We start from the raw sequence: 67,584 nt of genomic DNA on the forward strand, positions 1-67,584 counted from the left end.
GGTTTAAAGTTACTTTGGTTTTTTTTCTAGCGTAACGAATTACTTGCAAATTATTTTATACAGTGTTAATTTGTTGTTTTTGTTATATAATGCATCAAATGGCGGAGAACTACATGTATGCAAAAGTACCAAATGATATTATGCATTGAAGAGCAGGTCCTTAATTTGAGCGTAAACTGTGTATCTTGAACCTTTATTTTATTGTCTTTGGTAGAATTTGCGGTGAGACTTCGGCAAACCTATAACAAAAGCACTGTCTTATTTATCAATGTACCTCACCTGACGTGGCATCGTCTCAGGCCACGGTCCGGAGTCCGCTTGCTCTCTCAAATTGGTCATGGTTTGCGATGATGTGGTTGTAGGGACTATATGTAATCTCTTAAACAGTTAAATAAAGTAAACTATCCGTGTGGAGAATATAATTTAATGATGTACTGTATGTTGGGCTACGAATTATGTTTTCCGTAATCTTGTCCAGTTTAACTCACTGAGAGATCATCTCTACGTGTATTGGCCGTGCTTTAAAAAATTATTTTAAATTCGACCGGTTGAAAATTACACAGAGGGTGTTTGAATGCAGCAATACGTTGCCATTGATGCGTAGAATGTTTATTTGCAGTCATGTGTAAATGAAATTGTTGCTGCTCGGATTTTTTAATTTAAAAAATGTAGTGGCAGTAAACTGAAAAGCCCCATAATTGCCCAGTATAAATGAATAATGATAATTGGGCAGTAGGCGTTCGGAGAATGAAAATTGAGATGAGACCCGGTGATAACAAAGTATATACTTTTCTATTAAAAGGGAGGGAGGAAGGGGGTTATCCCCATGTCCAGAAGTACGAGAGGTAAAGAAATTTTTATATTACTACTATAAACCCTTTTAACTTTTTTCATTTATAAAATATTCTCAAGATAAAAGCCTGAACTCACCAACTTCCATAAAGGACTATATACTAGTATAATATGGGCCTAAAATGAACCCCTAAAATGAACATCATCATTTTACTGTAATTCTTTGTTTTCTTTGTACATATGTATATGTGATGTTTTTACATAATGTTCATTTTGATTCAGCTGCCCACAATTTAGAAATATGACATAGTAAAGAAAACCTTTTCCCGCCATTTTTGCATTTTTAGCATGAAACAGATTGTTTTCGAGCAGTTTTTCTTTCAGAAAACATAGAGCGCATGTTTGAACAAACCAAATATTTTAATCAGAGATGTATCTAGTCAAGGCTTGTCAGTGACAAAAAAATTGTCCTTGTTCAAGCCTGAGCTCTATATTTCCAATTTATAAAAATATAGGCCAAAGAAAAATGTCAATTTTTGACTGATTTTGATTGAATTTTAGAAATAGCATCACTTCTGACGTCATATACTGCCAGTGAGTGCAAAAAAAAATTTAATAGGTGAAAAATGTATTCTACATCAACTCTTCTAAAATATAACATACATTTTCATTGTACCCGAAACACTTTAAAAAATGGCGAATTATGGGGGCCAAATTTAACTCATATCATATATAGTTCTTTAATCTCTTTCGTTAATTATATTATGAAAACCCATAAAAAGAGAACCCTTTAGTTGGGAGCAATATGAACGAACTTGTATAGTATACGTACAATTTGTGGGCATTGGAGGATATTCCAGGTATATGATTTACAATTGTAATAAAGTATTTGATATAAAAGGATCATTAGTCTGAATTGCAAACACCAGTGCTTCTTTTAGGACAAAAAAACCCCCAACAAAATACAAAACAGGTTACAGCTATGAGAAAATCATAAAACGAATACGCCTTCATTCATTTTACTTGACAGGAGTTTCTATCGCATTTGATCGCAAAAGTTTTGGGTTTTTTCATGAAATAGAAAAAGGTTACAACTTGCATTAATACTTTTTCTTTAATAGCACAACTTTTAGGTGATGGAAATACATGCCTCACATATTTTATTGATCACAAGTAGTCTGATTATACATAAAAAAATCCAACTTTGTTCTCTTTTTTAAATAAGAATTGTACATGTATTACTTAGGAATAATATGATGCATTGATTAATACAAAATTTTAAGAACATTGTTTTCGCTTAAATGGGTTATCACAATTTATCTAAATAAACCAATGTAAAATAAAAAGTAAAATAATTCAGACCTTATACCGATTTTTACGAGTGAAATCACAATTCAGAAAAGATACTTAATAGATCCATCAAATAATAAATTTTAGTGTCGAGCCCCAATAAATTTCTTTCAATGCTCTGCGTCACATGGAACATAAGGCGGCTACTGTGGCTTTCTATCTACCTGTGTCATACGTTTGCAATACGTTTTGACTCTCCCTAGGTCAGTTTTCTCTAGGTCAAAAATTGGTAGTCTGCGCCAGGTATGCTTTAGTCTTCCATTTTACTCTATTTTATGCTGTTATTTTGCCTCATTTCATGTCTTTCCAATACTTTTAGCTATTTCACCCTTGTTCTTCTCCAGTTACGAAGAAAATAAGGTTAATTAGTCCAAAACTAGCGCAATAATTTGTGCGCCGTAAATTGCAGTTTTTTTTTACTATGGGAGGCACCGTAGCTCCCAGGTCGTCCATCCGAAATTTTTCAGACCGGGGGCTATATACAGACCTGCAGCTATGGAACTCCATGCTGGCTTTAGCATTGCAAAGGCTTAATCTAGACTTGAGGTCTTCGTAATTTGTTGTCGTTTAAAAAGCTTACATGAGCTATCGGATTAGATGTGCTAAAACCAAAGCAATTTATTCTTCAATAAAGATCATCTTGTAGTAGACATATACTGTGGGGTAAACTTATAGCAGAAACAAGTGCTTATGGTTAAAACTCTGAGTATTTGTTCAAAATTTGACCCTGTATAGAGTATTTTAATGCCTTTTATTCCTTGTTTTTGTAATTTTTTTATGCTACATATGCAAGTTTGTTGAGCTACTGTTACGTCTGTACACATTTTTATTTTATTTTTAACTTTTAAAAACATATATGTTTCTTAATTTTGTAGCATAAATGTATGTGAGTGCTGTTTGTATTCTTTCAGAGAATCCACAAGTTATGTCACGTCATGTCTCTCCATTTCAATGAATATTTCTAATCGACGCATACTCGACTCTTTAATTCGGACTGCAATTGCAGGTGCTCTTCCCAATTGATAGAAAAATCCCTGAATACCACAAGCGCTACGTATAACTTTTAAGCAGGTTCTCTACCAAATTGCCATGTCCTGAAGTTAAAAATATAAAAGATAAAAGTATTGGAGAATATCTCGAATTTCATATTCTTATTTGTAATGCATTCATACTTTGCCTCTTGCTCCTGCCTTGTTCCTGTATCCTGTTGAATACGCTCCTCCAGTTCTTTCTGGATTTTAAAAATCTTTTCAGCCAGTATATATAAGTACTCCGCCTAAACAAAATTACTGTAAGAGTCATTCAAAATACGGTAAGCAGTGTCGTGGATTTTTGTGAAAGTCTTACCCGGCTATTTGCTGTATCATACATATCTCCTTCCACTCTCCTAACATAGGCCACTAAGTTGTTCATTCTCTTATCCATAAGAGCAGCAGGGCCAGGATTAGGAAATATTTCTTTAATCCTGAAATATATATGGGCTTGGTTTAATATGCTGTGAAATCATTAGAATTCGAGGTGGCTCATTTTTTGTTGCATTAATAGATAGCCCTCTCCCACGAATAAACATCCTTGACGAAAACGAATTTTGAAAGTGTTAGTTTTCTTACTGAACTGAAACCCGAGGCATCCACGAAATAACCTCCATACAAATAAGCGAATAACCCATAATCCACGATAACTGGTCCCACAAATTTAAATGATTCTACAGTGCATGAAGCCGCTGAAATATCTGTAACTGAACGACTTTACACATACACTTTAACAACAAGGTGGTGTCTTATGTCCTGCGTCACACTTTGATGCCATTCCTTAGAATAACTGTTCGTGTTTACTGCTATGTGCTGGGACTTATGTTGATCCATACTAGGTGGAGTTGTGTACCCTACAAATAAGTTAATAACATATATTTTGTGAACTTTCAATTAGTACAATCGGTTGCATTTGAGTGTTTGGATGTTTCCTTACAACTTGGATTGGATGGATTCTGCCCAGTCCTGTCTGTCTTTTGGGAATGCTTTAATGGCAGACACACAGGACAGTCATCTCTGGTGCAGTTCTTCCAATGTGTTATTATCTGTCTAGATGACGCACAATGAGCAACTAAAAGTTTAAAAAAAAAATATTCGTTTTTCTTTTTACTAGAAGATCCAGAAATATGATAGTATGACATTGCATTTAATGAACATTTGGTTTGCAGAACAAATGCAGCCGCAAATTTGACCTCAGAACAAACATGTTGTTTAATTATAGTATTTTTTAAATTTCTCGAAATACACCATGTATGTAGTCGTAATGTAAACCTTAGGAGAATTGTCATATGGACATCAAATTACAACACCCAAAATAGGAATCTCCATGAATCATTTTATCTCGACACACTAGTACAATAACATATCTCTCTGCCTCAATTAACTGAATAAATCGGGCACGTAGCATCGATTTTATAAAAAAAGGGGGGGGGGGGCAGACTCATTCCAAAAAATCCGGACAAGCCACAAAAATCAAAGTACTGAAGTACTGAAAGCCGGGCTCTTTTGGTGTGTCTTTATGCGTATTGTGTAGTTAAGACTGAAAATCTCTCTCTCTTTCTCTTTCTCTCATGCTTTTAATGTCGGCAAAGCGTCAGAGAGCGACAAAATTTTGTAAGCGGCTATAAACAAAAATATGTCTGTCTAGTCGAAAAAATTTAACAGTTGCTGCCTTCAATTTTGCTACAAGCGTTATATATTCGATCCCCATTTCTTTAATGCGCAGAAATGTAGTTCATGGAAATTCATGCGCATTGTATGTGTCCAAAATGCATAGTCTTGTTTTTAAAACACGTTATTAATAAGAAAACCAAAAAAAGATAGACAATTCTCTCGAATGAAAAAAAAAAAGAAACAAAATGCCAACACTTTTGACAAAACGTGGCTCTTTGTGTAGCTGCTTGGTAAAGCGGAAGCTTTTACTTTGACGCTGTTTGGTTTTTTGTTTACTTTTTAAGTTGTGCTATTTATAGTAACATTGTCGATTTGCCTGCCTACAGCTAGGACTCTGCTTTCAGCAGAGCCCGGCTAAAAACAAAAAAAACAAAAAAAACAAAAAAAAGAGAAAAAAGGCAACCTTCAATATTTCGGTGGGGGGGGGGGGGGGGGGGGAATGATGCTACGTGCCTGTAAATTTAGTACACCTTATTATGATGTGTCACTACTCACTACATATTTTCCAGGGTCTACCAGGAATTCAAGGAAAATTATTTACAATAAAAATATCATAAATGAAAGTGTTGTAAATGGTATCCTTATATATGTTTTGGATTTGCTGTAGTAAAAGTTTTAGGTACTGGAGAACGCTGAATATATCTTAAATATTTCTTTATATTCTTTTAAAATGTGAATTTGGTAGAATGCTGGGAGTGCAATTTAATAGAATTCAGTTAAATATGTATGTTATAAATACAAACTTTTTTAGTCCACATTGTCAATGGACTAGTTCACTGAAAAAGAACTGGTTGTATTGACCAAACACCCTGCAGCAAATTAAAAAAACATGGGCAAGTAATATTTGTTCATACAATTTTATAAAGTGAATTGCATTTTTACCTCGACAGGACTTCCCAGCATTGCAAGTCATCAAGTGATTTAGCACGTTTTTCATTGTTCTGCAGTGAGGTAGAGAACACACCTCTCCATTGGTCTGCTGACGTCTCTGACATTTGTGGGCGTGCAGCAACAGCACTAGTTGTTGCTGGATAAGTTTACGTTTCTCAGGGTCAGCAGTTGGAGGCTGTTGAGCTCCAGTGGCTCCTGGGGTAAGACTGGCACTGGCTCCTGGAATCCCACCTATGTTCGTAGCTGGACCTGCCACTATTCCACCAGGGTTCATCTGGGGTTGCTGTGAATTTAAACAAAACACAAACTGAAAAATAATTTCAAAATTGCTCATGCGTGACTTGCATGAAACAATTTCGTATCCATTTATATTTGTTTGATACGAAAATTTCAACGACGTGTATACAAAATCGAGTAATAGTCACATTCAGTGTTCTCTTAATGACCTAACCTCTATTTATAGAATATACTTACTACGACTGTATTTGTTATCGGAAACATCGGCATCCTGGATGGATATTCTATAGAGTAGCCAGAGTTGGTCTTCCTCCCATTTTGGTCACTTGACCCCACGAGTTCATCATCAAGCGTATTTACATTATCATGCATGTTGTACGAATCGTTAAAATCTGAACAAGAAACGGAATGAATCAAAACTTCATTTTATCATTACGCAAAGATATGTCTCCTATTTTTAATGACAAATCCTCACGTGTTCTTACTACAATCGAAAACCGAATCACGATGTATTTAGTTTAAATCAGTCTGAATATACTTATATCATTTTGTTACTGCATTCTAAAACATTTTATTAGTTTATTATTATTAAATGATATCCTTTATTTAGATGCCAATAAAAATGTTTACATTGTTAAATTGTATCACATTCTAACTATAGAGTGGACCATTCCCAGAACAATTGAACTTGGTGGTTCATTCTGGCTTTGACGGTAGCGACCATTGTAAAAGCAAAACAATATATCTCTCTCAGGAAATATCATTTTTTGCAGTTTTCATACTAACCACTTGGATTAGATAAATTCTGTCTAGTCTTGTCTGTCTTTTGGGCATGCTTCAATGGCAAACACACAGGACATTCATTTCCGGTGCAATATATCCAATGTGTTATTGTTTGTCTTGACGACGCACAATGAGCATCTAAACAGAAAAATGCAAGTTAAGTAATATATATATATATATATATATAATATATATATATATATATATATATATATATATATATATATATATATATATATATATATATATATATGATATTTTTTCTTTCTGTTGTACATCCAATTTAAAATATCTCATCTCGATGAACAACGTATCTTATGAAACTGGTTTGTTAACCATTTATTTGCTTATTTAATTTTGATAAAACTATTGCATTAAATACTGTATTACTCAATATCATTAGTACTCTTTGTATTTAACCTAAATGTATACTTCAGAAAAACTCATATGAGAATCAAAGTACAAAACCCATGATAGAGTGGTTTTTTCCTATTACTACAGTGATATACTAGAAATTGATTGGTTATTATCTTTGAATGAGGAAATAATCAATCAATGAACAACAATAATGTATATGTTTTCCTTATACTTGATTCTTTCTGTCATTAACACAAACTGTCTGGAAAAGTGTTTAAAAAGTAAATTCAGATAATGGAGAACCTTGATTATCTAAATAAATGTAAATGTGTGCAAATTATGTCTATACACTCTATTACTAAATGTCTATTGAGTAGAATTATGTGAAAAGGTAAATATAAGGTTTTTACTTATCTTTAAAAAAAAACCCCAATTTTCCTTTGTTTCATATGATACCTCCATATGGGTTGCACTTGATTAAAAATACTCGAACAATAAACAATACGTATGTCACATGTAAATAACTTTTTGATTTCACCTAAATGCAATTTTACCTTGGCAGGACTTTCCAGCATTGCAAGTTGTCATGTGATTTAAATCATTAACCTTTGTTCTGCAGTGAGGTAGAGAACACACCTCTCCACTGGTGTGTTGGATAAGTTTACTTTTCTCTTGGTCACCTGTTGGAGGCTGTTGAGCCCCGGTGGCTCCTGGGGTAAGATTGGCACTGGCACCAGGCATCCCACCCATGTTTATGGTTGGACCTGTCACAAGTTCACCAGTATTTATCTGGGGTTGCTGTGAATAAAAAAAAACAACACAAATTGAAATACTGTGGAATAATTTTTATTCGTGGGGGTCAATGTTTGTGGACAGCCAACATTTTTTTCTGGTTCGTTGATAGCAGATTCGGGATAATTGTAATAAGTATAAAACAAATGCTACAATGTAAACTCATGGGGATGTAAATTCGTGGGCAAGGGGTATTCACAAAAGCAACGAACATAAGTCCCCCCACGAAGAATGATGATTCCACAATATAGTAATACATGCATGACTTGCATGAAATGATTCACTTCCTCTTAATTTATTTGACATGCAAACTTACTCTATTAATATCCGACATCGACACCAGGGATTGATATTCTATAGAATGGCTGAAGTTGTCCATCGTCCCATTCTGGTCACTTGACTCCACAGGTTCATCATGTATGGTATCAACATTTTCATAATTGTTTGATAAATTGTTAAAATCTAAACAAAGGTGCAAAATTAGATAAGAATTAGATAAACTCAGTTTTTACCATCTCACACAGAAATATTTTCTATGTTTGAGAAATAAACTAACCTTCATCATTGCTTTCAGATTGGTTAGCCATAGTGAGATTTTATCTGTACATATTCATTAAACACCTCATCACTTCCTCTTTCGGTTTCATTTATGATGTTGCTGTTTTGTTTTCTGATCTGAAGTCTAATATGTTCAACAACTGTTCAAGTTATCAAAAGCCCTTTGTCGAATGACTCAGGAAAACGTAAACTCGTTTTTGTCGCATTCATCCAAAACAGCAATAGACCAACTGTTGATGCGTTTAACGTTACCAAGTTAATTTTGAACCTAACCCAGTCAGACAGAAAGTTCAAACCTTACCAAGTAAATAAAGACCCTTACCCAGTACAGAGGCGGACCCAGCAATCTGATAAAGGGGGGGTTCCAGGCAGATGATACAGAAAGTGCTATAGATAAATTCCTATCAATTCCTGACAAAACAATAACTGTAAAATTCATTGTTTGTTATCTTTTAATCGGATTAAAAAAAATTACTCATCAATAAACAAAGACTTTTTAAACATTTTTCGGGGATAAAATTCGACAAACATTTTCAAAATCTCGTCAATATCAATTTCAATATTTGAGTGCACATTCATTAGTGCAAGTCCTGCCAATCTTTCTTCCCCCATTGTTGACCGGAGGTAAGTTTTGGTTCGCCGCAATGCCGAAAAGGATCGCTCCGCCTCGCAACTTGTAATAGGAAGAACACATCCTATGCTTAATATCAAGTGGATGTTAGGAAAAATGTCCTTATCAACTGTTGCCAAACAGTCTATGATGTTGGTCAGATTGTCTTGTGTCTCTGTAGAAGAGTCTATCCATTGTTTTTTCCATGTAAGGAGTTCCCTCCTGAGGCATGATGATGCCGGCATATCGGGTTCCCAAAACTGAAGTTTTTCGATTAGGTCGTCAATATCAGTCGTAATGATATGCTTTGGCAGCAACGACAACAGTGAAAGGCTTACTCTGTCTTCCTTCGCAAATCTAAGTGACATTTCATTGCTGAGGTGATCACAGAATGGAATTGCTATGTTGAGTTTGTAATATTCCTCAGGGTCTGTACCTGCAATATTTCCTCTATTATTTTGACGACCTGCAGTACGTGGCATTAGAAGCTGTGTTCCAAGCGTCTTTGCAAGTTCGTCTGCTTCTCTGTACCAACACGTAAATTCATTGTCTATATCCTTTCTAAGATCTTTTACACTTGAAATACACGTGTCGATAAGCATTACAGCAGAGAGTATGTCAAGATCACGCTTTTGCAGTTTAACTGCTAATGGTTTGATTAGGTCTAACACATTTTTTGCTATGAAAAATGCCATGATAAATGCGGATGACAGTAGTGTACTTAAGAGACCTTGGGCTTTGATTCTTGATTCCCTGTCCCAGCTTGGAATTTCAAAGTCAACGCTTGTCGGATCGGTGATCCCAGTAAGCGATAAAACAACTGGTTGATAGAGTTCTAAAAATGTTTCCAAACACGTATGCCTCTCAACCCAGCGAGTTTTACACAGTCCTTTCAGTTTCTGCACCCTTGAATCTGGCAATTGATTTTCAATTATACTTTCCAGGAGATGCTGGCGCTTTGGAGAATTTCGGAAAAATAGGAATGTTTCGTTTATACTGTCGATCATATTTCTAATTTGGGGCAGCTTACTTGAAGAAGCTATGCTTAGATTAAGAACGTGACTGTTACAATGCACATAAATGGCTCTTGGAGACAGGTCTCTCACTCGCTTCTGCACCCCAACTCTCTCTGATGACATAGCAGACGCACCGTCGTAGCATTGCCCCCTACACCTACTAACGTCAATGCCATTGATTTGGAGTGACTTCAAAAGGGTTTCTGCGATTTTCTCCCCATTGATTCCCTCAAGGTGAAGAAAATCAAAAAAGATCTCCTTAATCACTGGGATTGGTTCAAACGACACAAATCTTAAGCAAAGGGAGAGGATCTCTTTGTTCGAAGAATCCGTCACTTCATCGGCAATTACACTATAAAACGAATTTTCCGCCCCTGATTTTAAAGTTTTTGTAAGGCGGTCCCTGATAAACATACCAATGATAGAAATTAATTGGTTCTGAATTGTTTTTGAAGTGTATTGTGCATTTTTACGACCCTCCAAGAGATGTTGCCTTAGAACATCATCATTGTCAGATAGCAATGACAAAATAGCATGGAAATTGCCCTTTCTACCGGAAGTAGAAGTACTGTCGTCCCTGTGCCCTCTCAATGCGATGTTTTGTTTTCCACATAACAAGACAACTTTGATGATGCTTTTCAGAATGTGCTCATTTTTTTTGTATATCAATTCGTTGGCCTCTGAAAGCTTAAATCGAACACTTTCTTTTGGATTTTGAATAACTGCAGCGAAAGAAGATCCTTTGACAAGCGACTGTTTATGATAGTCGCAGTTTGCGTGATTTTCAAAAACGCCATCTTTGCCGACAGCTTTAGTCAAGTTTACAAATGGTCTTGAAACGAGAACGGCATTTTTGACACGACCTGTCTGAGGTGGGAACAAAATGCAATATTTGCAAAGTCCACCGCCTAAAATAGGACTGTAAACCAACCAAGGATATTTTACCAACCATGAATATTGGAAAGTGAGTGTGTACTTTTTTTTAAGTGTCCCCTTAATAACGGTTTGCTGGCAAAACTGTGAAAAGTTTTCATCAGGACGAAAATGGTGTTCAAGAAATTTATACCTCTCTTGATCAGTTAAATGAAATGAACTAGAGTTTAATAATCTCCCGATGTCATATAAAAATGACTGAGCATCATCAAGGACCTTTGAAGGGTTTTCCTCCTGAGCATTGTCAGCAGTAATTTTCCCGCTTTTGCCACTCATATTATATGTATCAATGTCTAACCTATTTCCCTGAACTGCTGCTTCAGAACACTCAGGGACAGAGTTTGAAATATCATTACATTTGGGAACAGATTTAGAAACATCTTTACAACACCCGGGGACAGAGTTAGAAACAACTTCACTACAATCATCAGTATAGACATCATTTGAAATTAAAAGAGCAAAGTGGTTAGGCTCACATGCAAACCCAGTCCTTGTATCTAGATTACCATCTCGTGACCAAATAATGCCAAACTTTGCATCAACAACTCTAGGTGAATCGAAAGGGGAAATGCGTTGATGAAAAAGAGGACGAAGTCCTTTATTTGCGTTTGGATACACAGACTCTATACTTAATTGAAGTAGGTTTGAAAGGGCCAGAATATGTATCATTGACGACCATTTTTTATCGGTACACGTAAGCAGAGCCTCGTGGCGGATAGCCGCCTCTCTGTCTCTTGTTCTGTCAAATAGGTCACTGGCTTCGTCTGTAAGTAAAAGGGAAAAAAGCGTATCCTCGTGATCTGTAAATATCTGTGTATGTGACACTGTGTTTTCTAGCACAGGATGGTTTACATATTTTTTAGATTTAATAAGCAATTCTGCAGCGACAAGAACACGCAACTGTGTTGAAAGGGAAATGTTACCTGCTAAATAGACAGAAACGCAATTGAACAAGCAGTTTCCATCACCGGGAATTTGAAGTGCTCTCCTGAATTGGTGCTTTATATCATCTGGCACTAACGCAGATGCGAGAGCATCTTCAACAATGTTTCGAACTGTTGTGTTTTGATTTACATCTCGTAAAACCTTTTTACGAATTTCTTGTGTCAAAAACTCCGATTCTTGAAAACATGTATTTATGTTTTTATCCAATATCGCTTTACGTATTTTTTCAATTCTCCACATGTTTACTAAGTCAAATGAAAACCGGATGCTGAGAGAGCGTACTACATTTTACTAAACTACACTGTATCCGTATGATTTAATTATTCCGAAACAACTTACTATAGACACATTTACACATTATACATGTATCTGTTTGTACAGAAGTCTTATAAATACGATATTTTTTGAAGTACTTGTGTTTTATTTTTGTAAAAATTAAAATAAATATTGAAAATAGTCGCCTATAAAATAGTTTTTATGGTTAAAAAAAAAATCACATGTCCAAGAGAAAGGGGGGGTTCCAACCCCCGGAACCCCCCCCCCCCCCCTGGATCCGCCAATGCAGTAGGACAGAAACGTTACCAAGTCAATTTAGCACCTAACTCAGTCAGGCAGGAACGTTACCAAGTAAATTTAGAACCTAACTTAGTCGGGCAGATTCATTAATAAGTCAGCTTAGACCCTAACCCAGTCAGGCAGAAACGTTAACAAGTCAATTTAGCACCTAACCCAGTCGGGCAGGAACATTACCAAGTAAATTTAGCTTACAATTCTTCGCTATGTAAACAAGGCTTTTGTTTACATTTTGAATATTGAAGTGAAAATTCCAGTTTTAGATCTAAAGTGAATGTGTTTATCGTTAGGAAATGTTTATTTATGCTTAAAATGAATAATCAGCTTAAAAAAGATTTATATTGAACCTATGTAAACAAAAACAGGGCACGAGTCTTGTTTACATGACGAAGAATTGTGAGTCCTGTATCTTGCTTAAAACTCAACGACTGGCAACCAAATTTCATTTGATCATTAGAAATGCATTCCTAAAGCATTGCAAATAATAGAAACAGAAAAATAAAATTTGACCAAAATCGTGACCATGCCCCTTTAAAAAAATGATTAGGTGTCTGGTTTGTGTAAAAACAGTTTATCGTGCCATTTTCCGGGAACATTCTGCCTAAAACAGGATAGTCTGTTTCCCTTGATGCTATTACTAGGTCAGGCGTGGATCCAAAATTAATTCTAAAAGGAATATTAAAACGGGGGTTCACTCTCTCTTGATACAGAGTCATGCTTTTTTCATTATTTCACTTTTAGTAGTAATTTTTGGAAGGAGAAAGTTATGGTTATGGCATGGGTTCAACGCAATTACAAAGGATACAACACTTTATAACACTTACTGTCCATATTAACCAAATCGATTGAACACTTAAAAAAACAATTGATTTGAAAGTAAATGAGTTACCTTATTAAAAGACGAGTGTTGTTCTTGGTTTTGTTGACAAAGAAATTGTTGTATCGCATGAAATGTAGTCATTTTGCCTCACATGCGCATGCGTTAAAATCTTTTAATGATAAATGATACTTCCAATAATGTATGACATAATGTTTGCCCTAGATGATAAAGAATAACTGTGATCCTTCTTAAGGACTCCCAACTTTACTTGTTAAGTAACGATAACAAAACAGCTGACTTACAAGTATAATATTTAAATACGCATTTGATTTTGAAAATACTTTTATTGTACATATGGAACGCCATAGCTGCCTCATGTGGCTATTTTATGTAAAGTTAGTGCTTCATTTTATTATGTTGTGGTTATTCTACGTGAAGATGGGGCTAAATATTATATGAAGATAGTACATTTTTTATATGAAGATCGTGCTTTTTATGCGATGGTGCTTTTTTATGTAAGATGATTTTTTTTATATGATGGTGCTTTTTTATATGGTGGTGCTTTTTTATGTGATGGTGCTTTTTAATGTGAAGGTTGTCACTCGGAACTTTATTTTTGAAGACTGAGTTTAACATTATCTCGAAATTTAAGGTAAAACAAAAAAACTGATGCAATCAAAATCCATTTGATACACAATTGCTAGTTCCTCTTTTTCCTAGCACAGTAAGTATATACCAGGTAAGCTAACGAGATAATCTGTGTTCGACTTTATCTCATTCGAACTTACATCTATTAAGTGACAACTATATAAGGACGGAATATTACAAGAATTAAAGCCTAGTAACCTTATCCTGAACTTTAAAGAGCAAAAAATTAAAATTAAAAATTACTTTTGATTTAGCGATGAAGAGGTTATTCGATTAGGTGTAAATGCCCTAGCAATCTCTTTAAAATAGGATCTTTGGTTTTAAAACAAAACATTATTAAAAATAAATAAATAAAGGAGCGGATTGAGGATCTGATTTTGAACAGATTGATGCCCTAGGTGATAGGATTTGACTTGCAGAGAAAGTAAGGGAAAGTCAGAGGGAAAGGTCTACTCTACTTTGATAAAGCTCAAAGGAGGCCCTTTTATGGGTGGTAAAGGCAAAAGTAATATGTCAAAAATTACTGTCAAAATATTGTATTATTCTATTGATCGTATTTGTCAATTCAGTTGAGATCAAATCGTACATTTCATCTCGTACATGTAACTAAAATACTTATATCCATTACATAACTGGGTAAAATGTTTTGATCAATTTTACACATTATGTTTAACCTGAAAATATTTCTTTTACTATAAAGTGTTCCCCACCCTGTTTAAAACTACAGATATTCCCTAATGGCAAAAATAGGCAAACCTGTAACAATATTTGCTGCATCATCGTCACATTTATTTCTAGAACTCATTTTAAAAATAATTTTTGAATGTTGAAAATGCAACCAGAATATTATAAATATACAAGTTTATATTAAAAATAGCGTCTGTTGCACAGACGCAGATGAGCCAGTTTTTGCATGTGTTTGAGTTTTTATAAATGATTTACGTTTGTTTGAACTAGCTAGTGAATAAGAACATGAATGCAAAAGCAATTGAGTTTCAAAAGTCTGAAATAAGTGGATATATAGCGCAATACATACCTGTAAATTAAAGGGACTTGGACACGATTTGAGATTAAAAATTCTATTTTTATTTAATGTATAAAATATTTTACTGGTGCATTTTAAATAATTGACCAAAATACTAAAGGTTAAAGTCAAGTCACAAGCGAGATACAGAGGTAAGAATTGATAGTTATGTAAACAGAGCTCGAGTCTTATAGTTGTTTACAAAAAATGTAATGTAGAGAATAACCATTTGTTAGACAAAATGACATGTAAAAAACAATTTAAACTAGTTTAATATCTTATTAAATACTATTATCAACAAAAGAAAGTTACATTTGATTGAAATTTACACTAATACCACGAACAAGTAAAAAAAAAATGACAATATTCGAGCTTTGTTTACAAAACAAAGAATTATTAACTCTGTATCTTGCTTATAACTTGATATTTGAGTTTCAAATTTTGACATAGCATTATAAACTTCTATATTTATCAGTATTAACATTGAACATGGAAATTTGAAAATTTGAAGTCAAATCGTGTCCAAATCCCTTTAAAACTGACACAACTGTAGAGTTAGCCTTTCAGTGTATGACACACTCCTTTCTGCAAGTCTTAATGATTTAATCGCTTAACTAGCAATTCATCTAGACAATACCTACCAAATGTTTACTACTATTGCAACTGCGAAAATCATTATATTTTTATGAATTTTCTTGAAGCACCTTTTGCAGTGAAAATAATAATTTTTCATATCACAAACGATCAACTCGAGCGCTTGTCTCTAAGAAAAAAAAAAGGAAAAAAGAAAGAAAAGAAAAACCCATAGAACTTCTGCATTTTACGCAAAACTTTTCAGCGAATGTATGATCATTGTCGCTAGGCCCGTGTTTTACATCCATTCTATTGTCACACGTGGCTTGCAACGATGATGTAAAATAAATTATTAAAATAATGACATTTCTAAGTTATATTCATTGTTTTAATAATACAAACCACGCTTGAGCCCCAACAGTACGTTATTTGCGTCATCGATGAAATGTATTGAACCGTGTGTTACAAAATTGATTCGTATTCTTATCAAAAAGATACTGGAAAAGGTAACTATATAATAACAAGAAAACTACTTGGATTTTATTGCTCAAAAGCTACATACACTGATGCTAATGTTCCCACTAATTTTTTTTGAAAGAACCGTCTGAAAATACAGATTATTCTAGAAAGGATTATACAGAAATTACAGTTCTTCTTCGAAGCAAGTATATTAAATATTACAATGAAAAGTTCCACTAAATTGTAATAAATATGTGATTAGTAATATCATATTGTCATATATTAAAGAAACAATACTTTCTACCGTCCGTTTTTGGGAAGGATCGTCTCAAGATACCTAACTGCCCAAAATTTCTGCGGCATACACTTTTGTCCTTTTTTCTTTTGAGGCACTCTATGTATAATTGACGGATATTGAACAATTTTGTATTATTTTACACTGTACACTGTCCAAAGTGTCTGCTTCCACCACTTTTTGCGTACTATTATTTTTATAATTATAAAAACCTCCGAGCCCAAATTTCATCAATTGACTAGAATAAAAAGTCCACATTATCTGTTTGAAACGCCCCTTTTACAGCTTGATAACGCAGTTCAATCAAAAACGGTTGTTTTTAGGGTTATCCCAAAATGAAGACCTGTACATACATAAAACATTATGATTTTCTGCACTTCGAAAAGGATTAAAACAAGAAGCACATGGGCCACATCGCTCACCTGAATCACAGTTCATTGTATTATTCTATACATGTATTTTGAAATTTTTAAATGTGAAAATCTATAATATTCTTGTAATATACATGTATTTACGTTCCAAGATTTGAAAATTCATTAAATTGACATCATCATGATTTTGATCATTAATTTTTTATGATTAATTACTTTTTCTATTTTATTTCTATGTTGACCTTTAAACCCATCTTAGAGCCCCAGTATCGGTCACACTTTTAGCAATTTAAAATCTACAATGTCGTACAATTCTTGCATATGAATCTTACACATTTTAGCATTGAAGTTTTTAAGATAAAAGATTTTTTTAAAATTTCCTTTACATTTATATTTGAATTTTGATCAAAATTGAACAACTTATATAACATTGTAGTTCTTGAGAGAACGATTTTTAAACATTAAACCTATAGATTTTTATGTTAAACTTTTATACTCTTGGGGCCCAGTCGTCCGGGGGTCACAATTACAACAATCTTCAATCTACACTTAGTCTATCTTATGATGCTTGCATATAGTTAATATCTCACAATTTGTAGCATTGCAGTTTCCATATATATATTTCTATGTTAATTTTGAACCCCTCTTGGGGCCCCAGTATTGGTCCGGAGGTCACGGCTTTAACAATGTGAATTTATATTATCTTAGGATGCCTGCAGAGTAATCCCACTAATTGTAATATTGTAGTTCTTGAGAAAAGATTTTTAAATTGCACACCCTCCTGGGGCCCCGGTATTGGTCCGGGTTTACGGTTTAAACAATATTTAATATACTATATCCTAGGATGCTTACATGGTAATCACACCAATGGTAACATTATACTTCTCAAGACAAAGATCTTTAAACATTTACCTAAATATTTCTATGTTAAAATTTGAACACCAATTTGGCCCGAGTATTGGTCCGGGGATCATGGTTTTAACCATTTAGAATCTACACTATCTCAGGGGGATTGCATAGAAATATCTCAATTTGTAGAATTTTAGTTTTTGCGAAGCTTCATTTTATTATAACGTCATAAAAGCACAAAGCAACACTCACATACTGAGCGGAAAAATGAAAATAAAATAAATAAGATAAAAATAAAAAATAAATTTTTCCTTCAAAAATCCAAATATTTAATCTGTATTTTGTTTATTTGGTTCAGTTAAATAAATGTTAATTGAAAGACATGTTCTTCAAAGGAATAAGTACACAGTATTTTATTATCTTGTCTAAAAAGGTTTACAATGAAAGCTAAAATCGACCACCTTAAATCAATTCTAAATCAAAACAATCACTGAAAGGTTTAATACGCTGTATCTTACATGAAAACACAAAAACATGCGCAATGAACAATATAGTCGGCATCCTTAAATAGATTTTCACTAAAATTTCTTTTTTTAATCAATTTTGATAGAATTCACTTATTCCAATTTAAAAATTTAACTAAAAATATCAAGGCATATGAGTTACATTTATGATAAAGTATCTGATATGATATGAAAGTCTATATCGATGAAAAGAAATACAAACATCAGTGGTTCTTTGAGACAAAAAAGCACCACAAAAAATATTTCAGAATGAAAAAATCCTAAAACGAATACGCTTTCATTAATCTTTTAACAAGAGCTTAGGTCTCCTTTTCATGCAGTTTGACAATTAGCCCTTTATTCAAATCGGTTGGTTTTTCTATTATTCTGGTATATACAATTTCATATATTGCTCACTATTTGATGTATTTGACTCATATTTGGTTAAAGTATTCTTTCATAGATATATCCTCAAATCAAAGTACTGAAGTACTGACGGGAGTTGATTTTATCGATTATCATTTATTCAAAATCAACGATATGTGATTTTGCATGGCAAGTAGTATGAGTAATCGAAATATTTCTGAGAAATTGTATGGATCCATGCAAGATTGAACTCTTGTCTTGTTCAACCAAACGCTCGGCTGTCCCCGTTTATCTCCGACAAGCAAGAGAGACTCTGTTTTGTCGGATATTAACGGAGACAGCCAAGCGTCTGGTTGAACGAGACTACATTGAACTCTAGCGTAAGAATACATACGACTTTTAAAAATATCTAAACCGTTTGTACAATTTAAAATCTTACTATTTTCATGGTATTAATAAATGAGTTTTCTTGAAAACAATGCTTCAGAATACATTGCATCGAATTTATCGATTATTTTCAAGAAGTAAGTGTTGTCGGCGGTATTGATTTGTGCTAAGGTCCAAACACTGTTTCACTTTCGCTTTGCCCGAGTAAGTGCTTAGGAGAGTAGATTAAAATCAACTCCCAAAAAGGGTACCGGACTTTTATTTTTAAGAAAATTGACCCCAACGACGGTGACAAAAACAAGAAGGATGAGAATATACGCCAGGAAAAAAGGTTTAAAAGCTTACACGAGCCTTCGGCTTAGATGTGCTATAACCAAAACAATGTATTCTGAGGTAGAAATTACCAGGTAGTATACATATTATATGGGGTAACAAAAGGCTGTGGCTAAAAAGCTGATTTTTCTCCTTCAAATTTTGAGACCTTAACTTCCAAATTCATGTTCCGATTATTTCACAACATATGTGTTAAGTTTGTCGGGAGACATCAAACGTTAAGAACTGCTATTTAATATTTGCTTATATGATTGATTTTTGCTACATACGCAAGTCGGTTGTGCGACTGATACATCTCTAAAAAAATTATTTTTATTTAAAACTTCAAAAATAAGTACAAATGCATGTCAGTGCTGTTTGTAAAATTGTACTTGATTCTTTCAGAGAGTAGTTACGTTACACCATATCAATTCTCTTGAATGAATATTTCTAATAGACGCATGCTCGAATTTTCAATTCGGACTGCAATTGCAGGTGCCGTTCCCAATAGATAAAAAAGTCCCTGAATATCACAAGCGTTTTGTTCATCTTTTAAGCAGGTTCTCTACTAAGTTGCTAATCTCCTGAAGTTTAAAAAATAAAAATAATAAAAGTATAGAATAATTTCTTGAATTTCAAGTTCTAATTTGAAGTGCATACATACTTGGTCTCGGTTATGCCCCTGGTTTGTTCCTGTACCATGTTGAATACGAATGTTATAAATATTTACAGCCAGTGTATAAAAGTACTCCTCCTAAAAAACAAATACAGTAAGAGTCTTTCAAAAAATTGTAAAAACTGTCATAGATCTTGTGAAAGTCAGGCTTACCTGGCTGTTTACTGTATCATATATTTGTCCTTCCACATTCGTAGCATAGGCATGCGCAGCAGGGTCGGGATTAGGAAATATTGCTTGAATACTGAAAACATATTTGGCTTAGTTTAAATGCGATAATCATGTATAGGAAGCAGCAGAAATATCCAAAACTAATTACTTTAATGAATACGAACATACAATTTATGTACAAGGTGAGTTCTTAGTTCCTGCGTCACACTTTGATGCCATTCCTTAAAACCACTGTTTGTGCTAGATGCTATCTGCTGATCCATACCAGGTGGATTTGTGAACCCTGCAAAAAAAGTTAATATCATAATTATGTGTTATGAACATTCAATTAATAAAATCTGTTGCAGCGGAATGTTTGGATATTTCCTTACCACTTGAATTGCCTGGATTCTGTCCAGTCCTGTCTGTGTTTTGAGCATGCTTTAATGGCATACACACAAGACAGTCATTTCTAGTGCAGTTCTTCCAATGTGTTATTATCTGTCCAGATGATGCACAATGAGCGACTACAAGAAAAATGCAAGTTCAAAAATATGCGTAATTTCTTTTTACTCGTTCATCAACATAGTATGACATTACACAAAAGTATCTAATAAAATGTGGTTTATGAAACGAATAAAGGTACGTATTTAACCTCGATAGAACCATTGTGTTTAATTTTGTATTTCTCAAAATCTCTCATTTTCTGGTAATCAAAACACTACACTAATGACAATTATTAGTATCTCCGTGTGCTTTTTAACCATGTAAGCTTTCTTCGAGTCACCGTAAAACATTAAGCAGCACAGTATTGCCGGGTAAATCTCTGTACCTCTGTAAATTCATCACATCATATGAAAATGGGTCACTTTTTCAAGGGCTTATCAGGAATTACTAGGACAAACATTTTAAAAAAGAGATAAGAATTAATAAAAATGAAAATGTCGTATATGTCTACCCCTATATCTAATACTTTTATGGATATCTGAAAAGTGAACTTTTCGCCAAGGTAAAATAACATTAATAGAAAAAGTTGGATATGTACTGGATATCTTTATACATACAGCTACTTATGTCTATGTGAGAGATACAGTTATTAAGGTAAATGTATGTTATACAAATATTCTAAGTTCTACATTATCAAGAACCTAGTTCATTAAAAAAAACAAGATGCTATAAATAAGAAAAAAAGACACTATGGTGGCATATTTCTGCCCTTGTAAAAGTTATTTTCTATCAAATATGTTGACATGCAAGAACATAATGTTGACATGCAAGATAGGTATGTCAACATGCAACATAATTATGTTGACATGCAAGAAAATTGCAATCATACAAGAATTTTAAAAATCTCAAAAAATCTCAGATATCGCCCACATATGACATCAAAGATGCTAAGATGCTACTTATTTATGTCGACATGCAACTTAATTATTTATGTTAATATGCATAGTGACATATATATCTTGCATGTCAACATAATTATTTTGCATGTCGACATATTTGATAGAAAAATAACTTGCACCCAAGAGGCAGAGATATGCCACCATAAAAAACAAAAAAATAAACCCAAAAAACTAAAGCAATGCACATTCGTTCATATTATTTTATTAACTTTATTGCAATTTTACCTTGGCAGGACTTCCCAGCATTGCAAGTCGTCATGTGATTTAGCACGTTCTTCATTGTTCTGCAGTGAGGTAGAGAACACACCTCTTCATTGGTCTGCTGACGCCTCTGACATTTGTGGGCGTGCAGCAACAGCACTAGTTGTTGTTGGATAAGTTTACGTGTTTCTTCAACATAATATCGGGGTTGTTGAGCTCCGGTGGCTCCTGTGGTAAGATTGGCACTGGTACCTGGCATCCCACCCAGGTTTTGGGCTGGACCTGCAACTATTCCGCAAGTGTCTATCTGGGGTTGCTGTGAATTAATCGAAAATAATTTGAAAAATGACTTGCATGAGACAGTTTGTTTTTCTATTCTATTTTTACCATGATCTGTTAGCTTAATGCCGCTACCTCCATTTATAGAATGAACTTACTACGTCTCTATTCGCCATTGGAGACATCGGCATCCTGGATGGATATTCTACATTGTAGCCAGAGTTGGCCATCATCAAATTTTGGTCACTTGGCCCCACGAGTTCATCATGTAGAGTGTCAAAAATGGCAGGCATGTTGAATGAATCGTTAAAATCTAAACAAAGATGAGAAATCAAATAAACTTTTTTCACCATCTCGCGCAGATATATATAATTTGTTGAGAAATCCACTTACCTTCATCAGTGCTTTCAGGTTGGTTGGCCATTAAGGAATACTAGTAGTCGTATTTTATCCGTAGTACAGACCAAAACAAATTATGACATTCAAAGTCAAAAGTCAATCACTTCCCCTTTCGCTTTCGTAAACTCGAAGCTAAAAATATTTGCAGCGATATAGTCTCGTTCAACCAGACGCTCGGCTGTCTCTGTAAATCTCCGACGAGCTCGTCGGAGATTTACGGAGACAGTCGAGCGTCTGGTTGAACGAGACTAGCAGCGATATGGAGTATCTATATACATATAAATTAAGGCATTTGCAAATAAACTACAAAATGCCTGCACCAGTGTACTTGCTTACACCTTTGGTATTTCAACACATGCGTGATGATGTCCGTAAGGTAAAACTGAATTTTAACTGATAAGTTATTATTGTGAAATTAATCAAAAACCTACTTTCATTTTCGATAAACAAGCCCGAAATAACAAAAATGAGAGTAAGGTGGTGGACACGCTTTGGCGGATCTAAGTCAGGAATAGTATCCTTGCAATGAAATAATATTGAATGATTACGTACAGAGTGAATATATTTACCGTGAGCCTATATTACAGAATACATAGTCGATAAGTTTTTGACAAATGATGAATAAATGAAAAGATAGGTAAAGTTAGCTACTAGTAACTGGCTACTAGTAACTGGCTACGAGAAGTAAGAAAAGCTAGCTACTAGTAACTGGTTACGAGATTAAATAAAAGTTAGCTACTAGTAACTGGCTACTAGTAACTGGCTACGAGAAGTAAGAAAAGCTAGCTACTAGTAACTGGCTACGAGATTAAAGAAACTTGGCTTCTAGATACTTCTTACTGTCCATGGGAGAACACATACCAAGGATTTCTATTTTTGTTCTTAAGATGTACATTGCACTATATCACTGTCATTTGTCAATATATCTCAAGTAGCTGTATATATAGACTGAATATATATGCCTGACTTGCTAATATCAACATTCTGCCGAGTCATCCACATAATTTTACCACACAAATACTCAGATATCTCTCTTTATGTAGTCAGCTACTTGTGCGTTTCGTTACAAATATCTTTATTTTTTGGCTGTTTTTCAATATATCTCAAGTAGCTGTATATATAGATTGAAGATATATGCCAGACATGCTAATATCAACATTCTGTCAAGTCATCCACATAATACTACGACACAATTACTCAGATATCTCTCTTTATGTAGTCAGCTACTTGTGCATTTTGTTACAAATATCTTTATCTTTTTGCTGTTTTGTCTATATATCTAAAGTAGCTGTATATATAGATTGAAGATATATGCTAGTATTGCTAATATCAACATTCTTTCAAGTCATCCACATAATATGATCACTCAATTACTCAGATATCTCTCTTTATGTAGTCAGCTACTTGTGCATTTCGTTATAAATATCTTCATTTTTGGCAGTTTTGTCAATATATCTCAAGTAGCCAAATATATAGATTAAAGATATATGCCAGACATGCTAATATTAACAATCTGTCAAGTCATCCACATAATATTACGACACAATTACTCAGATATCTCTCTTTATGTAGTCAGCTACTTGTGCATTTAGTTACAAATATCTTCATTTTTTTGCGGTTTTATCAATATATCTAAAGTAGCTGAATATATAGATTGAAGATATATGTCAGACATGCTAATATCAACATTCTGTCAAGTCATCCACATAATATTACGACACAATTACTCAGATATCTCTCTTTTTGTAGTCAGCTACTTGTGCATTTCGTTACAAATATCTTCATTTTTTGCGGTTTTATCAATATATCTCAAGTAGCTGAATATATATATTGAAGATATATGTCAGACATGCTTGAGATATATTGATAAAACCGCAAAAAATGAAGATATTTGTAACGAAATGCACAAGTAGCTGACTACAAAAAGAGAGATATCTGAGTAATTGTGTCGTAATATTATGTGGATGACTTGACAGAATGTTGATATAAGCATGTCTGGCATATATCTTTAATCTATATATTCAGCTACTTGAGATATATTGTTAAAACCGCAAAAAAATGAAGATATTTGTAACGAAATGCACAAGTAGCTGACTACATAAAGAGAGATATCTGAGTAATTGTGTCGTAATATTATGTGGATGACTTGACAGAATGTTGATATTAGCATGTCTGACATATATCTTCAATCTATATATTCAGCTACTTGAGATATATTGATAAAACCGCAATAAAATGAAGATATTTGTAACGAAATGCACAAGTAGCTGACTACATAAAGAGAGATATCTGAGTAATTGTGTCGTAATATTATGTGGATGACTTGACAGAATGTTGATATTAGCATGTCTGGCATATATCTTTAATCTATATATTCAGGTACTTGAGATATATTGATAAAACAGCAAAAAAATGAAGATATTTGTAACGAAATGCACAAGTAGCTGACTACATAAAGAGAGATATCTGAGTAATTGTGTCGTAATATTATGTGGATGACTTGACAGAATGTTGATATTAGCATGTCTGGCATATATCTTTAATATATATATTCAGCTACTTGAGATATATTGATAAAACCGCAAAAAAAATGAAGATATTTGTAACGAAATGCACAAGTAGCTGACTACATAAAGAGAGATATCTGAGTAATTGTGTCGTAATATTATGTGGATGACTTGACAGAATGTTGATATTAGCATGTCTGACATATATCTTCAATCTATATATTCAGCTACTTGAGATATATTGATAAAACCGCAAAAAATGAAGATATTTGTAACGAAATGCACAAGTAGCTGACTACAAAAAGAGAGATATCTGAGTAATTGTGTCGTAATATTATGTGGATGACTTGACAGAATGTTGATATTAGCATGTCTGACATATATCTTCAATCTATATATTCAGGTACTTGAGATATATTGATAAAACCGCAAAAAAATGAAGATATTTGTAACGAAATGCACAAGTAGCTGACTACATAAAGAGAGATATCTGAGTAATTGTGTCGTAATATTATGTGGATGACTTGACAGATTGTTAATATTAGCATGTCTGGCATATATCTTTCATCTATATATTTAGCTACTTGAGATATATTGACAAAACTGCCAAAAATGAAGATATTTATAACGAAATGCACAAGTAGCTGACTACATAAAGAGAGATATCTGAGTAATTGAGTGATCATATTATGTGGATGACTTGAAAGAATGTTGATATTAGCAATACTAGCATATATCTTCAATCTATATATACAGCTACTTTAGATATATAGACAAAACAGCAAAAAGATAAAGATATTTGTAACAAAATGCACAAGTAGCTGACTACATAAAGAGAGATATCTGAGTAATTGTGTCGTAATATTATGTGGATGACTTGACAGAATGTTGATATTAGCATGTCTGGCATATATCTTCAATCTATATATACAGCTACTTGAGATATATTGAAAAACAGCCAAAAAATAAAGATATTTGTAACGAAACGCACAAGTAGCTGACTACATAAAGAGAGATATCTGAGTATTTGTGTGGTAATTTTATGTGGATGACTCGGCAGAATGTTGATATTAGCAAGTCAGGCATATATATTCAGTCTATATATACAGCTACTTGAGATATATTGACAAATGACAGTGATATAGTGCAATGTACATCTTAAGAACAAAAATAGAAATTGGTATGTGTTCTCCCATGGACAGTAAGAAGTATCTAGAAGCCAAGTTTCCTTAATCTCGTAGCCAGTTACTAGTAGCTAGCTTTTCTTACTTCTCGTAGCCAGTTACTAGTAGCCAGTTACTAGTAGCTAACTTTTATTTAATCTCGTAACCAGTTACTAGTAGCTAGCTTTTCTTACTTCTCGTAGCCAGTTACTAGTAGCCAGTTACTAGTAGCTAACTTTACCTATCTTAAATAAAATGAGTCAATTCGTTTCTTTAGTAGGCTATTTTAGTTTTGATACACATTCGCTTGAGAATTTCCAGAACGGGGTAACACGCGGATTGACTAATTAACGAATAGTGTAGGACGAGTTCATCATGCATCGCGGGTAGATACCTTGGATCGGACTTCTATTAATACAAAAAAGTTAATAAATAAAATGGAACAATTAATGCAATTTTAGTATTAATGGAGTATTAATGGAGAGAACTTTCCAGAACGGGGTGCCTAGAAACGGGTTGACTAATTGACATCATGGCGGAAAGTGTAGGGCGAGTTAACCATCGGCAAGGTACTTTGAATGAATCTGACAACTTTGCATGCAAATAGATAATTATGCATAACCTAGCGTGTTTTAATTTCATGATACTTTTTTTATACCACGACAGATTAGCTGTAAACCTTAGACATTAATTTGTAAACAAATTATAGTATTCTACGTCTAAAAGTTTATATGGGACCCCCCCCCCCCCCCCCCCCCCGATTGTTTTTTCAAAACAATTTTTTATTCGAAATTCCTATTTGGAAGAGTAATACAATGGGTATTAGTATTGAAAATTGACCAAAAGAACCAAATTTAGAGAGAGAAACACTAAATACCAATTCACCGACTTGAAATAAATACAATACAAAAGTTTATTTTTTCCAGTCACCTGCATCAAACAGAATTAAGGCCACGTACATGTATATATTATGTTTAGATTATTCATCCCTGTCTGCTTCTTTAAATATCCAACAATGCATTTTGTTTTTTATTTTAATTTTGAAGAATAAGATAAGAAACAAAGTATATACAAAAATGAACAAAAATATGTTCAACATATTAAGCATTCTATGATAATAATGTGTAAAGTGTTAATTAAGTATCATCTAGTGTTTTAAATCACACGACAATTTTCAATGTTGGAGTGTCCTGCTTTTGTAAAATTACTACTGATAAAGATTTTAGAAAAACAAATGACTTCATTCTATTCTAGTCAAATCTATCATTGCTGGTAGGTCCATTGAATTAGCTCAATCAGGTACCTACATGTATATCTTTATCATTTGAGGCCTGAGCAATTCGTAACTCATAGCTAAGTTGTGATATTACTTTGATTAAAATTGAATGTGACTTGATAGAAAATGTATCTAATAACTACATGCATTATAATAAGACTCACTGTATACTGTTTTATGAATATTCCATATAGATAAGATGCATCCTTCTTGTATCGACTCTATCAAATACTTCCCTCTGTTCAGTTTCAAAAATCCTCACCTATACTCCTATAGAGAGAATTTTCGCTAAGAAATAAGTCAAAGCCTGTACGATGTGTGTACTTGATGATGAATAAAGTTGCATTTTATAACTATTTTGTTTCTTGAATTTACACCATGGAATTATATTCAACTAGTTTTGATTGTTCGCCCGAAACTTTCAGAAGATATGAAATAGCACATTATCCATATCTAATAATAACACTTATTAGGTTTGTTACTGACTGTCTACAGAAATATATGGGGCTGGAAAAGTTTAAAAAGGCGAGGCGAAGACGAGTCCTATTTTGACTTTAACAACCCGACATAGTTTAAAAATACTAAACTACTAGAAAAACTCTATAATTTGCTGTTTGTCGATTCTAGAAATATAGATACAAAGGTTTTAACAAAGTTTCTTTAATATGTGAATTAATAAAAAAATGTTTGGGTTTCGTTGTTTTGTTTTTGTTTTTTACTTTGTTTTCGTTTCTTTTTCCTTCTGTTTTTCTTATTTTATGAATGGTAAGGTAAACAAGTGTTGTTGTTTAGTTCAGTGTTTAAGAGAGTTATTTATAGTAGGCATGTAGCATTGGGGGGGGGGGGGGAGGGAGGGGAGCAACAAAGTTTCTTAAATTTACAGACAAAAATTTGAATTATCATGGAGTTGCCCCCCCCCCCCTTTTTTTTAGGGGGACCATGTAAAAAATAGGAATGAATACAAAGAAATGAAGAGTGAAATTGAAGTAAGTTATGGATAAAGTACGCCCCCCCCCTTTAAGGATTTTAAAGGTTTTTGAAAAGATGTTTTTTTTTCTTTATTTTTTTTTGATGTGTGCTTTTCAAGATTTTTTTGATAAGTCTGCCGCCCCCACTTTCAAAAACGATGCTACCTGCATGTATAGTATAACGATTTCGACTGGATTATTGATGAATATACGGGGTTAAGTGTATTTGTGCGGAACAGGTAATGTACCTCTGTCCAGTTACTAGTATTAGGAAATTAAAACCATTTGATGTTTCGCTGCTTTACGTGCAACAGCCCCCTCCCCTCCCTTTTCGTTCACTATATTTCTAATTTGATTTAATCTCTTTTATGTTGTTGAATGTTGAAAATGCAACCAGAACATTATAAATGTACTTGTTGTAAAGTTTAACGAAAAAATGGCGTATGTTGAACAGACGTAGACGAACCAGTTTTTGCATGTGTTTGATTTTTTAATTTATAAATGATTTTTGTTCGTTTGAACTTGTGAGTAAGAACATGAATGCAAAGTCAATTGCGTTTTGAAAGTATAAAAGAAGTGTATATACCGCAATACTTACATATGAATTAACTCTGGCACAACTGTAGAGGTACCACCAGTTTTTCAGTATATGACACGGCCCTTTCTACAAGTCTTAACAATCGAATCCCCTAACTAGCAATCCAGTTAGAAGAGGCATAGAGAATGTTTACTACCATTGAAACTGCGAAATGATGAATAATTCTTATCAAAAGGACACTTAAAAAGGTAATTATATAATAACAAGTGTATTTCTAGAGTACTAATTGGATTTTATTGCTCAAAAGCCACAATGATTTTTTAAACTAATTGGAACAAACATGGATTCTATTGTTACCGTTAAGTTTTTTGAAAGTACCGTCTCCAAATACAGATTATTCTATAATACGATTGTATAGAAATTGCAATTATTCTTCGAAACAAGTAACTTAAATACTACAATGAAATTTCCCCCTAAATTGTAATAAATATGTGATTAGTAATGTAATATTTTACTATATTATAAGAAACACTAACTTATGCCGTCCGGTTTTTGGAAAATGCTTAAAATTCTGCGGAATGCACATTTTTACTTCTTCTTTTAAGACACTAGATGTATATTAAACGGATATTGAACAATTTTGTATCATTTTAAACTGTACACTGTCCCAAGTTTTTGCTTCCACCACTTTTTGCGTACTAATATCCTGATAATCATAAATACCTTTGTGCCCAAATTACATCAATTCACTAGAATCAAAAGATCATATTATCTGTTTTAAAACGCGCTCTCGATAGTCTTAGGTTTGATGACGCAGTCCAATCAAAATTGGTTCTTTTATGGAGTCAAAATACATACCTGTACATTTACTACAGTGACGCATAAGAAATTAATATTTTCCGCAATTCAAAAAGGATTAAAACAAGAGGCCCATAGGCCACATCGCTCACCTGAATCACAGTTCCTTGTGTCATTCTATTTTGAAAATTTTGCATATGAAAATATTTGATATTCTTGTAATATACATGTAATTATATTGAATTTTTTCCAAGATTTGACAATTCATTAAATTGACATGGTCATGATTTTGATCATTTTATGATTTATTCCCCTTTTATTTTACTTCTATGTTGAGCTTTAAATCCCTCTTAGGGCCCCAGTAGTGGTACGGCGGTCAGCTTTATCAATTTAAAATCTACAATATCGTACGATTCTGGCATTGTAATCTTACACTTGGTAGCATTGAACTTTTAACCCCCTTCTGGGACCCCGGCATTGATCCGAAGGTCACGGATTTAGCAATGTATATTTTGAATTTTTTTAGGATGCTTGCAGAGTAATCCCAAAAATTGTAATATTTTAGTTCTTAAGGATAAGATTTTAAAATATTTTTACTATATATTTCTATGATAAATCTGAACTCCTCCTGGGGCCCCGGTATTGGTACGGGGGCCACGGTTTAAACAATTTTAATATACTCTATCCGAAAATGCTTACATAGTAATTTACCTAAATGTAGCATTGTAGTTTTTAAGAATATTTTTAATCATTATACCTATTCATTTTAATGTTAAACTTTGAACAACTCCTGGAGCCCGAGTATTGGTCCGGGGGTCACGGTTTTGACCATTTAAAATCTACACTATTTTATGGTAATTGCATAGAAATATCACAATTTGTGGCATTATAGTTCTTGCAAAGATGATTTTAAACTTTTTCCCAATTATTTCTATGTTTAACTTTGAACCCCTCCTGTGGCACCAGTATTGGTTTTGGTCATAGCATAATGCTGTGTATACAATTTCCAGGGCGTACACTTTTTACTTTTTCTTTAATGCTATTTCTTATGACGTGCCCCTATAAAGCTTTATTTTATCCTAACATCATAAAAGCACAAGTCAACATTCACCTACTGAACGGAAAAAGAAAAAAAACGATGAAAATAAAAAATGAAACGTTTCTTTAAATATACTTTCACTTGTATTTTGTTTATTTGGTTCAATTTGATAAATAATAATTTTAAAAAACAGTTCTTTTAAGCTATAAATACACAGTATTTTATTATATTGTGTAAAAATGTGTGCAATAAAAGCTAAAGACGGCCACATCAAGTCAATTCTATTTCGAAACAATAACTTCAAGATTTAATACGCTGTATTTTACATGGAAGCGCAAAAACATGCACAATAAACAATAGAGTCGGCACCCTTAAATGAATTTTCATTGTAATAAATATCATAATTATGTGTTATGAACATTCAATTAATAAAATCTGTTGCAGTGGAATGTTTGGAAGTGTCCTTACAACTTAGATTGCCTGGATTCTGTCCAGTCATGTCTGTGTTTTGGGCATGCTTTAATGGCATACACACAGGACAGTCATTTCTAGTGCAGTTCTTCCAATGTGTTATTATCTGTCTAGATGATGCACAGTGAGCGACTACAAGAAAAATGCAAGTTCAAAAATATACATAATTTCTTTTTACTTTTCATCAACATGGTATGACATTATATACAAAAGTATCTAATAAAAAATGGTTTATGAAACGAATAAAGCTACATATTTCACTTCGATAGAACCACTGTGCTTAATTTTGTATTTATCAAAATCTCTCATTTTCTGGTAATCAAAACACTACACTAATGACAATTATTGGTATCTCCGTGTGCTTTTTTTACCATGTAAGCTTTCTTCGTGTCACCGTAAAACATTAAGCAGTACGGTATTGCCGGGTATGTATCTGAACCCTAGTAAATTCATCATATCGCATGAAAATGGGTCACTTTTTCAAGGGTTTATCAGGAATTACTGGGACAAACATTTTAAAATGAAAGAAGATTAAAGAAATAATATAAATAAAAATGCTGTATATGTTTACCCTATATTTAATACTTTTATGGATATCTGAAAAGTGAACTTTTCGCCACGGTAAAATAACAATAATAGAAAAAGTTGAATATGTACTGGATATCTTTATACATTCGGCTACTAATGTCTATGTGAGAGATTCAGTTATTAAGGTATATGTATGTTATATATATAAAATTCTAAGTTCTACATTGTCAAGAACCTAATTCATTAATAAAGAACAAGATGCTATAAATACCTCCCCCCCCCCCAACAATAAAAATTAAGGTGGCATATTTCTGCCCCTTGTGTGAAAGTTCTCTTTCTATCAAATATGTTGACATGCAAGATAGTTATGTCAACATGCAAGATAGTTATGTCAATATGCAACATAACTATGTTGACATGCAAGAAAATTGCAATCACATGAGAATTAAAAAAATCTCAAATATCGCCCACATATGACATCAATGATGCTAAAATGCTACTTATTTATGTCGACATGCAACCCTTTTTATGTTAACATGCATAGTTGCATGGTGACATATATATCTTGCATGTCAACATAATTATCTTGCATATCGACATATTTGATGGAAAAATAACTTGCACACAAGGGGCAGAGATATGCCACCGTAAAAGAAAAACAAACAAATACAAAAACTAAAGCAATGAACATTCGTTCATATTCTTTTATTAACTTTATTGCAATTTTACCTTGACAGGACTTTCCAGCATTGCAAGTCGTCATGTGATTTAGCACATTCTTCATTGTTCTGCAGTGAGGTAGAGAACACACCTCTCCATTGGTCTGCTGACGCCTCTGACATTTGTGGGCGTGCAGCAACAGCACTAGTTGTTGTTGGATAAGTTTACGTTTTTCTGCAATAGAATATCGGGGTTGTTGAGCTCCGGTGGCTCCTGTGGTAAGATTGGCACTGCTACATGGCATCCCACCCATGTTTTGGGCTGGACCTGCCACTATTCCGCAAGTGTCTATCTGGGGTTGCTGTGAATTAATCGAAAATAATTTGAAAAATGACTTGCATGAGACAGTTTGTTTTTCTATTCTATTTTTACTATGATCTGTTAGCTGAATGACGCTACCTCCATTTATAGAATGAACTTACTACGTCTGTATTCGCCATTGGAGACCTCAGCATCCTGGATGGATATTCTACAGAGTAGCCAGAGTTGGACATCATCAAATTTTGGTCACTTGGCCCCACGAGTTCATCATGTAGAGTATCAAATATGGCATGAATCATTAAAATCTAAACAAAGATGAGAAATCAAATAAAAGCTTTTTCACCATATCGCGCAGATATACATATATGCCTCTAATTCCTTGAGAAATCCACTTACCTTCATCAGTGCTTTCAGGTTGGTTGGCCATGAAGGAATAGTTGTATTTTATCCGTAGTACATACCAAAACAAATTATGACATTCAAAGTCTACATTTCATTAAACAATGCCTGCATGACTTCATCACTTCCCCTTTCACTTTCGTAAACTCGAAGCTTTTGGCGCATGCGACGGAAATACTGTATACTGTTGTATGAATATTCCATATAGAAAAGATGCACCCTTCTTTATTTAAAACTTGAATAACTGTATCTAGTACTGCCCTCTGTTCAGTTTCAAATAACCTCTCAAAGAGATAATTTTCGCCAAGAAACAAGTTAAAGCCTGTAGGATGTGTGTATTTGAATATGAATAAAGTTGCATTATATAACTAAGTACTACATGTAGTATTTTGTTTCTTGACGTTATCATGGAATTATAGAATTTGCTGCTTGCCGACTATAGAAACATAAACACATGAGTTTTTAAAGTTTCAGTAATATGTAAATATTTTTTTAAAAATTGGGGTCTGTTCGTTTTGTTTGGTTTTTGGGTGGGATCTTTTTTTTTTCTTTTTTGCTTGGTTTTCGTTTCTTTTTCTTTCTTTTTATCTTATTTTATAAATGGTAAGGTAAACACGTGTTGTTTACACCTCGTTGCAGAACTTTTTCTCCTTCTTTAGTAGCTACATTTTCTACCTCCCCTAAGAAATGCAAAAATTGGATAGAATTCGAGGAACCCTCAACTATTTTTACAAATTTTACACCTGATACGCCAACTTTGAGGCTGATAGTAAAATGAATTTTCGCATTAGCAACAGCGACACACGGATTCCCCTTTGCAGAATGACCATATAGTTTGTTTCCATCACACACAAAAATCCCATTTTATCCATAAATTTGAGTGCAAATCGGTCCTCCTTGTTCACATATTGTAAAAATCATTGGATGTATTGTAAATGGAAGTGTAAATCTGTTACCATGACAGAATGTGACTCGTTTTATTGTCATATGTAGATTTTTTGGCACTGTAGGCAAACATATTTTGAAGTGTATTGGAGTACTGTAAGATGTTATCTTTGACTGATTTTAGCGACATTGTTGGATTAACAGTTTTCAAAACAGCAATATGATCTACATCCTCCTGTTGCATTATTTTACTTGGACCTCCTCGACGCGGTCTTCTGCATACCGTACCAACAGTTACATAATGTTTCCAAATTGAGAAAATACAGTTTGCACTGATACCAATTTTTTTGAGACCCGTTGACGATGACCTCTCTGCAATTGAAGATCAGAAACATAAGTTGTCTATTACAATCCTCCTTAAGTCCTCACTCAGTACTTTTTCGTTTACATACAATGTCCCTAATTTATTTCTATTTTTCATGATGATTTCTATTTATGAAATTGAAAAAAATGTGAAGTAATGCATAATATAACTTAATCATTCAATATCACTCTAGTAGATGCAATTAAATAATATTGGAAAGGGTGTATCTCTAAGTATGTTTTCATGATTTGGGGGGAGGGGGTATTCAACGTATTGAAAGGGGGAACCAATTACTCGAACGCTCCTGCTTTTCAAAACTCATCCGGTCCCCTTAATTCAAATTTCTACATATTCATCTACATAATTGCTGCTATCATTAATAAAGCTATTATGATCAATAACTTACTACGATATACATTAACTTACCTGTTTATTTTTTACGGATCCTCCTTAAGTCCTCACTCAGTTCTTTTCCGTTTACATACAATGTTCCTAATATATTTCTATTTTTCATGATGATTTCTATTTATGAAAATTGAAAAAAATGTGAAGTAATGTATATTATAACTTAATCATTCAATATCACTCTAGTAGATGCAATTAAAAAATATTGGAAAGGGTGTATCTCTAAGTATGTTTTCATGATTTGGGGGGAGGGGGTATTCAACGTATTGAAAGGGGAAACTAATTACTCGAACGCTGCTGCTTTTCAAAACTCATCCGGCCCCCTTAATTCAAATTTCTACATATCAATCTACATAATTGCTGCTATCATTAATAAAGCTATTATGATCAATAACTTACTACGATATACATTAACATACCTGTTTATTTTTTACGGATGGATAACCTTGTCATGCTTGCTGTGCTCGGATTAAGCAAGGTAAACGAGGTTGGATATTATGTAACCTTTGATTTTCAAAAGGGTATTTAAAAATAACTCTTAGTAAGGAAAAATCTGTATGATAGAGTAGCAGGAAAACTAGGACGTAATAATTATGGCGGTGTTCGAAGAAGATGTTCGGGAGGTTTTCTTGAAAATATGTCATGACTGTAATGGAGTGAAACGCGTGTCTCCTGTGTCGGTCAATTTTTCTGAACTTACTTCGTTTATTGGATTAAAAGGTGCCATTTATGCTGAAATAAAAGCTATAGGTCTTCGCCGATATTAGCATACTGCGATGACGAAGGAGATTACGCTGACCTTACAGGAAAACATTACAATAGATTTTTGAAATTCGTATCGTCAACAGATTCAAATATAAATATTAAAGTCATAGATGGGGGTTCAGAGCAGGTCATGCAGAAAACTCCTCAAAGTATGCCTGAAATTCAGGTATATGTGCAGGAAAAGGCTCCCGATATTTTCAAAAACTACACTTTTCAAACGCCCATTGGACATTCGATGAATAATCTAAAGCAAGAAATTTTGGGGCTTGAAGTTCAAAGCGAAATTGCGTTGGAGCATTTACAAAATTTAAAAGACATTTTGTGGGAATATTACTCCCGGATTTGGGAAACAATGCTCTAATTGTCATTTAAAATTAGATCATAACTCAAGACAGTGCAGACGGGAGAAGTGTATCTCTAGTCAAGAGTGTACAGATATAAACAAACATCAGGAGGAAAAAGCTCTGGTTGAATCAGCAAATGATGTGTTGAGAAAAATACAAAAGGAAATCAAAACAAAAACTGTAGAATACGAAACGAAATTTAAAGCTTCCGAATCTGTCAAAAACTCATTTTCTGAAAAAAATAGATGTCATTTAATCACATGTAACAAACAAAATTATCCAGTACAAGTGTCGGATGAAAATTTTCTTCCTCGCTCAGAAATCGTTAATTGCGATATAGTTAAACTTGAAAAATACTATCAGGGAAAGTGTACCGACAACTTGGACATCGCGTGAAATTATTTTGGAAATATCTTTTCTAATTTTGATAGAGAGCACGCACAATTTTCAAAAAACACTGGAAGCAATTCAGCAAAGCGCATCCTAAAGGAAAATACAATGTTCCCTGTTAATTAAGTTCCCAAGACGTCATCCCTTTTCGACTCATCCGAACCCTGGCAGTACTTATCAAAACAAAGGTATGTGATTCTGATATGATGTATCAATTCTATAATTGAACAAAGTGCTGAAATAGATATTTCATATAAACAAAATAAAATTTCAATCATTGTTCATGCAATAGAAACCAAGTGAAATAAAAATTGTATATGTATAGATAATTTTTATATAATTATTTTCAGTTGCTGCTCCTCATCTGCCGTTAAAAAACGCTAGAAAGGGAAGATCATCAATGTATTCAAATGAAATGAACGTCCCCCATTACGAGGGTTGTCCCAAAATAGCGTAGACAGAACACATAATTTAAAATCTGTTCAGTGCAATTTCATTAGCCTTCCATGATTTTTTCAATGGCCTTTTGGCAATCAATACTGAAAAATTCAAATCAGTATTTTGTTAATTTCTTGAGAAAATGAATAATTAGTAACAACAAGTTTTGTAAGGCGGCGCAATGTGCGACGTCGAAAACATCCAGTCTTTACGTTGTTGCTAGAAACTCCTCATCATTTACTATAACATTTACGTTTTATTTCTGAAAATATTTGAAAAAAATATTTTCTTTGAAAATGTACCCTGGGTTTACATTCAACATAGAATTCTAGTTTTTTTTTTTTTTAAATATTTACTAAGTAAACAAACGATATGCCGACTCCAAACTTGCCTGTAATACTTCTTGTCTAACGTTCGTCTTACTGAAATATTTTGTTCAGCATTTTGACGTCCATTTCTAACGGTCGGGTTTACATTTTTCACTTATTGTCATCAGACTCGTCCGAATATTTTCAATGTTGTAGGACTGCTTATTCACTAAATGCAATTCTACGCGATTTTGTTAATTTTATTTTCTTCAATGGCCGCTTTGGATTTGTTTCAAGGTCTTTACAAAATTTTATCAGTTACCGCTGCGCCGCCTTAAACGCCGACGTCGTCATTTTACAATGAGTTAACACTTCTACTTGTTACAAGATGCGCTATAAAATCTTTAAAAGTTTTATTATAGCCAAAACATTTTCTGAGTAAATTATAGAGTTATCAACAAATATAAAGGTATTTTTTATTTCAAATTTTTCAGTCGAAAAGTTTGTGTTGATGTTATGTTATGTTGATTTTAAGTTTTCGTTTTTGACATTGCGCCGCATGTCAAAATTATGATCTAACATTCATTTATTTCACTTATTTAATCTCAAACAATATTTGATTTCAAAACATAATTTGACTGCACACTTCTTAAACCCTTTGTGGCACAAGTTTCATCTTCCTGTGTCTTCGATTAACTAAATAACGCCACTTGTCTACGCTATTTTGGGACAACCCTCGTATGTTTACTTGTTTTCTTTGACGTTCCAAAGCAAAAGGTGTAACCTTTTTATGATAGAAAAAATACCGGTACTTCTGTTTGTTCGTCCGATGCCATTCGTATATTAAAAAAATCACTTATTTTTAATTCAAGATAATTTTTTATATTCATTCAGCGAAAGATGAATGGCTGATTTTATGATACCGAACTATGTATAATAATGTTGGAATTCACTGGATGTATATTTCATAGATTAAACAAACAACAAGCTTCGGACTGTCCACGTGTTGATTTTCAATACAGAAATCATGGACTGTCATTGGTCAGTGCGTTCCAGGGTTCTGTGTTTGATATGCAAATTAGCATTCACATAAATGAAATCGAACAACCAATTGATGAGTTTTATGATAATCAGCATACAGGATGTTAGCACGGCTCGACAGACAAACTGGCACGCTGTAAGTAAAACGATAATATCTATAGTAACAATTTCGATTGAATTTTTGATGAGTATACGGGGTTAAATGTATTCGTGTGGAACAGGTAGGTTACTTCTGTCCAGGTATTAGGAAATTAAAGTCATTCGAGGTTTCGCAGATTTTCGTGCAACAGCCCCCTCCCCTCCCTTTAAATCACCGTATATCTAATTTGATTTAATTTCTTTTATATTGTTGAATGTTGATAATGCAACCAGAAGATTTTAAAAGATAGGTAAAGTTAGCTACTAGTAACTGGCTACGAGAAGTAAGAAAAGCTAGCTACTAGTAACTGGCTACGAGATGAAAGAAACTTGGCTTCTAGTTACTAGTTACTGTCTAAGTGAGAAAACATACCTAGGATTTCTATTTGTGTTCTTAATATGTACATTGCACTATATTATCATTTACTCATATTCCTCTCATACTCTCATCGATAATTGGTGCATTTCGTTTAAAATATCTCTATTTTAGACAATATTGTCTAGTTGACTGAAGTAGCTGTACTTATAGATTGAAAATATCAAAAAAGTGTTTTTAATTATAACAATCTATCATGTCATCCTCTACATATTACAACAAAATTACTCAGATATCTCTCTTAATCTTGTCAGCTACCAGTGCATCTCGTTTCACTATATCTATTTTAAAGACAATTTTTTCATGCAACTCAAGTAGCCGTACATAAACATTAAAGACATCTTCAAGGGATTGTTAATATCAACATTCCTTCAGGTCATCCACATCATATTACGACACAATTACTCAGATATATCTCTTAATCTTGTCAGCTACTAGTGCATTTTATTACAAATATCTTTATTTTTTGGCGGTTTTGTCAATGTATCTCAAGTAGCTGTATATTAATTGAAGATATATGCCAGACATGCTTATATCAATATTCCTTCAAGTCATCCACATAATATTACGACACAATTACTCAGATATCTCTCTTTATTTAGTCAGCAACTAGTGCATTTTTTTTACAAATACCCTTATTTTTTGGCAGTTTTGTCAATATATCTCAAGTAGCTGTATATATAGATTGAAGATATATGCCAGTCTTACTAATATCATCATTCTTTTAACTCATCCACATAATATTACGACACAATAACTCAGATATTTCTCTTTATGTAGTCAGCTACTAGTGCATTTTGATACAGATATCTTTATTTTTCGCGGTTTTGTCAATATATCTTAAGTAGCTGTACATATAAATTGAGGATATATCCAAGTCTTGCTAATATCAACATTCTGTCAACATATCCACATAATATTACGACACAATTACTCAGATATCTCTCTTTATGCAGTCAGCTACTAGTGCATTTTGTTACAAATATCTTTTTTTTATGGTTTTGTCACTATATCTCAAGTAGCTGTGTATTTAAATTGAAGATATATGCCAGACATGTTTTTATCAATATTCCTTCAAGTCATCCACATAATATTACGACACAATTACTCAGATATCTCTCTTTAAGTAGTCAGCTACTAGTGCATTTTGTTACAAATATCTTTATTTTTTGTCGGTTTTGTCAATATATCTCAAGCAGCTGTATATATATATTGAAGATATATGCCAGTCTTGCTAGTATCAACATTCCTTCAAGTCATCCACATAATATTTCGACACAATTATTCAGATACCTCTCTTTATGTCGTCAGCTATTATTAATATTTTGTTACAAATATTTTTATTTTTTAATGGTTTATTCAACAAATTTTGAGTTGCTGTTTATAAAAATTGATGATATATACAAATCTTGCTTATTTTACCATTCTGTTAGGTCACCCACATGATATTACGACACAATTACTCATATATCTCTATTAATCTCGTCAGCTACTTGTACATTTCGTTACAAAAATCTCCATTTTTAACAGTTTAGTTCATATACCTCAAGAAGCTGTATATATAAATTGAAAATATCTAAAAGTGTGGTTTATATGAACATCTATAAGGTCACTTACATGATATTATGACAAAGTTATTCAGATGTCTCTTTAAGTCTCGTCAGCTACTGTTACAATTTGTTACAAGTATCTTTCTTTTTTTAGGGTTTTGTCAAAATATCCCAGGTAGCTGTATATATATTGAAGATATCTACAAACGTGGTTAATGAGAAAATTCTGTTAGGTCACCTACATGATATTATGACACAATTATTCTGATATCTCTTTATATCTCGTCATCTACTAGTGCATTTTGTTACAAATACCTTTATTTTGGGGGGTTTTGTTAACAAATCTTAATAAGCTGTGTATAAAAGTTGATATGTACCAGTCTTGCTTATTTTACCATTTTGTTAGGTCACACACATGATATTACGACAAAACCAATCAGATTTATTTATTCATCTCGTCGGCTACTTGTGCATTTCGTTAGAAATACTTCCATTTTTAACAGTTTTGTTCATATACCTCAAGTAGCTGTATGTACATGTATAGATTGAATATACATACAGGTGTGGGTAATTTTCACATTTTTTTTAGGGCCACCTTCATGATATTATGACACAATTACTCAGATATCTCTTTTTATGTCGTCAGCTACTAGTAGGATTTTTTTTTACAAATATAATTTTTAGCCTTTTGTCAACATATCTCAAGAAGCTGTAAATATAAATTGTCGATATGTACCAATCTTGCTTATTTCAACATTCTGTCTGGTCATACATATGATATTATGACACAAGTACTCAGATATCTCCCTTTATGTCGTCAGCTACCAGTGCATTTTGTTACAAATATCTTTATTTTTTTTAGGGTTTTGTCAACATATCCCAAGTACAGTACCGATCAGACCCAACCTAACAGAAAGTAAACACGAACTAAACCTCGGGATTACTTTCTGGGTTAACTTTAGGTTTACTCCTGGTTTACTAGAATGGACCCAGAGTAAACCCAAAGTTAACCCAGAGTGGACACAGAGAGTAAACCTGGTAAGAAGTATATCCCTAAAAGCAGACGCTAACGCTGTATTCGGAATACAAAAGGGGCAGGAATAACAGACAGTAGGATAATAGGATTAAAGACGGGTCTGCTTTACACTTCAGTGCGTACAATTAACCTTAAAAGCAATTTCTAAGTAAACCCAAAATAAACCACAAGTAAATCCAAAGTAAACCCCGAAAGGACCCAAATTTTCAAAAGGTAAAACCAGAGTAAACCCCGAATAAACCCCAAAAGTAAATCCAGGGTTTAGTCGGGTTTTTCTCTGGTATTAGGATGGGTCTGATCGGTACTGTAGCTGTATATGTCGATTGAAGATACCTACGGGTGTGGTTAATGTGAACATTCTAAAAGGTCACCTACATGATATTATGACACAATTACTCAAATATCTCTATAAATCTCGTCAGCTACTTGTGCATTTCGTTAGAAATACCTCCATTTTTTAAAACAATTTCCATATACCTCAATTAGCTGTACAATTAGATTGAAATGGCTACAAGCGTTGTCAATTTCAAAATTCTATCAGGTCATCTACATAATATTACGACACAGATACTCAGATATCTCTTTAAATCTAATTTAAAGCCAGTTACTAGTAGCTAATTCTTATTTCATCTTGTAGCCAGTTACTAGGAGCTGGATTTTCTTACTTCTCATATGAGATATATCTGAGAAATTGTATCGTAAAATCATGTGGATTACCTCATAAAATGTTGTAATTAACAACACTTGTAGATATCTTCAATCTTTAAAGACAGCTACTTGAGGTATATGAACTGTTAAAAATGGAGGCTTGGTAACGAAATGCACAAGTAGGTGACATAATTCAGAGAGATATCTGATTAGTTGTGCCGTAATATCATCTCAATGAATGTTCAAATAAGCAAGACTAGTACATATCATCAATCTATACATACAGTTACTTGAGATATGTTGACAAAACCTCAAAAAATAAAGATATTTGTAACAAAAAGTACTACTAGCTGACTACATCAAGAGAGATATCTGAGTAATTGTGTCGTAATATTATGTGGATGACTTAAAAACTGTTGATATTAGCAAGACTGGCATATATCTTCAATTTAAATATACAGCTACTTGAGATATATTGACAAAACTGACAAAAAATAAAGATATTTGTAACAAAATGCACTAGTAGCTGACTACATAAAGAGAGATATCTGAGTAATTGTGTCGTAATATTATGTGGATGACTTAAAAGGAATGTTGATATTAGCAAGACTGGCATATATCTTCAATTTAAATTAAAGCTACTTGAGATATATTGACAAAACCGCCAAAAAATAAAGATATTTGTAACAAAATGCACTAGTAGCTGACTACATAAAGAGAGTTATTTGAGTTATAGTGTCGTGATATTATGTGGATGAGCTGACAGAATGTTGATATTAGTAAGACTGGCATATATCTTCAATCTATATATACAGCTACTTGAGATATATTGACAAAACTGCCAAAAAATAAAGATATTTGTAACAAAATGCACTAGTAGCTGACTATATAAAAAGAGATATCTGAATAATTGGTTCGTAATATTATGTGGATGACTTGAAGGAATGTTGATATTAGTAAGACTGGCATATATCTTCAATTTATATATACAGCTACTTGGGATATATTGACAAAACCGCCAAAAAATAAAGATATTTGTAACAAAATGCACTAGTAGCTGACTACATAAAGAATGATATCTGAGTAATTGTGTCGTGATATTATGTGGATGACTTGCAGGAATGTTGATATTAACAATCCCTGAAGATGTCTTTAATCTTTATGTACGGCTACTTGAAGTGCATGAAAAAATTGTCTTTAAAATAGATATAGTGAAACGAAATGCACTGGTAGCTGACAAGATTAAGAGAGATATCTGAGTAATTTTGTTGTAATATGAAGAGGATGACATGATAGATTGTTATAATTAATAACACTTCTTTGATATTTTCAATCTATAAGTACAGCTACTAGAGTGAACTAGACAATATTGTCTAAAATAGAGATATTTTAAACGAAATGCACCAATTATCGATGAGAGTATGAGAGGAATATGAGTAAATGATAATATAGTGCAATGTACATATTAAAAACACAAATAGAAATCCTAGGTATGTTTTCTCACTTGGACAGTAACTAGTAACTAGAAGCCAAGTTTCTTTCATCTCGTAGCCAGTTACTAGTAGCTAGCTTTCCTTACTTCTCGTAGCCAGTTACTAGTAGCCAGTTACTAGTAGCCAACTTTTATTTAATCTCGTAGCCACTTACTAGTAACTAGCTTTTCTTACTTCTCGTAGCCAGTTATTAGTAGCCAATTACTAGTAGCTAACTTTACCTATCTGATTTAGATTTACCCTGTTGCACAGGTGCAGGCAAACCAGTTCCTGGATGTGTTTGGGTTTTTAATTTATGAATGATTATGTTCATTTAAACTAGTGAATAAGAACATATAATGCAAAAGCAATTGAGTTTTGAAAGTCTGAAAGAAGTGAATATACCGCAATACTTGCATGTGAATTAACACTTGTACAACTGTAAAGGTACAGTCAGTCTTTCAGTGTATGGCAAGGTCCTTTCTGCAAACCTTAATTATTCATCACTTACTAGCAATCCAGCTAAACACGACCTAGAGGTTGTCCACTACTACTGAACAGCAAAATAACGCCATATTTTATGATTTTCCACGAGTACACTTGGCACTGATAATAGTATGTCGTTAAATTTCGGAAGATCTATTCAAGCCTTTTTTTTTTGTTTTAAAAATGAAAAAGCTCATTACTTTGGCCAATACTCTTTAGCGATATAATTTAAAACTGTTGCAAAGCAAAGACTTAAACTCAGAGAACTTTCACGTGTAACATTTCAACACTAGTTTATAATTAAATAGCAAATGTATTTAAATGGGTCTAATTGGATTTTATGCACAAAATACACCGATTCTAGTGTTCCTTCTAAGTTATCGAAAATTTATCGTTTATTTATTTTGGCTTGCTTCAAATATGACTGATCATAACCGCGTTATATGGTCTTGCCTAGCTTCTAGGGCTAATGGTTAACACAGAAGAAAAACCTATATACTTATTTATAAGAAAGGTTAATTAATTTTTCTTAAATATTTAGGTTTGTCAACTTCATTTCTTGTGGAGCACAAGGCTGCGATAGTCGTTCTCCATTTTCTGATTGAGGCTGTTCTTGTCTTCTTTTTTGGCCTTATTTCAGTTCCTTCCATTACATTCCAGTTTTTTCATTCTGGTTTTCGATCTTTCCATCTGTCGACACTGTCAAACTTTTTTTTCAAAGTCGGTAAAATTTATGTGCAGTGATGGTTGCCACTCAACAGTTTTCTCTACAATTATTTTGAGAGCTGTAAAGTGGTCAGTGTAACTTCTATCGGACCAAAGTCTGCCAGTTCATGACATAAAAGATATCTTTCATCCTGTTCCGTATCACTTTGCAAAGGATATTCTAGCTACTGGCAGAGGGGTTATGCCTCTCCATTTTTTTTTATATCAGCTCGTATCTCTTTTAAGGCAGTTTGACAATATGCTCTTTATTCCATTCCGAAGGTTGGCATTTTTTTATTATTCTGGTAGGTTTATTCTTTATTCACTTTAGACTTTACAACCAATCATGTTATAATATAAAGGTTTAAATGTTGCTCACTATACCATGTATATGTATTTGGCACAATATTGGCTAATGCATTCTATTCTTTTATAGATACATCCTTAAAAAGGATACCGGGCTTTCAACTTAAAAAATCTAAATGGTAACGCCAACGAATGATATTCTTTTTTTCTTTCGCGGCCTGTTTTAAGTCAACAATTCAGTTACCAATAACAACAAAAATGTATTACAGTTATATTATTAACTGAGTTAAGCATATATTTAAATATAAATTTTGTCGTATTACTTGCATCATCATAAATTTTCACAGTTTGTATTGCACCCCCCCCCCCCCCGATTTAAATTCATGCTGTTTGCGCTTTTCGTTGAGCCGTAACGTCTGGCGACGTCAATGTTTTTAGAACACTAAGAGGATAATCTGCCTTTATGAACTAATTTCTGCATAACTAAAACAATATGTATGACGTTAAGTAAATAACAAACTTAAAATCTTCGTTTATTGTTATTGACCCTCATATATACAATTGTATGTCTTAAACCATTAACTACTATCGGGAGAGATCAAACGTTAAGAATCATAAGATTAACCTACTGTTCATTGAGTTAAGTTGAACATATTTTATTGACTAATGATGCCAAAAGGATTAGACACAAGTTCAAAAAACTTAAAGAGTTCTCTCCTTGTTGTATATAACATATTACAATGCCATACAATGCTAGTTAACATTTATAACAATTTATAATTATAGTACACTTAAAGGTTTTGGGTCGCCATTTTGCGTCACCTCTAGTCTGAGAATTCTGCATTACATATCATTTCTAGTAGTATATCCATATTTTACAATGCCAAATAACCTTTATTGAATGAAATTGTTTTCCAAAAATTACATTTTTACAGAGTTTTGTAAGGAACTATATATTTAGTGGCGGAAGGTTTTTAAGAAGGAAATGAACAATTTTCATAACTCAGTAATTTTAGAGTACTGTTTCGTTAGCTTCCTAATTTTCAGCACAGACCAATTTTCTATATAGTTTGTGTATTACGATATTCATAATATTCTTTTAAAAAAAACATATTTAAACAATTTGATATTTCTATCGATGTATTTTGGCATATTTAGCTTACATTTCATAGAAGTAAAGAAAAAATGAACTCCAATTTTGGCCTAAAATTAGCTTTTTTTCAGGTTATATCTGAAATGTTTGAGATGTGACCCCTACTTGTTTTTACTTTTAAATGCATGTCTATTTGTATACAAATATTATTTTATAATTATTAAAGGTATAAAAGTAATGTATTTTTATTCTTAGCCCCAATTAGCAAAAAGTATAGCCTGGTGAAAGAAAACATGTATATTGTGAATTCGCTATAGATATTATTACGAATTCGTTATACGAATATAACGAAGTTGAATCCTTGGTCCCTAGGAATTCGCTATAACCATGTTTTACACTATACATAAATGATTGTCTTAATAATGAATATTTTTTAAAAACGAAGAACAAGTGATGTGCATCTTCTAAACTTCCACATGAACACATTGGGTTGGCTATTATATTACATCGATAAAGATCATAATTAAGAACACAATTGTGCCTTAATTTCGTATGAATCATATTCAAAAATCTAATACCAAAAGAGAAATACTTAAGAGGTTTTGTATAATCGCTCTGTTGTGTTTTCTTAAAAATAGTTAATGAATCGAAGTAGCTTTCCTGCTTTTAATATTCAGACTAGTATCAGTAAAAACGACTTGCTAAGAAAAGTTTGAGGAGTTTCTACTAGTATTAAAGTAGGAAGTAACATTTCTAATTACAGGAGTTATATCTTTTAGATAAGAAGGAACAAGATTATTATGAATTTAGAACATAGCAGATAATCATTAGAGTTCTCGTCTCATTATTAATGGTTCCCATTCTGTTTCCAAATTTAGAGAATTTGCGTCTAAACCAATCAGATTTCATTATTTAACATGAAAGTATAATATATTAAATGTAAAACTAATACCTTACTTTTCTATTAAATCATTAATTAAGTTAGCTACTGAGAAATGAGAACAATGTAATATTACTATGACCTGACCAAACCAAAATATTTTTCATATAGGTAATCACAGAAAACATTTCTTTTCAATACTGAAATTAAATATCGAATTTGATTGTTTTGATATGTAAGGACATTGATAAAATGCTTTGTTTTATGTAGTTCTTTGCTTAATACACAAAAGAGAGTTTGAAATTGTTGCAAGAAAAACAGCATATATCAAAGTACAAGTGTATTTTTGGTACATTACGAATGTATCAGTTAATATTCACAATAAATATGCAAACTTCTGCTACACAAATGCGTTATATTTTTTCAAATGCATACAAGAAAATAACAAGATGTTCTTATGTGTGAATCAAAGATTGCAACAAGGAAATCTACTTATAAATTTACAAAGGTTTATATGAATCTTGCCGAAAAACAATGAAAAATAAATTGAAAATAGAAAATACAAAAAATGACATTTGGGTCAAAAAGCAAACAGTCATATTCTTGTGTTAAGGTTTTGCAAGATCATTTCAAATAAACCACATTTTTTTTTGATAAAAGTATTTTGTTTTACTGAGAAAGTCAAAGGTTAATGAAAGAAATAAATGTAAAGCTGAACGGTTACATATGTGCATCTCATAATTTGAAACTTGATGTTAGGATAATCCTCAGTTATAACTTTACAGTCATTAAAAAATCAACACACAGAAGCATGCCCACACACATACTAAAGATTCATACCAGCAAATATGCCACCAAAAAACCCCAAAAACACACATAAAAAACCTTTTACGACATGTTTTTTTAAATCATACAAAAATATTATAAAATCTACATACTCATGGCAGAATATTACAGGTACATGAACATGTTAATTACAGCCATGTTACTTTACTATTGCACAGCAATAGTGAAACTATGTGTACATGTCAAAAAGTAGCAAAAGCATTTAATCAGAAATTTCAGCAGCATCACATAGGTCAAACTTTAAATGTCTCTTATAGGAGTTTGACATTCTTAATTATTTACTGAACGGGTCTTTCTTAGTTCATCAAAGAAGGTTTCAAGCCCAAGGGAATAGTTCATTGTTGTCTGCTAAATCAATCTCATATTTTGCACAGATGACCCTTGTGCTATGAGCTCCACCTCAATCGGTAATTTTTCAAGGAGGTACTCTTCCAATTGTTCATTTCTTGTGTGTTGTGTTTCTGGAAATATGGTTCTTATAAGGGACAATTCCACAGAGAAGTCTTTATATTTTGCTTTGGAACGCTCTTTAAGTGCAATCTCCATTGAAACCTCACCAAGTGATAATGAGTCAATGCTACCTCTCACAGTTGTTGTCAATGGCGGAGTTAGTATCTACAATTTATTTTAACAGACGTGTTTAATATAATGTGGAGACATGTCAGAAATTGAGCATTATAATGACAAAAACAAAATAATTATGAGTAGTGAATGACTATTAAACATTTAAATCATAGCTAAAGCATTTTAAAATTATTTTAACAAAATTTATTCTTTTCTGACAAAGAGGGACAATAATTATGCAATATGAAGTTTATAAATCTCTATAACACAAGTGTAGATGTAGTAAATTTTGAAAGTGGTCACTTCCTTGAATTTCATTACTTATCAATTGAGTAGTAAAACTGACTGTATTTTAGCAATAAAACAAAACTATTTCATGTTTCCAAGAATGTTTAATACATGTACTGACAGTGACATCGAAAAACTTGATTACATGAATGGTATGATTTTAAAGTTCTCTGACTCTCAGCCTCAAAGTTTTCTTTCAGCATGAAAATGTTATTTGTCCTTCAAGCATAAAATATGAGATCCAAAAATTTTGTTGATGGTATCCATGCATTTTACAAAGTTATTGCAAATTTGCCCACGATGGAAATAATGGAATGAACATGCATACAAGCTGAGATCAAATTTTTCAAATATGTTGTACCAGTGCACTCCATGGTAGCTAGAACCCCTCAATTTTACGCAGATATTAATTCCTCATGTTTAATAAGGATCGAATCTACAGTATCAGACATGGGTGAGGATCAGATATGATTAAAATGTATATTAGTAGTTTTCTGTAACTATAGTTTCAATATAAATATTTATAATCCATAAAAAGGGTTGAATAGTGTGTACCTGAATCTTGGAATAACGTGTTGTGTTCAAAGTTTTCTGTAACTGCCACTCCTTTAATATACAGTGTGATATGGACAGGTATTGCCCAATTTTCAGGTCTTCCTCAGCCATCTCATGCCACAGGGTGACATCTATCTTTTTCCCGTTCTCCTCTATACTTATTGTTCTGATCAGCGTATCTGTTCCATTGACTTTTACTGTTTTAGTAGATTCAATCTATTAAAATAAAAATTTATGTTATATTTTCTAAAATTAAGACACAAAAAGACAACTTGAATGTTTATAAAAAGCATAAGTGACTATATGAATCTATTGTTGCAATGCATAACTATTCTGTGAACAGGGAAATATTTGCCCTCATTTTATTTTCACTCCTTTCTCTTTTTGAGTCTTGTTGTCAAAGGGTGAAATTAAGAAGGCAACTTAATTAATTACTATTTTTGAGATAGCTGTGCTAATTTAAAAGAATTCAGGGCAAATTCAAGATAGGTTGAAACTGTTTGCAAGTGTAGAAGGGCGAAACATACATAGGGTAAAAATAACCCTGTATACCATATGTTATGTAATATTGTGCAAATTTTATAGACATAATAAAAATAATGAGAATGATATATTTACAAAATTTTGTTTTCCACAAAAAATACACAATTTTATTTATGTTTAAAAAATAAGTGGAACTATTGTATTTGAGCTAGGATAAATTAATTGTCAGCTGAAGTTACTTCGTCATTTTTACAATACCTTTGAGAGCTGTCCCTGTACAGTTGATATTGTTCCCAATGGTGACGCCAAAAGCTCCTCTACCTTTTTGATTGGGGATGTAGGGAAAATAAGGTGTTCTGCTTTTTCCATCATGGCAACTGGAATGTCCATATTTGTCGTCGCCATGACTTTTGTTTTATATGACATGACAACTTTTCCGTTCTTAATGACGAACTCTCTAATATGCAAAGTTTTCCCTTCTTTAATCATCCTCTCTTTACTTTTGTCTGTGCATGTAGCTAGGATTGCCCCAGATTTATCAGCCAAGCTAAAGTTGATCAACTCTGCATCATCACCACCATCAGCCACATGTCCAATCTTAATGACCTTGGCCATTAGGCTTCCTGAGTATGGAGTTGGCCTTCTTCTTGATTTCTCCTTTAATTCAGCAATGGTCTTCTGAGCCACCCTAAAATGAAAGTATCACAAAACTTTTTAATATCCTTGTATATCAATACTACTATATATTAAAATAGACTCAAATTTTTAGGCATGAATACCGATAAATCGGAAGAGTACTGTCTTTTGTTTTTATATATTTTAAACATCATTAAAATTTTGTACTTGAAGACTACCTATTTGTTTTTATTCTTTTCTCAATCAAGCATCATTAATTAATAATCAACGAATATTCCTAAAAAAATTCCGGTAATAATTTGAATTTTTTAGATTTTACAATCTTGCACATGCGCATTACATTCAAGCTTAATCACGGGAGGCTCTTTATTTTATGTTTCCACAATACCACATTTGCATGGATAAACAATAAAACAAATGTTTTTTAATTTTCATTGGAAATTTTACAGTTCATCAAAGAAAATACGGGAGATTTTCGAATGTCAACATGGTGTGTAAAAAACGTTGTTGAAATATGTTGAATTCTGTAATTATTGAATTAAACTTTTCGAAGAAAGGTATTTACAGCTTCAAAATGATTTGTTATAACAATTTGACTGTTATTTTCAATGCAACTTTATCATTTTTCTCCAAAATCATTTTGGAGCGATTCTATAATTTTCTGCTACATTACTGGTATATGGGAGGCATTTTAACTGTGGTGAAGGCCTTTCCCAAGACACAGTAAGGTTATTCCAACTCAGCAGAGTTTAGTGAAATTAACAGCATTATTGTAGGCTTGAAGTTTCATTATGCAAATGTCCACAATATACGGTGTTTCAATGTATCAATTTTGTAAATGCCCGATATTATATGCAATGTCAACCCGTGCACGCATGGGTCAAAGTCTAGTTAATTGATAAACTATATAAATTATAACTGCATGAGTAAACTAAATGCATGACTAAATCCTATTATGCTCTAAACTCATTTGTCACCAAAATTGTGTAAAGAAATTTTAAAGCAATACTCTCTCTAAAACAATTCAATTTTACAGATTCACAATGCATGCAATTCCATAGAAGAGGATTTTTACATGTGGGGGAAATTTACACTAGTTACTCAGTAAGCTTTAAACCACATAAAATACCCCCACGCATATGGAAACAAGATATCTGTGAGCCAATGCTCACTAGTGATACCCCCGCTCTGATGTGAATATGCAAAATAAGCAAAGTCGACATTTAACAGAAAGCTGGCATCCGATTGGTACAGAAATATATCCAACAATATGGCATGCCTAAACAAATAGTGTGTTAAAATTTCAAGCATCTGCGATAAACAGCTGCTGAGAAATCTTTGAGGAAAATTTGTTTGAAAATTTTGGCTAAAATAAACAAAGTACTCATTTAACAGGAAGATGACGTCCGATTGGTACAAAAATATATCCCACAATATGGCATGCCTTAACAAACACTGTGTAAAAATTTCAAGCATCTCCGATAAATAGCTCCTTCGGAGCGGGGGTATACTGTTTTACCCTTGTGTGTCTGTCTGTCTGTCCGTCCGTCCGTCTGTCTGTCCGTCCGTAACAAAAATTTCTGTCGCATTTATCTCAGCAACTATTTATCGCAGATGCTTGAAATTTTAACACAGTGTTTGTTAAGGCATGCCATATAGTGGGATATATTTTTGTATCTATCGGACGTCAACATCCTGTTAAATAATGACTTTGTTTATTTTTTGCCAAAATTTTCAAACAAATTTTCATCAAAGATTTCTCAGCAGCTATTTATCGGAGATGCTTGAAATTTTTACACAGTGTTTGTTAAGGCATGCCATATTGTGGGATATATTTTTGTACCAATCGGACGTCATCTTCCTGTTAAATGAGTACTTTGTTTATTTTAGCCAAAATTTTCAAACAAATTTTCCTCAAAGATTTCTCAGCAGCTGTTTATCGCAGATGGTTGAAATTTTAACACACTATTTGTTTAGGCATGCCATATTGTTGGATATATTTCTGTACCAATCGGATGCCTTCGGAGCGGGGGTATAATAATAAAAATTTTATCCAAGTAAATCATGCATCTGGATGATACACATGCTGTTGTTTGACTACAAAAAATGCATACTCAACAGTCAACACCAGCGTAAATAATCACTATTACAGTTAATAAACATTGGTAATCACAGACTACAGAGCTCACCGAGACAGGGCATCACCTTTATGAGACCACCTTGATCATATATTATGAAAATCACAGTTAATAATCTTGGATATTCATGGATACTGTAGTGTGGTTTGACACAATATCATATATTATATGTTAAAAATTGTTTGATAATCAAACTTTAAATTCATACGGTACATGTATGTAAAAAAACAATTTTAATCAATATATAGTCATATAAAATATGAAATTGTATCATAAGGTACTATTACAATATTGTGTCATGTGATATATTATATCATACAATATAATACTGTAATATATAACAAAATAATGATATTGATACATATGACATTGCATCAAGATATGATTTCAGATATATGATATAAACAACATCACACTGTTGTTTTGATCTCGGCCCTGGTATCAGCCCTTCAGGCTTGGGCCGATACCAACCGCTCGGGCTGATACCAGGGCCGAGATCAAAACAACAGTGTGATATTCTATATGTATCATAAAATAACATATGGAAATGTATCATATTTTGTTTTCCCTTGGACTGAAATGTCACACTTTCATTGGTTTAAACATAGCACGTGATTGCCTCAAATATCTCAATATTTGTTCTGTGAGAAATAATATTAGGCAATATGGCTGTCATTGGTCGACGCTTTGCTTACTCATTTCGACATTTCATAGTATTTTATACATAAACTGCATGCTGTAAGTTCTTAAAGTATTTGGAGTTGTTGCCCTTTGAAATTCTTTAAAATTAGAGTAGTTGCCCTTAGAATATTGACGTCACATTGTTTTGTCTGGAGCAGAACAAAATGGCAGCGTCGAAATTTGCTCAAATCTCTGCAGAGAAAAGAGAGAAAACATTTAAAATTGAATAGCAACAAAACATTATAGGTAAACATGGGTGAAGCAAAGATTTTCAAAGAGTATTTGAAAGGTGAGATTGAAAATTTTGAAAAGTTTCAATGGGTTAAAGTGGACGAGATGTTAGGCATCTTGTACATGGCGTTGCATAGATCATCGCTATTTGTGAAAAAATATGTCGCTTGATAGTCCTCGGGAAAAAAAACACTTATTAATAGGTTAGTTACTGACTCACTACGGAAATATATTGGAAATATATATGCGCCATCTATGAGATTGATCAACCCAATATATTTCAGTAGTGAGTCAGTTACTAACCTAATAAGTAATAATATATTATTTTGTTTTCCCTTGGACTGAAATGTCACATTTTCATTGGTTTAAACATAGCACGTGATTGCCTCAAATATCTCAATATTTGTTCTGTGAGAAATAATATTAGGCAATATGGCTGTCATTGGTCGACGCTTTGCTTACTCATTTCGACATTTCATAGTATTTTATACATAAACTGCATGCTGTAAGTTCTTAAAGTATTTGGAGTTGTTGCCCTTTGAAATTCTTTAAAATTAGAGTAGTTGCCCTTAGAATATTGACGTCACATTGTTTTGTCTGGAGCAGAACAAAATGGCAGCGTCGAAATTTGCTCAAATCTCTGCAGAGGAAAGGGAGAAAACATTTGAAATTGAATAGCAACAAAACATTGTAAGTAAACATGGGTAAAGCAAAGATTTTGAAAGAGTATTTGAAAGGTGAGATGAAAATTTTGAAGAGTTTAAATGAGTTAAATTGGAAGAGATGTATGGCATCTTGTACATGGCTTTGCGTAGATCATCGCTATTTGTGTCGCTTGATAGTCCTCGAGAAAACAAAACACTTATTAGGTTAGTTACTGACTCACTACGGAAATATATTGGGTTGATCAATCTCATAGAAGGCTCGGCTTCGCCTCGCCATCTATGAGATTGATCAACCCAATATATTTCTGTAGTGAGTCAGTAACTAACCTAATAAGTAATAGTATTTCATCACATAATACAATACAATAATATAACAATACATGGTATCATATGATACAATATCTTATTACATTAACATTACAATATTGTTACATATAACAATATCATATAATAATATAATGATATTATGATACAATACATATTATGATACAATATCATAATATACAAAAAGTTTGATAAAATATCACATTGTATCATATTTTAAATATATGATTAAATATTGTATCATATAGTATAATAGTATATCATATCATACAATACTGTATTATATAAAAACATGTTATATCATTTTACAACAAACACATCTATAAAGCAAGTTTGAGTAAGGTAGCAGCTTTTTTAGCATCCTTGATAATGGAGATCAGGCTCTGTATCTGACACTACCTCTGTGATTCGTTTATATTATTTGAGAATAAAAACAGAAATTTAAAAAGTTCATCGGGATAGGAACTTGGTTGGTCACGTGATCAAATCCTGTTAAGACAAAGGGCTTCTCAGAAGATTTGATCACGAACCAACCATATTCATATCCCGGTGAACTTTTTAACACTGCTATTTATTACATATATTTACATTTGAGAATTATAGTTGACATCATTTTTTTGCTTCTTACAAGTAAGCTACACCTGGTTTGTGATTTGAAAAATAACCTTCTAATGTAACACAGGAAATTTCATTGGAAATCACATTTGTGTCAAAATGGTTTTAACAACTTCCAAATTCTGTAATTGGATATGTGACCAGCTATTTCAATTTGTTTTCTTTTTTCAACCAATTTGTTGGCCTTGAAATTTATGGCCTTGTTTTAAATACAACAATCAAATACATGAAGCAGCTGAAACATCCAAAAGTGAAGCTGAAATACTTAACATGAACATACCTTTTACCAACAAGGTTATCTCTTAGGTCCTGCATCACACTTTGATGCCATTCCTTAGAACCACTGTTTGTGTTAGCTGCTATCTGCTGAGACTTCTGCCGATCCATACCAGGTGGATTTGTGAACCCTGCCAATAAGTTATTCTGGGGATTGCCTATGCCACTAGCACTTATTCCAGATGCTGAAAAATCAGTTTCATTACCAGTAACAATAATCCTTTAATCTTAATTATAAAAATCTTCTTTTTGAACTAGGAATATGTAAACATGAAAATCCTAGCATCATGCACAGTGCACATGTGTCATGAACATTCAATTGACAATAGTTCCTTGTAACATTCTATTTGGGAGCATTTGATATTTCTTTTTCAAACTTTGAACCCCTTTCTGAGGCCCCAGTATTGGTCAAGACATTTTTAAAAGTTGTTTTTGATTTTTATTTACTTGCTTCTATTAAAATTTAAATGATCTAAAGTTGAATTTGTGTATAACACCATTAGCGTTATGCTGTTGTCAAGTAAGGGAAGTCTCCTTCACTTCAAAAACTTTTCCCTTTTTTCTGTACAGGAGAACTGAAGTCTCCCAAACATTTTGCTCTAGTTGGTCGGTCCCTAGTGTAAGGTTTTAAAACGTCACACGAGTTCACACCTTTTTTTCAGTTTCGAGGTTTTTCCTATAAGCTGGCTTTTTATTTCTGCAATTTATATTTGCCTTTCCATAAGGATGCTTTGTGCCAAATTTGGTGGAAATTGGCCAAGTTGTCTCAGAGAAGTTCATAATGTATAAAGTTTTCAGACATACGGACGACAGACAAATGTGATCAGAAAAGCTAACTTGAGCTTTCAGCTCAGGTGAGCTAAAAAGGATTTAGCCCTTTATTTTAACAATTTAAAATTCCCTTCTCATAAGGATGCTTTGTATTAAGTTTGGTTAAATTTGGCCTCGTGGTTTTAGAGAAGAAGTGAAAAATGTGAAAAGTTTACAGATGGAGAGAGGGAGGAGGACAGATGAACAATCTTTGGTTCAGGTGAGCTAAAAAGGAGTATCTATGGGCCTTTTTATCTCCACACTATGATATTTCTTTGCTGCCTCAATTAACTGAATTTAGCCCACCTTTATGATGATGTGATATTACATGTTATCTAAAGGTCTACCAGAAATTCAAGAACAAACATTTATTTTTGAAATAAAAATAATGTAAATGTAAGTAAATGTTGTTTATGTTTGTCCTTATATATGATATATGTTATATTGTCCTTATATATAATATATGATATATGATGTGTTATATTTTCATCTCTGAAAAGTGTAAAGAAACTTTTCACTGAGGTAAATAATTTTAGATAATGGAGAACACTGATAATGTATTATATATGTCTATACATTCTTTTTATATTAAGGTATATTAATATGTACTTCTATAAGTTCCACATTGTTTGGGGATAAGTTCACAAAATAAACAAAGAACAGGTTGACTTGACCATAAAACACTATTGCAAATAAATATATGAGTGGTATTTAACATTAAATTGACTATAAAATTTTGTTATTTGCATTGCAATTTTACCTTTGCAGGATTTTCCAGCATTGCAAGTTGTCATGCGATACCGTATAAGGGGTAATTTTTACTGCTGTGATTTTTTACGAATTTGTCTTAAAATAAGGCGATTTGAATTTTTACGCGTAATTTTTTTTTCGAATTGGACATGTCTGTAAAAATTAAAATCATCTGTGGTAAAAGGAGCAAAATTTCACCGTGACTTTGATACAATTAACACACATAAAAACCAAAATTTCATTTTTTTGTTAACAAGTCCTTAATTATTTTTGTGTTTATTCATTTACCTTTATTTCAAATGTGATTTACACTTTACTTCTTCCTATTAATCTGTGTATCATCATTGATGTACACCATGTGCTCGTCTTAGTTTGATTTACCGGGAAAAAAAGAAAGACAACTCCATTTCCAATTGTTTTTCTTTCTCTCTCTTTCTTTCTCTCTCAACCAATAGAGACATCTCCATCTCAAAAATCAAAGTTGAACATACTTGGTCTTAAAATTAAGAACAGTGCATTCAGATATTCCAAGAAAATCAGAAGAAAATTTCTTAAGCGCTTTTAGGGTCCCGTTTTCACTTGCTTATCTGCCAATAGCGGCACGATCTGAATCGGTGTATTTCGTATATTTTCCCCTTTTCGGTGTTCTTGGTGGAGAATTAGTTGTGGCAACCGATTTATGTAAAGCAGTTATAATTTCTTTTGGAATCATTTCACTATTTGGATTTGGCATTTTAGAAACTGGTTTCAAATAGCTTTGTTATTGATTGAGTGATTGAAATCTAGCTACTAACGTGGCATTATACGTAGTTTTAAAAAATACTCAAGACTGAATAGAAAGATCTGAACTGTTATCACCACATGACAAAAACGCTCAAAAATACCTACATGTGCAGCCGTCAGGGACTGAGCTGAAAGTCATGAAGATTACTCTCATACGTACGATGTAGAAAATTTACGTGCAGTGTTTTTTTACTTCTGTGAAAATTTACGGGTTTAATTTTTAAGGATTTATAAAACTCGTAAAAATTAGTAAAAATTAGCAGCATGTAAAAAATACCCGTTATACGTTATATGTATAAACCAGGTATCTCATAGTTTTATCTAACATGTAATACATCAATACTTACACGGTCTCTGTCTTGCTTCTGGAATATTTGTAGCTCCCCCAGTGCCATGCTGTATACGGTACAACCGTTTCTCTTCCAGTTCTTTCTGGATTTTATAAATCTTTTCAGCCACCAAATGGCAATACTCCTCCTATAAAAGAATTTTTAAGGTAAAGAAGAAGTTTTTCCGAAATAAAAAACATGAAGTTGACACCTCCTGGATTTTTGTGAAAGTCTTACCTGGCTATTTGCTGTATCATACATATCTCCTTCCACTTTTCTAGCATAGGCCACTAAGTTGTTCATTCTCTTATCTGTAAGTGCAGCAGGGTCCGGATTAGGAAATATTGCTTGAACTCTGAAAACATACACAAAGTAGGTATTATTTTTGCAATGATTTAAATATGACAATCATGAACATATGAAACTAATACAACCAAAACTGAACTATTTCAAGAAATATGAACATACAATTTATGGACATGGTGATTTCTTAGGTCCTGCGTCACACTTTGATGCCATTCCTTAGAACCACTGTTTGTGTTAGCTGCTATCTGCTGAGACTTCTGCCGATCCATACCAGGTGTATTTGTGAACCCTGCCAATAAGTTATTCTGGGGATTGCCTATATGCCACTAGCACTTTTCCAGATGCTGAAAAATTGGCTTCATTACCAGTAACAATAATCCTTTAATCTTAATTATAAAAATCTTCTTTTTGAACTAGGAATATGTAAACATGAAAATCCTAGCATCATGCACAGTGGACACTTCAAAAAGTTTATACTCTCTATCACTACTAAGTTAAGATAAATACTAGCACAATTATTCCCCACCATTTTGCATTTTTAAACAAACAAGTGTCATAAATCAAATGCCACAGTTTCATTGAATAAAACCTGTTGAAACCATACTCTGTCCCAAGATATCCTAGATTCACATTTCGCTTAAGGTGGATTAACACACCTGGAAAAAGTTACTCAAATTAACAGAAAATGATTTGATTATGAAAGATATACTGATAAATAAACTGTACATATGTCAAATCAGCAAAAAAATTGCTGTTTTGGGATAAAAATGAATATCTAAAAAATTCAATTCAGTAAGTAACAACAAAAGCCCCTGCGGGATTTGAACACGGGATGTACGGATCACAAGCCCAATTATTTTTCAACTGGACTATGAAGTAAGTTAAATGTTGACGTCGGTAAAATCCTTTTCAAAAACGAAATGTCGTTTCGATAAGAGGTCGTCCATTTTGTGATGATGTGTTATTCCACCTTAATTGCTTGATATTTATAAATATACCTCAGGGTTCAAACGATGTTCAATCAAAAGTATAGAAAAATTTCCAAGATTTCTCAGTCGAAACGCCCATGTTAGCTTACCAGGTTTCATTCATAACAATGCAAAAAATGTGATGTCTACTGGGATTTTGTATTACAACAAGCCCGGATGATAAATTGAAAATTGAAAAATTGCGTGATGTATTCTGAGTGTGTTCTGAATGGAGAAAAGATGTAAACATTCCCCGTTATAAATCTCCGTAAGGAATCTGTTTTCGTTCCTGTGAATTTTTCTGCATGAAAGATGATAATGTGTCAATGAAATTATCTTGGAAATTATCCTTTTCAACTATTTCAACTGCACTTCTTTCACATGTATGTGTATTTTTATAAAAAATCGTCCAAATGTGATGCATATATATCTTGGGACAGACTATAATTGTTTATGCATTTTCTTACCACTTGGATTTGCTGGATTCTGCCCAGTCCTGTCTGTCTTTTGGGCATGCTTTAATGGCAGACACACAGGACAGTCATTTCTGGTGCAGTTCTTCCAATGTGTTATTATCTGTTTAAATGATGCACATTGAGCAACTACAAGAAAAAATGCAAGTTCAATAATCATAAATCTTGTCCATTCAATTAATTAATACGTCATTACATTGAACTATCTAAATACCCTGTTATAAAAAATATTTTTTGAAATGCATAGTTGCAAATATAGCCTGATTTTGCAAATTCAATGTAATATAAAAATTAAAAGGTTTGATTGTCCTTTTTAATGGGTACAAGGCTACATTAAATTTTAATTGTGACAAAAAAAAATATAAAGCATCACAGTAATATTTCTCTTTTTTGGTAAATTCGGCATTACCCTGTTATTAGCACTGCGATGCTAATTTATTTTGATGTTGTTTACATTATCAACGTCAAGTATAATACTTATTTTAGTATGATTGTATAACTATTATAAGTTCAAATATTTAGAAAATACATTTACTTGATTTACCTCTAAATTCTCAACAAACGTTAATCACATTTACCTAAATGTACAAAGATTGGAAAGTTCATAATTGTTATTGCATTGATTTATTATGGAATAAAGGTTAAATTTATAAAGAAATCTGTTACAATTTTTACCATTTATTCCATAAGAGAATACGGCTTTAAAAGTGATATTATAACATCTAAAATTTATTTACGGAATAATGGAGAAGTATGAAGAAATCTGTTACAATCAATACCATTTATTCCGTTAAAGATGACAAACAAGTCATATTTTCATAAGTCAATCATATTATTACGGAATAAACTTTAAGGTAAAATGTGAAGGAATCTGAACATTATCATAATGGTCTATACCATATATTCCGTAAGAAAATGTGACAAAAAGGGATATATTTATAATCTATTTTATTATGGAATAAAGGTCAAATATATGGGAATCTGTTACAATACATGTATATATCCTTTTCCCTTTAAATAATATCTCACAGAAGTGATGTTTTATGGACTGGTAATGCTGATGTTCTAGCAATGGATGCACAATGAAAATAACTGACATCGTTGACGTTTATTCCATAATACAATAAGATAGTAAACCTGTTGGAGGTTTCAATGCTTGGACTTTCAATGCATTGTCATTCCACTCCTTTCATGTTTAAATCCCTTGTCTCCCTGCCTATACATTCTCCTGTTGTGAGCACCATAATTCTAATAATAATTTTCAGCCAATTGTCCATTTTATTGAAGTCTTAATTTATAGACACGACCCCCAAAACAACAACCAAGCCTCGTTTTTTATCAAATAGCACCCCTCTTACCCTAGAATACTTCCCTTTGTTAAGTTGATAGAATGATTTCCAAACATACTCCTGTTATTAGCCCCACGATGCTAATAATTTCCAGCTGTATTTTGGATGCATTGAACACTGAATTGTGACCACCCAAAAAAACCAAGCCCCAGTTTTTATGTGATGGACCCCCCAAAGAAACCCTCTTTCACAGTAATACTTCCCTTTGTGGAGATTTGATACGGATTTTTTTTAACATCGTCTCTCTATATATACTCCTGTTATTAGCAGACTGCGATGCTAATAATTTCCAGCCGTATTTTGGAGGCATTGAACACTCTGTAATTGTGACACCTCCCAAAACACCAAGCCCCAGGTTTTTTTCTGATGGACCCTCCAAAGAAACCCTCTTTCCTGGAAATACTATCCTTCGCACAGATTTAATAATGATTTCTGAACATCCTCTCTCTCTCTCTCTATACTCCTGTTATTAGCACCGCGATGTCAATAACATGAGTATATACAAATATATATATAGACAGATGAAAATTTTTTTGCTAAATATGCATATGTGTATTTCCGTTGAAGTGATGAAATCTGATATAATGTTTTGTAATATACATCATCCTGATGTTTTAAAAAGTTATAAAGAGTGATTATTAACAATTTCAGCGCTTCTGACGTTACGTGAAATAACGTCAAAAATTATCAGCACCGCGATGCTAATAACAGGATAATGTGCTAAACATGTCTATGTATTATATATAAAAAAAAACCAATAAAAACAAAAACAAACCAAATGAAAGTACCGGTATCTCACACAGATTAATCTCCAATATTTCTTGAAAAATTCGATCACTAACCTTCATCATTGCTTTTTATAGTTGACCATGGTGAAATTTTACCCTTAGTTTATCGGTATCGCAGACCCTACACAATCTTTTGATAAAATTGAGTTAGATTTAAAATATCTGGATTTTTCACGACAACTGACCAGTTTCCGATCTATACATAGTAACTGGGTGGTGTAAATTTAGTCCTCCGCGTATGTCCCGGACATAATAGGCTATAAAATAAAATATACGCGATTAAGAAGGGGGCGGAGGAAGCGAAGCCAAGTGAATATGTTAAGGTTCAAAGAAGCCGAACCTTCTCTCGACTTTCACAAGATCCCACATGTTACCTTAGACAGTCAGGGACAATCCTAAAGCAAGTGCTTTGTTAAGCCAAAAACCCAATAGTAATTATTTGTATACAATTTAAAAGATTAAAAAAAAATAAGAAAACACAATAAGCTACTTACTTACTACAGAAATAGACACATTGGTGTTTTTTTTAAGTTTCTGTGATGTGTAGATAATGTCTGAATTTTTTTGTTGGTTTTTTAGCTCACCTGAGCTGAAAGCTCAAGTGATCTTTTCTGTTCACATTTTATCTGTCGTCCGTCTGTCTGTCAGACTGTCTGTCCGTTAATTTTTCACATTTTTAACATCTTCTCAAAAACTATTGAGGCAATTTTAACCAAACTTGGCACAAAGCATCCTTATGCAAAGGGAATTCAAAAATTAAGGATCACATCCTTTTCAAAGGGGATATAATAAGAAATTATTTAAAAAAATTAGAAATATTTAAAAATCTTCTTCTGAAGAACCATTTGGCCAGAAAAGCTGAAACTTGTGTTGAAGCATCCTGAGGTAGTGTAAATTCAAAGTTGTAAATATCATGACCCCCAGGGGTAGAGTAAGGCCACAATGTGGGGGGGGGGGGGTGTCAAAAGTTTTCCAAGTATTACATGGGAATAAATAGAGTTAATCTTTAAAAATTTTCTTCTCAAGAACCATTCGGCCAGAAAAGCTGAAACTTGTGTGCAAGCATCCTTAGGTAGTGCAGATTCAAGGTTATGAAAATCATGACCCCTGGGGGTAGGGTTGGGCAACAATGGGGGGGGGGGGTGTCAAAATTTTATATAGGAATATGTAGAGTAAATCTTTAAAAATCTTCTTCTCAGAAACTAATCAGCCAGGAAAATTAAAACTTGTGTGGAAGCATCCTCAGTTATTTAGATTTAAAGTTGTGAAAATCATGACCCCTGGGGGTAGGGTGGGGCCACAATGGGGGTCGAAATTTTACATATGAGTTTATAGAGTAAATCTTTAAAAATCTCCTTCTTAGAAACTAATCACCCAGAAAATGTGAAACTTGTGTTGAAGCATCCTCATGTAGTGTAGATTCAAAGTTGTGATAATCATGACCTCCAGTGGTAGGGTGGGGCCACAATTGGGGGGGGGGGTCAAAATTTTACATACGAATATATAGAATAAATCTTTAAAAAGTTTCTTCTTAGAAACTAATCAGCCAAGTGTTTTTATAAGATTGCTTAGACTTTGGCCCCTGGACGATTCTTGGGCCTCACAAGGGGTTCAGAGTTTGATGTAGGTTTATATCTTATATATAAACGATTGTTTAGGATCTTTTTGAGAACTGCAATGCTCAACATGTGATATTACTGTAAAGTCCTCTAGTTAGAAAATGCACTAATGATAATAAACATAAAAATATTCAGGAGAGACAAACATATTTTTATTAATACAGGATCTACATGTATTATTTATAATGTACTACGCTGTACATTGTCCAGATACATGTACATGTAGTTTGTATTATGACTCAATTAAGCTGATTTTATCATACCTATTGTTCCTCAGGTGAGCAATGTGGCCCATGGGCCTCTTGTTGTTGTTGTTGTTGTTGTTGTTGTTGTTGTTGTTGTTCTTGTTGTTGTTGTTTGGGTTTTTGTGTGCTTTTTGGCTTCTTGGGTTTTGCATATTAAAAAATTTTAAAACATCTTTGCCACCATAGTACAAACAGTAATCTGACGTAAACATATCATATCTTTAAGACATATTCTATATCGTTTTCTATCTAATGCAAAACACAGAACCGAGAAAATACAAAGTAAAAAGGGATTGTTATTCACGAAAATGTTATAAATCAGCGTTTCAAATTAAACGCAGACGTTGTTGATTTAATGGTAAGAGGATACATATTTTCAATATAGTGATTAAGATTGAAAACGCCCCTGATTTAATGCAAGCATACATGAAGTGTAATAATTTTTTCGCCATACCAAAATGTCTCTCCGTCTCCAATAATTCTCGAAGTTCATGCGCTCTTGATCCCGAAAAAAGAATAGTGTTAATTAAAAATCCGTTAGATAACGTGAAAACTACAGTCTTTCTTAATAAAATACCAATATATTTCACATGTTGCACACATTACGGTTGCGGTTGGCTAAAGCGATATATTGGCATTTATTTAAAACAACTGAAAGAGATAGAGGCCATGATATTCAGAAAAGAAAACGAGATTAATTTTGTATATAGAATATAAACACATCTAGAAAAATCTTACAAATTTTAATTCACAATTAAAGGCAGTTTAAAATCAAACGCTATTAATTTAGGCATCAGTACCACACCTTAACAGACATATTATGCCAAACAGATTTAGGTGCAAATGATTTGAATTGAACCTCCCCTTAAAAAACCCAAAATCAATATTTTGGTCGAAGCAATTGCTGTCAGTATGACTTGACGACCACCCTCCCCCCCCCCCCCCCCAAAAAAAAGCAAACAAGCAAACACCCCCTCAAAAAACACAAAACAAAGAAAAGCAAGCAAACAAACAGACAGACAAAAGCCATTATCCCTAAACTTAGAATCTTTTTGAATTTTACTAAATGGAATGTCCAACAATTTTTGATTGAATGATGAATGATTGACTTGATATGGGTTTTTTTTTCAGAATCCATGAGAAATAATATCGTGATTGTTTCTTTTTCTTAAGAGATGTAGTGCATGACTGTTAACATTTTCTGTGACCTGAATTCCATATTTATAAATGACCAATTAACCTTAAGGATACATGTGACGTTCCTCAGTTTTAGATGATTTTTTTTTTTATATTTTTCATACCATGTTGGTTAATAATCATGGATCACGTAAATATTCCATAAATGCATATATATTTGATCGATTTTTTTTACATAGAATTTTATTACTTAGATAAACAATAGAATTCATGAATTTGCGTTTGATTCATGTTTCATCAGTTGGTTAAGGTAATAGTTTTACTAGTATTCTTCAGAACAGCAAACTAGTTAAAATATAAACACATGCATGTAGTACATTTTCTTGATTCAAAGTTTCATTCACTTTCAGACTTCATTTGTCTTGGCTACCTATGTGGCCCACTGGCCTAAAGGACCCTCATTCCATCTCGTTAAAGCTGTTCGTCGGAAACCTATAGCCATTTTCGTTGATGCACGAACATACTGACTGTCCGTCGACTCACTAAACCTTTTCCGTTTTTAAGGACCATTAAATAATTTGAGAGAGAGAGAGAGAGAGAGAGAGAGAGAGAGAGAGAGAGAGAGAGAGAGAGAGAGAGAGAGAGTGAGTTGTGATTTTGGAATTTTAAAATCGAAGATCATTTTATGCAAATGTCTTTTCATATAGATACATGCGTAAGCATTAAAACCATTTTCCATAAAAACAATTTTCTTCATGAAAGTGTAAAGGATCCAGATGGAAAAGGGTATGAACTATATAGACAATAACGAGAAAATCACAGTTAGGATTAATTGAATTTATACATGTTGAGGTGGTAAAGAACACCTGTCGATATTAATATGGATAAAGGTTTACAACGTGAATAACATGCGCGGATCCAGAGGCGGGGGGGGGGGGGTCAGGGGTCCGGACCCCCCCTCGAATTTTGCCAAAAAAGGGGTTATCAGATTCGATTGTACAGTATAAACAAAATTGAAAAACCACCACTATCCAATATAGACCTATTAGGCTTGTCATTTCTTAATGCCAATTCAGTTATAAATGTGATGTAATTATTTGAACAAGTCGGAAAATATGACGTCACGATCCACGAAGAAACCCTGAAAAATTTGCCCTTTGTAACAAAATTCGTCCCTGGTAAGGAGAGAAAGTTGTACTTTCGGGCAAGTTGGTTGGATAAAAATAAATATAAATGGTTGACACACAGTAGCGCACTTCAGGGTGGTCATTGCAAAATTTGTATGCTGTTTCCTCAGTCAGATGTAAGATGTTACGACACCTTTGTAAGTAAACCATTCAAAAATTTCAAGAAAGTTGGCGGAAAAGATTGTTCAATTCTAAGACACGAACAGTCTGCCTACCACAAAAGTGCATGCATTGAATATCAGACTCTGAAAGCAAGCCTCACTTCCCCAGAAACCACAGTCCAGTACAAGATTAGCTCACAAAACAAGGACATATATGACGAAAACTTGAGGCTCTTTAGAATGATAGTTGAATCAGTAATTCTCTGTGGAAAACAGAACATTCCTTTGAGGGGACACAGAGATGACTCCACAAGTACATCATCCAACATGGGCAATTTCTGGGCCATTCTAAATTTACTAGCTAGACTTTTTAATACATTTACGGTTTTAAAGAGGATTGATGAATAAGGCGTTTAAAATGCCTACATGAGGATAGATTAGATACTATAAAATTAAAATATCAACAAACCTAATATTTTTTTTTCAAAATTATTGAAAACAGTGTGTATTTATCATAACATCGATTTATAACCCTTTTTATTTATGTATTTTATAAAGTGCGTCTGAGCGTCATATTTTTGTCATAGTCTATATAAGGTTTAAAAGAATTTCAATCAACAAAAACGTGGAGAGATGACCAACTATACTTTAAAAATTTCATTTTGTATCCGAACAATTGAACGTTTTAGAAAAATAATACAAGTCCATAAATTCGTGGTCGCAGTTCCATACAAAATTTTTAAAACAATTGATTTTATTGTGACTGAAATGGCTCAGTGGTTATAGCACCAGGCTTTAGGAAACTTAATAGAGCTGGGGTTTTGAAGTTGTTGGTTCGATACCGCCCAAATTTAAAATTTCATTTTTTTCTTATCGTTAAACTTTGTAAACATATTCAAAACTGAACATAGGTAGAAATTATCCCTTTGTAAACTTGTATTATAACATTTATCAAGTATATTTATTTGAAAAAAAAAAATTTGAAATTGTATTTTACGATTAAACGGTATTGGACCAAAACTTATGCTTTAAAAATTTTCGATAAGGTAAAAATCCTAAAAGAACTCGCAGGATTTGGACTGGTGACTTATACAGTGTACGTTCAACCCATACATTTTAAGTCCTCTGAGCAAAAGGCCCAAATAAGCTTTTCTAATCATAATTTGTCCCTTGACGTCGTCGTCGGCGTTGTCATTGTTGTCGTAAACTTTTCACATTTTCATCTTCTTCTCCAGAACCACTGGGCCAATTTCAACTAAACTTGGCACAAAGCATCCTTGGGGAAAGGACTTTCAAGGAGGTTTTTATCCCCGGAAGTAGGGTGGGACTCATTGGAGATGGGTGGACTATACTTAGTAATAGTTTTAATAAAAATCTTCAAAAAACTATCGTCTTAAAAATCAACAGGTCATGCAGAAGAGCTGTAACTTGTGTGGAATCAACCACAAGTAGTGTAAATTTAAGTTTGTGGTAATCATAATTCCCAAAGGTAGGGTTGGGCCACAATGGGGGTCAAATTTTTACACAGATATATATTGAGAAAAATCTTTTAGTAAAAAATCAATTGAGTAGACGAACTGTAAGTTGAGTGGAAGCATCCGTAGGTAGTGAAGATTTATAAGTTTGTTCGAAATATAATCCTCAGTGGTAGGGTGTGGCAACAATGGGGTAGAATTTTTACATAGGATAGGATAGAGAAAATCTTTTAAAATCTTCTTCTTAAAAAGCAATTGGCCAGAAAACCTGTTAAAGTAACTTGTGTGGGAACATTCTTAGGTAGTGTGGATTAAAATTTGTTCAAATCATGATTCCCGGGGGTAGAATGGGGCCACAATGGGGGGGGGTTGAACTTATACATAGGAAATATGTAAATTTGATA

At 33.0% G+C, this 67,584-nt stretch overlaps 4 protein-coding genes across 4 annotated transcripts; all 4 read right to left on the reverse strand.

Annotated features, from left to right (window-relative positions):
* Window positions 1-1,891: 1,891 nt before the first annotated feature.
* Window positions 1,892-8,729, reverse strand: LOC105335677 (histone acetyltransferase p300). Its single transcript, XM_011439699.4, has 11 exons — window positions 8,464-8,729; window positions 8,224-8,369; window positions 7,670-7,913; window positions 6,762-6,896; window positions 6,213-6,367; window positions 5,730-6,021; window positions 4,111-4,245; window positions 3,901-4,027; window positions 3,490-3,607; window positions 3,315-3,418; window positions 1,892-3,236 (listed from the first exon to the last, which is right to left on the reverse strand). Exons 1-11 carry the CDS (start codon window positions 8,492-8,494, stop codon window positions 3,206-3,208), a joined length of 1,518 nt encoding a protein of 505 aa, XP_011438001.3. The 5' UTR covers window positions 8,495-8,729; the 3' UTR covers window positions 1,892-3,205.
* A 10,764-nt stretch (window positions 8,730-19,493) lies between these two features.
* Window positions 19,494-22,426, reverse strand: LOC117680620 (histone acetyltransferase p300). The gene is made up of 8 exons (XM_034447695.2): window positions 22,255-22,426; window positions 22,020-22,174; window positions 21,607-21,898; window positions 20,368-20,502; window positions 20,165-20,279; window positions 19,979-20,069; window positions 19,814-19,903; window positions 19,494-19,733 (listed from the first exon to the last, which is right to left on the reverse strand). The coding sequence occupies exons 1-8, from the start codon at window positions 22,283-22,285 to the stop codon at window positions 19,695-19,697; spliced, it is 948 nt and encodes a 315-aa protein (XP_034303586.2). The 5' UTR covers window positions 22,286-22,426; the 3' UTR covers window positions 19,494-19,694.
* Window positions 22,427-30,920: 8,494 nt separating this feature from the next.
* Window positions 30,921-34,204, reverse strand: LOC117681774 (histone acetyltransferase p300). Its single transcript, XM_034447698.2, has 4 exons — window positions 32,926-34,204; window positions 32,691-32,834; window positions 32,278-32,569; window positions 30,921-31,152 (listed from the first exon to the last, which is right to left on the reverse strand). The coding sequence occupies exons 1-4, from the start codon at window positions 32,929-32,931 to the stop codon at window positions 30,971-30,973; spliced, it is 624 nt and encodes a 207-aa protein (XP_034303589.2). The 5' UTR covers window positions 32,932-34,204; the 3' UTR covers window positions 30,921-30,970.
* A 12,688-nt stretch (window positions 34,205-46,892) lies between these two features.
* On the reverse strand, window positions 46,893-61,476 carry LOC105335679 (uncharacterized). The gene is made up of 9 exons (XM_066076948.1): window positions 61,471-61,476; window positions 59,274-59,408; window positions 58,001-58,127; window positions 57,770-57,887; window positions 57,551-57,680; window positions 54,865-55,045; window positions 49,553-49,982; window positions 48,812-49,027; window positions 46,893-48,019 (listed from the first exon to the last, which is right to left on the reverse strand). Exons 3-9 carry the CDS (start codon window positions 58,105-58,107, stop codon window positions 47,753-47,755), a joined length of 1,449 nt encoding a protein of 482 aa, XP_065933020.1. The 5' UTR covers window positions 58,108-58,127; window positions 59,274-59,408; window positions 61,471-61,476; the 3' UTR covers window positions 46,893-47,752.
* Between the last annotated feature and the right edge of the window lie 6,108 nt (window positions 61,477-67,584).

This window comes from Magallana gigas, chromosome 2, assembly GCF_963853765.1.
Source record: "Magallana gigas chromosome 2, xbMagGiga1.1, whole genome shotgun sequence".
NCBI classification, from domain to species: Eukaryota; Metazoa; Mollusca; class Bivalvia; order Ostreida; family Ostreidae; genus Magallana; species Magallana gigas.

Coding starts and splice junctions, on each gene's coding strand:
- LOC105335677 (XM_011439699.4), bottom strand. CDS start 8,494: ATGGCTAACCAATCTGAAAGCAATGATGAAG. Junction 3,608..3,900: donor CACCACCTTGTTGTTAAAGT/GTATGTGTAAAG, acceptor TATATATTTCAG/GATTAAAGAAATATTTCCTA. Junction 3,237..3,314: donor AGGCAGGAGCAAGAGGCAAA/GTATGAATGCAT, acceptor TTTTAACTTCAG/GACATGGCAATTTGGTAGAG.
- LOC117680620 (XM_034447695.2), bottom strand. CDS start 22,285: ATGGCCAACCAACCTGAAAGCACTGATGAAG. Junction 21,899..22,019: donor CAATGGCGAATAGAGACGTA/GTAAGTTCATTC, acceptor ATTAATTCACAG/CAACCCCAGATAGACACTTG. Junction 19,734..19,813: donor AGGGGCATAACCGAGACCAA/GTATGTATGCAC, acceptor TTTAAACTTCAG/GAGATTAGCAACTTAGTAGA.
- LOC117681774 (XM_034447698.2), bottom strand. Junction 32,570..32,690: donor CAATGGCGAATACAGACGTA/GTAAGTTCATTC, acceptor ATTAATTCACAG/CAACCCCAGATAGACACTTG. Junction 31,153..32,277: donor TGCTGGAAAGTCCTGTCAAG/GTAAAATTGCAA, acceptor TTTTTCTTGTAG/TCGCTCACTGTGCATCATCT.
- LOC105335679 (XM_066076948.1), bottom strand. CDS start 58,107: ATGGATCGGCAGAAGTCTCAGCAGATAGCAGCTAACACAAACAGTGGT. Junction 57,888..58,000: donor AATCACCATGTCCATAAATT/GTATGTTCATAT, acceptor GTATGTTTTCAG/AGTTCAAGCAATATTTCCTA. Junction 48,020..48,811: donor CACGTTATTCCAAGATTCAG/GTACACACTATT, acceptor AATAAATTGTAG/ATACTAACTCCGCCATTGAC.